Raw genomic sequence first — 72089 nt, 5'->3', positions numbered from 1 at the left:
TTTGTAAAGTCGACTGGCCCCTATTCCTCCTACTCAGAGGAATCTTTGATAATTCATATGTGAAATTAAAGGCATCTTATTTATTCAGTTATTTATTATTCTCTGTAAAATGAGTTAGGAATTTGTCCCTGTGAATAATGTTAGCCATAATAGTTAATTTACTCCTATTCATTGGCAGTAATAAAAATGTACAAGGGGATGCAGAAACATTATTATTTCTTGCTTGAAGTGCAATTTCATGTGGTGAGAAAAACATGCTAATATGCTGCAAAGTGCTACAGGAATTTAGTTCTCAAAGGAATGGCAGTATTAAATGTATTCTGACAAGAAGGGGCTTTGGAAGGGAAACATTTATCTTCATAAAGTCATTAAATTTACTGAGCAGCACTGCATTCTTACTGCAATCTGCTCACTCCATTAAAGGCAGAGCTGTGGAACGGTCTCTGCTGTATTAGGAGCATCTACATTTTTGAAAATTGTAATAATGGGGGGAAAGAAGACTCAAGGAGCGGGAAATAATATATCCTTCTTTAAAAAACCCTCTGCATTAAAAAAAAACCCAAACCACAATAACTCAGAAATGGCCACTCAAAAAGAACAAGTTTCACTGCCTGCCTCTGGAAAGGAATGTATTATAGGGGAACTTTGAAAGATAAGATTTTAAAACACTGAAATGAGGACTAATGGCTTTGAAGGCATTGGCAGCAGGTAACTGGCGGGTGAGGGATGCTCAAGGTAAAGAGGTGGGAAGAGCAGCTTTGCACATTCATATTTGGCCTGTAACTGCCTGCTGCTGTTCAGGCTTGTGGCAATAAAATGGAATTAGAGCAAGTAGATAACTCTTGAAATTGGAGACGCAGTTCTCAGGGTCATTTCCCATGCAGTTGGTGTCTGTATTTCTCTTTGTCCTTGATAGCTAGATATGTTTTAAGCAAAAAGATGAGAGCTCTGTGCATGTTGCAGTGCTTCAGCAACATTTTGGGTGAAGTCTACCCTGTCAGTTCAGACAACCCCATCTGGGGGCCTGGGTCAAAGTCACAACACAGTGACCTGCATCATCGAAGAAGAAAGTCCTTCCTCCAGAGGAAACAGGAGAATTTCTCCAGCCGGGAGAAAAACAGCAAGTGTTATTTTTACAGAGAACTTAGCACACTAACTCCAAAAAGAAAACAGTCCCAAAATAAGCCATGCCTTAGATGTGGAAGTTGTTGCATGGAAGGCACCAGAACACACACATTGTTCTTTTCTAGTCCCATCATAACCCTGTAATGGGATAACCCCCAGTGTACCCGCCGGAGGAGACTACCTGCGCTCACTCTGATTACAGCAAACATCAAGAACAGAAAGCTAATTAAGTACCACTCAAATATGATAGTAACACTGTAAAACTATATTTGTGAACAACAGCCAGAGCCATCAACGACATCTTTATTGCAGGTTTTTTATATCGGTATCACAGGGCGCTGATGCTCTCCAGGAATTCATTCCAGAAACAAGGCAAACCATAACATTAACACCACAAACCCACCTGCCCCCCTAACCACAAAACAGTATGGCACACAGAAACACTTCGAGAAGAACAGCTACGTGAGCACCAGAACCTGAATCTCATGCTCAGCGTGACCGAACCTATCTAAAACAAAGGAAGAGCAATGCTCCTAATGCCCCTACTCACTACAACAGGGAATATCCTCCTTCCTTTAATTGATTTTGTTATCATCACATCCACAGACTCTCAAAAGCTCACAAATGTTTTTGCCTGGCTCATGAAAGGAAAACAAGGCATTGATAGAACTAATCGATCCCATTTTCACAGAGGTTGAATGCAAAATGTAAGTTCCGTTCAAGCTTTTCCTCTGTGAACAGACAATCACTATCAAGGCCCAGAAGACTAGGTAGTCACCGATGTCTGGATCTGGTAGGTCTGAAGAATGACTTTGTAATGGCTTTACACCACAAGTGCACCAGTTCTGCAGATTAGTGTTCTCCCACACTTAACAACATCTGGGTTAAAGGTCTGAACCTCTTGGCTTTGTTCTGTCTCTAAATGTGCCAGATAAATATAGTGGGTAGAAGTTAGACAGCCTGCAGAATAATTGTATAATCCTACCAATTTCTAATATACTTGTAGGCAGTTGCAACCTTGCTGTAACACGAAAGGAAAAAAAAAAAAAAAAAAAAACGTACATCAGGAAACCACAGACTTCCCTAATGGGTTACAGTGCATAATTGAGTATAAAGAATAGTTATTGCTTGAACTACAGTTGAACTGAGATTTCCAGCTTCCCTAGCAAATGTTCTGCTACTGCTGCTAAGCTACAGTAATAATTTCTAATTGTGTGGGTTTTAAGTGAAAAGAGTAAGAAATGCTGTTCGATTGGTTACCGTAAATTCCTTCCAACGCTAGCAGGTCACTGGAACAAGCCCTGGAAATCAGAGGTCTTTTACCTAAACAACACCAGCAGAAGCTGGAAACTAATGAAGCAATGCTGCGGTAGCATCACACCCATTACACAATTAGAGGGACAGCATTGGACACCATGAGATTGTCACACACCTTGCTAATGAACCATGTTTTACACACATTTAATTAATTAATTATGGCTGAAGTCATTCACTGCTAGCCAGCAACTGCTTTATTATACACAAACCTGACCACCTTACAAATACCACACTGGAGTGCTAATGAGCCATTAAGTGAGACTGCACGTTACCAGCAATTTTGTGGGAAATCAAGTAATAAGAGATCAAATATCAAATAAGAGAGCTTTTAATCCAAGTGAGATAATTAATTGCACCTCCTGTCTCACAGCTTTCCTAGTACTTCACAAGAAAAAAGGGCTTTCTCATCAAGTTAATTTGATCCTATTGCCAAAAACTTTTTAAAATTATGAGTGCCATTTAGCAAGTACGACAGGGATTATTATTATTTACATAGCAGTTTCTCCTTGGGATTCCAATATACCCCAGAGATGTCGTTCAAACACCCAGGGAAAGACAGTCAGTAAGCCCAAAGAGCTGAGGAGATGGATGAGGGAGGAAAGAGAGGAAGGTTACAGTTTCTGCATCAAAGCTAATAATACTCCACTACTTTCCCAGATCTCATTCATTTCTCAGACATTCATCTGCTTCCCAAAACCATGGAGAATATAAGCAGGGTGCAGAGAACATCCAGTACACTTCCCCAAAGGCTAGGAAGAACTGGCCCTTGAACTTAACGCAGGGAAGCAAGGCAAGAGCCTGCTCCTCCAGCATTAGAGCTTGGTGGACCTTGGCATAGCACGGTCTGCAACCACCTCCGTGTTCTGTAGTCCTCCCACACCTGCACCGCTCTTTGACCCCCAGGACTCATTGCCCCTGCACATTCCAGCCTGGAATAAGAAGGCATTTATGAACACATTTTCTCATGCGCACGTTGCATTTGAAGAAGCCACTAGCAACACCATCCAATCTAATTTTAGGTGCTCCCAGACTAATAAGGAATTAAGTCTGCTCTGCCTTTATTTTTCCCTTTGTCGTAAGGATGATGATAAGACAGCACAGAAGATGACTAGAATATTTGAGGAACATTAAAGCAGGCTGGTTTTTTTGAGGCAGGGAAATCAATAGCTGAGAAGGCCCAAGCTCAATTTTGTAGCCTAAACAGCATTCTTCTTTGGCTTGTGTATGTGCAAACGTGTTATAAACCCCTGGGGCCTTGATAGAGCTTTTCTTCTACAGCTTCAGTTAAACATAGGTTGTCCATGACTTCCATAACCCCCATACAGTGTCTACAGTAACGTGAGGAAAGCATACTTCATTTCTTCCTGAATCCAGAATTAAATGTTTACTATGCTTAAACATCTTATTATTTTTTAGTTCACTGGCTCATACCATCATCTCTGTTATCCAATTATTTCCTTCCTACGTGGTTTCTTTTCCCCTTAAATCTAGTCTTTCAGCATTCTACAGCCCATCATTAGTTAATTCCTGTTGACTTTTATCGTTTGTACTCTCTCTAATTGGTTTGTCACATTCCTATTTCCTCTTCATTCCCTTTCCATTTTTATTTTCCTACATCCTGACTTCCTCCAATTTATTTTTCTCCTACATAAACTATGATTTTTATTGATGCTGAATGCAGCCCGCAGGCCAAAAATAACAGTCAATCCAAAACCAAGTGACCACAGTTCTTTGGGTTTTCACAGATTAATTTCAGAAAAGAGGTTCTATTTGGCTAAATTTCCTTTTCTATATTTCTAGCTACTGAAGAAGGAGTACATACAATAAATATTTAATAGGAAATCCCCTCCAGCTGAATTCAGGCCCCACAGCATCTCATTACCATGTCTTGGAATAGCATCCTCATTGTCACTTGCTCAATTATGCTAAGAAAGAGTTGAATTGTGGGGCTGTTGGGATCAGAAAGTGATTAAATTCACTTGGCAAGACTTTGGATATCTCATTATGATCCTCATTTAGCACTTCTAATTGAGTCCATTTTTAAAATTTTTTTTTTTAGTTTTCTAGAATCATGATTTTGGAAAATCTTTCCAACATCAGCAAATATTTCCTTAACTTTTTCCCTCTTTAATACAAATTTCTGCCATGAAGAAGAATCATGTAAAGATTAAAAGCAATTTGATGTCCTAGTGCACCACTAATCTTTCTGAATGACCATCACCCTTCCAGAAAAGGGAACTGAAACTCCCTGGAGCAGACACCCAATTTCTGCTGGAGTTCCCTTTCCTCTGCCCTAACACTTGCTGAGTACGGTGCCCTCTGTAAATGATCATAAATGACTCCCAAGCAATCATCCCCATGACCACTGCTCTCCAGCAGTTTTTTTTTTGAGAGCTTGTCTCCCCATTTCAGATGGAAGCATCAGCACTCTGAAGGTGAAGATGAGGATGCTGCTGGGAAGGAGAGGGTTTCTGCTTTAAGAGTTGCAACCTTGCTTACAGGAAATTCACTTCTGTGAAGTAAACCAGCAGAAGAGCTAGGTACCATTTCAATCACAATTAACAAGTCAAAAGATGACTCAAGTGATGCACAAGTGCCAGATATCTGCACAGGGGGTTAATTTCATCCTAAGAAGTCAGATGATGAGAGTGCTTTATTAAAATCAACACACATACAGTTTACCAGCATAGATATAGTTTTCATATCAGTATTGGGAAAGCATCTTAATAGCATCTTAAGACAAACTCTCACAGCAATGGCTGTATACAGTCAGAAACAGACAGGTTGTTCACACACTCTGATTTGCATGAAAATTTCCAAAAACAGCACCATGAAAATACACCTTCAACAAATCATGGGTAACGTCTGTGCTAAACGAGTCCTATCTCAGTGCAGAAACACTGATGAAAGTCCCTTCCTCATGCTGAGATACAAATAACACACCTGTAGCCACTGAAGTCAACTATCATTAAAGAAGAAAAAACTTTGAAGGGCAAGAATAAGGACTAGGCATGCTAGGACTTCTCTCACAAAAAGAAAAGAAAATAAATACTTCCTACAAAGATCCTCAGCAGTGTTTGAACCAACAGCCATACTTGAACAGTGGCTGCTACATCTCCATTTTGTAAAGATGTAGGCAAATGAAGGAAGGTACTTTAAGAAACCCTGGAGCAATTCTGCTGCAAGAATAACAGAAAGAAGTAATAAGAAACAGAAAATCATGAATCATCTCAGCATCTAATAAAGCATGCACATAAAAGATCATTTCTATTTTATATATGCAAAACCAAGATGGGAAAAGGTTACGTGACTTTGCTGAAGCTTACATAAAAAGGCTAATATGACCTGAGAAAGAGATCTTTAATGAAACCCTTGTTCATGTAGAGCCCTACTGAGAGACACATGCTCTGATTCAGCATAACACCGGTGCTTTTACCTGGCATGCTAAAACGGTCAACTACCCGCTCCCAAGTCTCATCCAGAGAAGAACATAAAGCAAGGGTACTTAGTTTTCCAAAACCTAGTCATTTCTTTCTTTCTTATCCCTGTAGAAAGATTTAATTTTTTTTTGCAGAATCTCCCAAGCATGTGTTAACCTTTTCAAGAAAGAAAGAAATTTTAGGGCTTGCTCCTCTGCAGGCATGAATTTACCCCAAGAGGGTCAATGTCTGTCCACCATAGCTGAGGACTGGACCCTTTACTTTTAGCGCAATGATTGGCACAGAAAAGTTGCTCCCTAAGAGTTGCATAGCAATGTCCTAAAGATATCCTAAGCTACTCCCAGGCCCAGATTTTGGTGACTGGTAGTCTTTATTTTGTGGACTACTAAACATTTGCTGGCATAAACATCTCTTCCGCCAGTTCTTTGAAGTTTATTCAGAGAAACAAAGGAAAAAAAAAGAAACGGCAGAGGAAAAACTTAAAGCCTCAAGGCCACCATCAGCCCAAGGATTTGTGGTTCTCCTGAGTACATTTTTTTAGTGTCTCTGTTCAAGCTGGTACAGGAGATTGACTTTTAAGGTTGATGGTATTGATCTAATTCACAGCCCTATACTCATTTATCATGATTCTTTAATCAATAGTCTAGCTACTTAAGATACTAGGAGTTTGGGTCCTTATTTATCTAGATGACATTTTGATAGCGCCTATCGCCTCAGGGGCTCTTGTCTTTTAGGTCAGCGCTTCATTTCACCTCAGCTTTCCCCAAGGTGTGTAAGCAGTGGGAAGACATTAATGTCACTTGCCTCAATGTATCTTTGGGTGTGGCACACCATGTTTCAGACTCTTCAGCAGGTTTTATCATTGTAAAGGCACACAGGCCAGCTGCTGAGCTGGTGAAAGTTGACATCCTTTCAGCAGACCCACACTGATTTTCACCCACCTGAGCTCTCTCCTTCACAATCCGTGTAGGCCTCGACTTCTAACACAAAAGGAGCTGTTGAAGCTTAACTAAAATATAATCCTAAGTACAGCAGACCTCACTGTTTTGTCTCCCTGCCTTTTCCACCCTTAGCATCTAAAGTAAGTACCAGGAGAGGGCTTCACAACAGCCTCTTCAATAAAAGCTTCAGTTTTCCAAGAGGAACCATTGCTTGTCTGGAGCACTCAGTTGTCCCTGCTTTACAGTAGATGCTCTTGAACTTCTATCAAAATACATGGTGGCAATGAGATTACCACAAAACTACTCATGTTTCTAGGCACAAGTTTCTAGTTCAATTAGTCATTTTAAGGATTATTCCTACATTGATCTTTTTTTGTTAGGATGGAGAGGTTTTGCTTGCATTCCAGTAGGAGGGAAAGGTTAGTTGATATCTGGCTTTCATGGCAATGCACCTACACTGCAAAGGACTGCTGAACACTTCAATAAAAGCAAGCTAAGACTAAACAGAGAACTGCTGATCCTTCATGCTGAAAAATAAACCATCTCAAGCTTTGAGATGTCAAAGAGTTATATGCTGCAACCCCAGTGCCACTGTACAGCACTGCATCCTCAGCCAGTGTGAAGTCAGGAAAGCTACTTCAGTTTCACAGCTGAACATCTGGTCCCCTGAAAATGGGCTTTGCATTACAGTAGTGACAAAGAAATTCAGCTGTGCAAGATAAACAATGCAAGAGAGAGACACCTGAGCCATGAAAGTGAGTGTGGCTGCATCATGAACCCCCTCAAAATTTGCCTGCTTCAAAATCACATTCAAGCATTCAGTGGTTTGCATGTCTCAGAGTAACCGAGACACAAATATCCTCCAAATTTTTCCACAGCTAGGCCCAGCCTTACCAACCTAAGCCATTCTCTCTAACCAATTTAATGCAGACCAATGTTAACAATTGCAGGTCTCAAATCTTTTCTGAGACCAGTTGGGAACAGAACAGCTTCCCCCAAAAAGATAGGATCCGCAAACTTCCAAGGCATGAAAAAATGCTGTAAGTCACAGGGGAAAGTTTCTGGAGAGAAAGTAAGAGTTCGGAGATGATGTGTTTTCATGACTCTATGAAAATTCAATTTATAACTTTTTGCTATGGTTTAGAATAACCCATTGCTCTACCAAAAAAAAAAAACCCCACCAAACTTCCTAAAGCTTACTTTGACTGGATAAGTGTTAAATAATTATAATTTACAAATGGAAATGTATATGCAAGGATAAGTATGATTTCAGTGGTGCTGCTGTCATACTGAGTACTACTTGGTTTTAGAAGTTGTTCTCCCTGGAGCAGTGAGCCTTCTCAGGAAGCACGGTGTTCTTGCAATCTGGGGCTATGGGATCTTTCTTTCTCCTGTTACAGATGTGTCTCCGTGACTCTGCAGAGTTAATATCTGCGTGGCTGCTACTGAGTTTTCAGAATGTCACCATATTGCCTGCATGCCACCACAAGGCTCACTTGGTAAAAAGTTTCCACATTCTTCCCCTGTCACTGCCTTCTCATCCCATAAACTTGTTTGTTCAACCTCACTGCTAATTACAGTCTCTTCTCACAGTACTAGAAGACTGGGGATTACCTCCACCAAGATCTGTGATCTGTAAAGTTACAGTGGCACAGTACGGTCATGCGGCTTCCAGTCCTCGTGTAACTATGAACTTTAAGTCATCTGTATCTCAGAAATAAACCTCTTCTAATGCTTAAGAAAGAAGAGCAAATATAGTCAATTCCCATCAACAGCTTTTCTGTAAACCCACCATAACACCGTGGATGAAATCTGCTCCTGTACACAAGGTCTTCACATTCACTGCCACCTTTACAGTAGGTTTATCTAGGAGAGAAGCAGTGCTTGAACCTTCTCCTGAGCCTCTGTACAGAGGGGTGAATTTCACCAGACTATTTACCCAAAGTCATTGTTTCCCAAATCAGTATAACAACTACAGCTGCTCCCTGACACACAGAAGTGTTGTCTTTAAGAAGGTCTGCCACAGCTTGTAACTCAAAGGCAGAATAAGTAATGCTGGCTGACAGATGCTTTCATAGCCATTTTTGCATTGTAGAATTTACACAGCACATACATAAATATATCTACCACACATGGATGAAAGACTTTATTTACACATTTCCTTTGTGTCGTATTTAATTCACACACGCACACTCAGTCTGCTGTGTTCCAACTTGACTAAATCCTTGTTCACCAAACTATCTTCCCTCAGCACTGCAACAACCTAAGGGCACACAACTGAGAGAAGAGGGAAAGCTTATTAAGTGATGAGGATGCAGTGTTTACAAAAATTAAAATGTGTGCCGGGTGTTTGGGAAAGAATGAAAAAAATTCCGAGAGCTGCATTGAAGTACACTGAATAATTTTAAAATATTAAATCAAGGCCTTAATTACTATGTCTCTAATCTCATACAGTCACACTTCACTTTGAGGCAATTTGTGATTAAATAATAATACTTTAAGGCAAATAACAACACTTGGCACTTTTATAGTGCCTTTTGCCTAATTAGTTTGGGATTAGTTCCTTCGCATTGGGTATGGGGCTTTGAAGATATAAAGTGCTAAGTATCATTATGACCTGAGGATCTCAAAGCATTTTACCCATATGCATTAATTAAGCCTCAGAGCGCTCGTATGAGGTAGGTAAGTATTTTTGTATCTCTTTATGTTTGGCAGGCCCAACTGGAGAGAGGATTGCCCAGTGTTTTCAAACTTGCAGACACATTCTGCAAGCACTTACGTGCAAAAGCTGCTTTCCTGGACTGGGCAGTCCCATCGCCCCCCAACCAGAAAAGTATCCGTATGAGAATCTTCACATTTAACTGTATGGCTCTCGTATCAGAAAGCTCTGCAGTGGTGGGTGGGTGTGCCCAGAACTGCTGGAAAATCAGATCATTACACAGGAAAAAGCCGTAAGAGGAACCCCAGTGAGAAAGCTACCCTCATTTTCTTGGTCAAAGTCTAACAGACGTGAGGCATGACACTGAAATATTCCAACAACTCAAATCCAAAGCTTTACATCATGGAGTTAGATACAAAGTCATGGCCCCCATTTCAGGTTATACATCCCTCAGGCATTCTCCAGAAACACGAGTTTCTTTTCTTTTGTTTCCTCCAAACACCAGAAGTCAGAGGCAGCATCAGGATCATGGGCTGTCACCAAAGCAAATACGGGAAACATTCCTTTTTAGTTCATCCATTATGAAAACATAAATCAGCAACAAGAAGCTACAGAATCTTCATTCTATTTATAATTAATATTGTACCTGAAGCAGTCACCTGCAGAAGAAAGAAGTATGAAAGGATTTCAACTTACTTTGATAATTAAGGGTATTTAGTGTCCTTTAAACATAAAGTTTAAAAAAGAGGAAATCCACAATTTGCCTGAATGTTCTTAGTTCAACAAAGTCTTTGAGTTGACAGCTAATAATTAATTAACAATGAATGGTGTCTTTCAGCCTGTCACCGTGATTGACACTATCATCTTCTGAAAAGTGAAAGATTTGTTAATGTGGCAGACTACAGTCTGGGAAACATTAAAGCTTCACAATTCCCACTGCTTTCAGCTAAACGCTTGACATGACAGGTTAGCGAGCTTGGAAAGAGGAGGAGGTGAAGAGACAGCAGCAACCTCTGCCGGTGGAGGCACGGCTGGCTTCCCCTCCCAGCAGCAATTTCACTACAGACAGGAGAAATTTGGGCTAAAAAGTCCTGACTGGCTCTGAAAATCCAAATTGCTGGAGGCTGGGAAGCATTAAATTGCACACTTGCCCTGTGCCGATAGCCGTTCCTGGTCCCGCGCAGCAGCGGGACAGGGGCTGGGATGGGCGCTGGGCAGACCCCGCTGGAAGGGCTGCCGCCATCGCCCTTCCCTCCGCCAGGATTACCCTGCTCAGCAGTGCTACTCCTGGCTTATCCCAGCGTATTCACCAAATAAATACAAAACAGCTGTCTAAGACAGACAGTAATTGTAAGCTCGTTTTCAATTATACTTATTTGTTGATTTTTTTTAAATCCTGTTTTTACAGACACTGCCAAAAACTACAAAATATATGTTCTAACTTAAAATAACTCACTTCATTAAACTAATTAAGCAGCAAAGAGATACTTCATTCTAGTAAACAAGGAGACCTGCCATCTCGCCTGCTCAGTATTGCTGCTGTCTACCATGGATCCGACTTCTCATTATCCTTCCTCTCCGACTAGATCTTGGCTCTCCTTCAGCTTCACCTCAATGACAGCAACTTCTATGCTGATGAGCCACCTGCGCTCATGGCCTCCCATCTCCTTGGTCTCACATCCGCTGGTCTGGCTTGACTCTTCTGCTGCAGAGCCCTTGTTCCACAACTGTCTTTATTAGGACTATCCGCTTGCTCCACCTCATTCCCACTTCATGTCTGTCAGCCTTTTTGCAACTCAGTTGCATCAGGTGTCTAATACAGAGGAAGAACTTTTGTTTGCTTTCAGCCCCCTCATCACTGCCTTCCTTTCTCCCTTCTATTAATAAGGTCTCTCTTGCCTTTTCACACTTAATGAGGTCTTATCTTTCAACTTCCATCCCAGATCACCTCCATTCACACCACTTCAGCTCAGCTTGTAGAGGAAAGCAGCTCTGGTAGAATCATGGAGACCAGAATTACTTCTGCCATCAGTTTCTCTGGCATCCTCTTAGCAAAGTTTGCTTTTCTGATAAAAGTAAATCCACCTCCACAATTCATTCTGCCTTCTGTTCTTTATCCACACAAGCTTTTGCCAACCTCCTACCAAGAAAAAAAGGACACAAGACTTTAGACATTTGCACATCTTACTCTTCTTTCTGCCTTTTTCTCCCTCCTTTCCCATCAGACATAGAAATTACTTTGCTTCTGCCAAGTCCTTTATTTCTCCAGGAATTCTTCTCATCCTCATCCCATTTCCTATTTCGCTCTGAGTCTTCGTACACGCAGCATTTCCATATTCAGTGTCTCCCTGCTCAGAAAGTCCCCATGCTGACTCTACTTGCTTTTCCTCCTGTTGATCCATCCCTGCTTCAGTCTTCACATCCCCATTTTGCTGATTCTGTCTGCATAATGTGGTTTCCCCCTGCTTTTTCGCACAGGAACTGGTCAATCCTACTGTCACATCAACATTCTTCTCTCTGGCCTTCCTAATGCAATCTTTCCCCAGTACCATTCCCTCCCAAATCATGTTGCAAATACCTTTTTCTCAGCTCATGTGTTGCTGTTTTTCCCCTTCCTCCTTGGGCTCTCCCTTCTCTATTATTTATGGATTCCTTGCCTTGAGTTTTGAGGCTGTTCATGATTTACTGACACATCCCATTTCCTCTCATCTGCTCCCAAGATGTCAGTTCTTGCCTCCAATCAGCCCTTGGCACCAAACTTCTCCATTTGTTACTTTTTAAAATTAGGACTTTCTTGCTTTCTTGTCTTCCTCCCATGTTGTCTCCTCACACAGGAAACAACCGAAAAATGAATTCATTCCATTTTTCAAAAATTATCCTTTCCATTAATATCTACAAAGAAACTGACAACAATAGATCATTTTTTTTTTATCTCAGATCTCTTCACCTAAAATACTGTTTCCTTATACTATTTGTCCTGCTGCCTACAAGGAATGGTCAAAATCCCTAAGTGGATCTTCTAGTTGCTACAGAAGTACAAATACTAAGTAACAAAAAGAACTTGGAATCAGAGTAGGCAAAGTACACACAATTTATACCATTTGAGCCTTGCAGAGAAAGCTCCAGAGAGCATCTGCAAATAAACTAACAGCCCCGCATCCCTAGCAGGCTTACATGCCAGTATTGATGATGGAGGATACTCAAGCTCTATACACTGGCTTACCAGCCTCCTCAGGTGTTGTTTTCTGTCTTATTTCAAAGAAAAGTGCAGGAGACAGAATGGGGGTGGGGGGAGCATCACAAGGCATCACCTGTAATATACATTCTCTCTGAAGATGAAACTTGGGGAGCAATGTATGCGCTACAAACACCACAAGCCAACAGATGCACAGGAGTACAACAACTTGACTTCTGTGGGACTCCTGCAAGCACAGTCTGCTTAGTAAAGGCCTTAATTAACAACTTTGCAAAGGACAATGAGATTATAACAATTATTCACTGCAGGCAGCCTGTTTTTCCCTCCTCCAGTCTCCAGCATTTGCTTTAGCCTGCATTCCAGATAAATATTTTATTCTGTGCAGGCAGAAGGTTCATTATGTAAGTGACAAAGAGAAAGCATCCACTGCCATACACACAGATCCTAATGCACCTGGTTAATGTAGTTATAATATGTCACTGCAAAACATCTTGTCAGCATTTTGTAATTAAAAAAGAAAAGCTACTGCAATAATAAAGGCAATGCATTTAACAGAGACAAACATCACATGTAAGATGATCTTTCAAAGCAAAAAAGACATTACCCAAGTGAAGCCTTGATAACCTTGCCCTACATACTTCAGTACCCTTGAACGCTCGTTGGCCCAATAAAGTACCCTTTTCCTCTCCACAATAGCACTGTTCAGATAAGTAACACTGACCAATCTACAGGGCTGCAACATTTCTCAAAGGACAAAAAGCGTTTCTTTCCCATTGAGTCAGCAGGATATTTATTTCCTTGTAACAAAGAGTTTTCTGAACTGCTGAGAGATTTGTCAAAACGGAATCACGAGTGATACATTAAACAACCAGAGGGGAGAACTTATTATTAGGCATTAAAAGAGAAAGCTGCAAGTTTACAAATAAGAATAGGGCTGTGTACTTGACTTTGTAAATTCTCAGTTAATGAGAAATCAAAGATGAAAGGCAAACATTTAATCTAGAGTAAATTTAGTCATTTAAATCACAGCCATTCACAATCCTTACACTTCATAATATGCAGTAAAGGGCAACGAGCAGGGCATAACCACGTGCCTGCTCAGTGCTCTGGAATACGCTGCAGTTATTTAAATACGAGTTATCAAATCACCAGGAGGAACCTCATATTAGGAAAATGCCAGTGCCCCCCATTGCAACCTAGCCCATAATAAAAGGCAGGGCACTGAACTGGCCTCAGTGGTTCCTGGGGCAAGACAGTGCCTTTCCTTTTCCAAGGACATGGCCTGCTCACAAGGCTGGGAAGTCTCACTGCCTTCCTCTGGAGCGGTGAGTCCTGCGTGGTTAATTGCAAAGGCCCAGAACAACATGGCACATGGAAGGGACTCATGTTTAAAACTGACTCAAGAAAGAAGGAAAGGCAGTTTTACATTCCCACAGGCCAGTGGGAAATCCAGTTGTCAAATCCAGTTGTCCTACACCCCAGATTTCCGCTATGAAAAGGGAAGAGAGAGAGTAACTTCTGCTTCCTCCATCAGTCTGAGTATCAACTACCATATTTTAGCAAGGGACAACGGGGCACAGCAAAGACTTCTTAGCTGTACACACTGGTCTGACACCAATGCCTTCCTCCTGCCACAGCTCCAGAAATAGGATTAAGATTTGCTCATTCTCAAGCTTTTCCCATTAGCTAAACCAAGTACCTCCCTGCTCAGCCAGCCCTCTATCCAGAGCCCACGGGGAGACATTTAACTTTCCCTGCACATCCTAAAGCCCCCAGTGCCTGCTCACGGCAGTGGATTGCACTCCAGGAGCCTGTCATCTCGGCATTCAGTGCTTGCTCTCCATCGATGATCCTGACGTTTCTTACGTACAGCACAGGACTGGAAAAGACCTCCTGGATCACCAGGCTTACAAAATCATAATACTGGAAGACACCCCAGAAGGCCATTTAGTTCATCCTTTGATCCATGGTGAGATCAACTGTAAATATGGTATTTGCTCTCAAAGATCTCCAGTGATGCAGACATCACAACTTCCCTGACAGTCTCTCTCTGGCTTTCACTGTCCTTTCCATCAGTAAGGAGTTTTTTTCTTAATATTTAGCTTGTTTTTTTTAACTTCAATTTAAGGCCATTACTTGCCCTGTCTCCACAGACAAAAAAAAATATTTAAAAAAATACCCAAGTTTAAGAACAATAGCACACTTATATAGAGACAATAGTCTGCATAAGCCAAAATCATACACCTACCTTCTTCCAAATTTGACCTATTAATCTGCGACACTAACAAAAGAGATTTTGAGAATTAAAACTCTTCCTTGTTTTCAAAACAAGCATTATGTGGCATAAGAACACAATACAGATCTAAGTGTTTTGTGAAAGATTTTTGCAGAGATTTTGACAGAGAGGAGAAACACAAAGGTGATTCAAACATCATCCTCATATTTGCTGTTCACCTAACTAATGACGTTAAAGAAACCGAATGCCTAAAGATGGCAAAGGGGTATGCATAGCTTAGAGAGGGAGAGGAAAATTAGCAACAACAGACCTGTTATTGTTCTTGATTTGAACAGTTTCTTTCATTCACCATTTCAGAATTTCAGTCTCTATGGCTGAACCATGTCCTGGATTATCAAGTGCTAACACCATTATCTTTCAGGCAGGCAAATATACGCTTCCCTCTCCTTTCCTGTTCATCTCTCATACACATCCATGAGCACACAGGGTGTTCCTCTCTGATTTGGTGTCCTCCAGCACAAACAGTTCTCCGTCCATTACTGCAATGAAGGCTGATGCTGGAGGACAAAACAGAGAAAAGCAGTGCTGGAGCTCGAGGAGAACTGGTCTATCCCGTGAACACATATTGAATTACAGGAGGAATATATCGTTATTTATTGCAATCTACCCATGGCTAGAACAGCTGGATGGTCCCTGTTATATGTGTATTTTCAGTGGTTTATGATTTTAGGAAGAGCATTGATAAGAATACATAGACTATTTCAACTCATCAAAGATTCATCAGATAAAATATTAGGATGCAGCAGCTGGAAACATTTCCCTGCTAGGGACTCCCTCTGTCCTAGGTGCTTTACTTGCTCCAATAACATTTCCTATAAGTAAATGCTTGTTTTCTTCAGTCTTTTTCTTCTTTTCTTTTTTTTTTTTAATCTAACATGTCTCCATAGTAGCAGAAAGTTAATCTTTAATTGATGAATGCAAAAGCTTAGACAAACCACAAACGCACTATTCAGCATGTCAGGCTTACAAAGGAAGTTCTGGTTCTATCAGGTTTCCACACCACATACAGCTGCAACATGGGCTTATATTACTAATCGCTTGCAGTATTTGTGTCTTGGGTTGTAACAGATGGTGTTTGTGAGGCATGCAAAAGCTTCAGATAGCCAAATGGTACAGCAGTTGAGATAAGGAAAAAAAATCCTCAAAACAAAATACCCATCCCTACTGCGGAGGCTGGAATGTGAGCAGTGTTTAAATTATTCCTGGTCTCCGCAAGCACAGTGGATTTACAGACTCTTAACCCTAAATAGGACTAGATTCAATCTTTCATATTCCATTACTCCAGTAAATCCACACAATGCCAGCTAATAGCCGTGAAGCACAGCAACACAAGACAAAACCACAACACGGGAAAGTTGTGTTCCTGATACTTTCAGAGGCCTGGGCTCCAGATTACAGTACAACTCAGGTGTACCTCCCAGATGTTTTGGTAACATCTTCAGTTCTGATGGCGACAAGTAGTACCCCATACACTAGGGCACTTGAAAATTCAACATGCACTGCAAATTCAACCCGGTCATCTGTAGAGAGCATAGTAACCTGCTCTATAGTGGCCCAATGAGCGGTAATTCTCAGTGCTGAGCTGTTGGCACATAATTTTTAGGGGACTTCTATGAGCCTCCACCTCTGGGGAATCATTTCGGCCATGAGCTTTTTTGCCTACATGCTGACCTGGCTTAATAGACATGGAGAGGATGAAGGACACAAAGAACATCCTCATACCAGCACTTCACTTACTGACATTTCAGGAGACCTCTCAGCAGTTTCACGTGTTTAACAAAGAAAGAAAGATGCCAGAGCCCAGGGCAGCCGCCAGTCAAGACTACCTAGGCTTGTTTTGAGATGAAAGAATAGAGACAACAGAACTAAGGTCTGTCAACTCTCTGCTGGATTCAAGTCAATAGTAGGTCTTTCCAATAGCATTCTCGAACCATGCAGTAATAAAATTATGACTGTTTGCCTATTTCCTTTGGTTAAGTAACAATAATTCAGCAACATAGCATGGGTATTAGATGGGGAAAAAGCATACTTCACAAATAAAAACTGTAACTGATATTGTACTTTTCTGGACAACAAAATAGCCCCTCCCCAATTTCTATTGTTTATTCTTTATCTTTCTTTTACATTAAAAACATAGGAACAACTTCATTCAATAAAAGATAATGCCTTTAAAAATAATTTGGAAGAAAGTCCTTTTTTATAAATAAAACTTAGAAGACACTCTGGCCACTGCTAAATACCATTATGCAGAGATGACTCGCATTATATTGAACACAGCTGGGCTCACTTATTTCTCTTTTTCTAGAGGTTGTTAGCACTGAAAACCCAACCTGCGTTGCTTTTAAAACTCTTCCAACATACAGGCTTCAGATTCTATCACCATTGGCTAGTGGGCTGAATTTTATGGTGATAGTCATACTGCCTTTGCTTTTAAAGCTGCCTAGTTTTGTTTAAATGATGATAATATTTAAGCACAATGCCAGTCTGAACAGCCCTTACTACAGGTTTTCATGACCTTGACATGCAGCAGCACTGACATTTATTACCAGTGATACCTCGATGATATTTTTGATGTCTCACTATGAAATTTGGAACCACTGAAGAGAAAAAGATTTTACTATTACTCTTCATTGAAGCAGGACTGGTTCTGTAGAGAGATGCCCAGGAACATCACCATGAAATCTTGTTACTGCAGGACACAAAGCACAGAGAATTAATACAGCATTAAAATACAGAAAAATGTGCTTGACTGGGCCATTTCAGATAATGCACAGGTGGAAGCAGAACACACAATTCACCAAAGATTTATATGAGCACCCAACAAAACACATCTGATCACTTCTTTCTGTGGTAGCAAAACTACAGTCACCTGCCCAGATAATTGCACTTGCCTTTCTTCCTCAGTATGTCAGGCTTACAAAGAAATCTATAATCTGACGCTTCTCTGAGTGCTTTCAAAGGGCCTGATCCTGAAAGAATCAAGTGTTTTCTCAGGTCTTCTCTCCGAGAGGCCAGAAGAGAGCTGAGATAAACCTCAGCATACAACAGGCACATGACGTAGCTCTATTTGCTTCCGCTGTACCATAAAATTATGAGGAAGTCAATGCAAGTGGAAAAAAAAAATGGCTCAGCATACAGAGTCCACAGAGAGGCTCTCAAGAAACCCAGTACCTACCTTGGTACCAGAGACCTCATGGATAACAAAGGTCACATCTTCTCTTCCTCAGGTCTTCAATTACTATAACATGATAGCACCAATCATCAGCATGATTTTTTTTTTTAATTCAGCACCAGTATCATGGCACCTTACAAGGATCTAGTTGCTTCCTCTGAATACACAATACAGCCATGGGCAGGAAAAAAAAACAGAGGGATGCTCTGTCAGACATGCAGAGAGGACAGTGTTAATGCTAACTACTCCTGCAGTCAGCTTCATTGCATGCATTTAATTGGCAATTCTCCTATCTAGCTCCTTTCCAATATTTTTTGTTCCACATCAATCAGAATACTTCAGTGGTTGATCAGGCAATGCTTCTGTCAGTCATGTCCTCTACTGCTACCATTCATCACCCAGTGAGCATATCAAACTTGGGTTGAAGATCTCCCTACTTGTGGAGCTGAATGTGGAACTGACCTTCTGCCACAGGAATACACCAGGTACTGAACTTGAGGTTGTCGGCACTAAAAGCAGAAGGTCTGAACTGGAGGCCTTCCTACATGGTAGCCATCTTGCAGTAGACCTATCAGCATCTTAGGTATACAGGACACCAGAGATGTAAAATCACACGCTACCATAACGCAAGCTACATTTTTAGTATTATTAGGCTAAATCCTGAGTCACTGGATTTCTGTTAGTTGTTAAAGAGGGAAACAGTTTCTCAAAGAGGCAATCAGTCTTGCTAAGTGCATGAGCATAAACTGAATCAGAGCTTCAGAAACTTACTTTACATTTTATGTAAAAATAGAAAAACTAATGTATGCAATAGAGCCATTAAAATGCATGTGCATTTGTGTGCAAGTTCTCTTTCTTCTCTTCCTTTCCTTCCCAGCTTGATAACTATATTGTTGATAGGAATAAAATATCAGCCTTTCCTTGTACACATACCCGAGATCTTGTAAGTCATTACAACGTGTTTTTGAGATTTGCCACTTCACTGCTCTATAAAAAGCTTCCTGAAAAAGTATTAACAGATGGCCTCTTACTCTCTGAGACTGTTCGCAATACACCAGATGGCAACCTGAAAGAGAAAATCCAACTTACATTTTCAAAACTGAAAGAAATGTGACAATATCCTCACAATAAATATACAGCATGAAGGTAGCAATAAATGATCTGTTTGAAGCAAACTGGCTTTCTTTATTTAAGCAGTGAATCCAGCCCTCCTTTTATAACATATTGCAGAATGCTTCACATCCAGTGCTGGAAGTAATTTCTGATGCAAGCAGAAAGTTTGCTTTAAATGAGCAACAGATTTGTGAGAAGCAAGGTTATTTGAAAGAGTGGAAAAATGGGCCAATAGCCTTGGGGGTTAAGACTTTGTATACTGGATCCCTGTATCTGCTTTGTGTCTGAGAGCTAGTCAGTGAGTTGCAGTGGTTTTGCTATTAACGTTAGAAGTATTAAACCCAACTTGCCAGTCAGGCTCTCATTAGGGGAAGGTAATAACTGTTCCAGATACTTACTGCTTTCAAGCTTTCTGATTCACCTGCTAGACAGCAGCTCAGCTCACAAGAACTGGAGAGCTCTGCTAAATCCAATGAGCCATTCTCAGTGTTACTAGCTGTTCCCTGGGGCTAGGACTATCACTCAGATGAACCAGGATACCCTTCAGATAGCGGGAGTGATCCCTACCCCACAAGTCCCACTAAAACACAAGGACCACTGATCAGGTTAGGATGTCTTCCAGAACACATCAGGAAACTAAGAAGAGATACAGTATCAGCATGATGGGCCATCTTTTATTCAGATAAAGCTTTGAGGTGTCACTGCAATTTCATTAACATTCATCTAAGTTGTGATCCTGTTCCTAATGGCCCAAGGGATTCTGAAGAATTAAACAGTTCTTAAGGTGAGGACAGCTAACTTTCCAACAACCTCACACCATGGATCAGTGTAACTGTTCTAGCAAGTTCACTTTTCTCATGCAGGACACACCTGGAAAGACAACTGATTTCTTCCTCCAAAGCCACTCCAAAGAGGTACCTAGAGACTGGCAGCAGAAACACAAATGCATACACCTGCCTTCATGGAAATACAGTTATCTGTTGTGCCACCAGGTTTTTAGCAGAATTCCCTATTGAAGTCAATATGCCATAAGCACAAAATTGCCTGTAAGACAAATTATAAAATTACAAACCAGACAGCTGTCCTACCATAAAAAACCCCTATTTCTATTAAAAAAGCTATTTATTATTAATAATATGAAATATTTATAATGATACCAGATGTACGAAAATTGTCACAGAGAGAGTTTCCCTGTTCCCCTTCTCATTGGCAATAAGCCCATTTTCGCAAGCTATAAACAGTAACAAAAACAACTCTGTGGAGATAAGACAATAACAGGACTAGAGCTGGGCTTTCTGTGCAAGTGTGCCACCACATTGCTAAAAGATCTTTTTTGTTAGTCCAAGACAGTAGACTACATCGGCAGATTGGAGAGTTTCAGGGAAGAGGAGAAGAAATCTGCTAAGTTCCAACCCTTTAAAGTCAACTGCAATATGCCTACAGATTTCAACTGGAGCTGGCACAACCCATTCACCCTAAAGCAAACATTGTTTTAGTCGCTTGTTAATATTGTACAACTTTATCATTTTCTGATTAGACTGTAGATCCATAATAGTAAAAACTACACTGTACAAAAATTAATCTTCAGAATAATACAGGATAAAGCAACATCCCAATGTGAATATTATTAATGTTTTTTTTCAGTTGTTATCCAAGTCACCAGTATGATGCTTAAGTAGCAGTGTTTAAATGTCTTTTGTATTTGACAAAAAAAGTCAATGTTTTAGGATCTTGAACTTGCCCAGTTTGGAAAGTGATAGCATCAGATCCCCCTAGTTTTATTACTCATAAAACTGCTGTTCATGATATGAGCTCACCTCATCCAGCTCCCACCTGGCACTCATCACCTTCTGGAATCAGGCTAGACTCCCACCTTCACCCCTTGCAACAACCTACTAATGCACATCTGCTAATTGCACAACCACCAAACACCAAACCAAACAACCACCGCACGCCTTGCAAAGCCACTGGAAGAGTTCAGATGCATTGCTAGGAACGGGAATGTTAACTGTTTTGCTTTCATCTGTCTTCACCTAGGTGCTAAGTTCTGCAAGGCAGGAGCTGTGTCTCAGGTGACACGCTCCTTCCTGCTCTGGCCCTCCTCTAACTTCTTGATGAGCTGAATCAACAGAAGGGAAAGGAAAATAAAGTAGTTTTGTTGGGTTATCAAGCTGAGCCAGCTCCCAAGGCATCAGACATGCACCAGCAAAAGGGTGAGGGCAGAGCCAGCCAGCTGTGAACAGCGGCAGGGAGGTGGGACCATCCCTGCCATTGGCAGTCAGCACATGGTTTGCATGGCGTCTAGCAGGACTGGGCCCATATCCAGGTAGAGTCTCTAGACCCAACTGAGAATGGGATATTTGAAACACTGAACATTTTCTAGTAAAAAAAAAAAACACATGGCACCACTTAAACTAGAAATCCACCTTTGCCATTTGAGTGAAACAATGCAAATCCACGAATCCCTGTGGCTTTCATGCAGTCACACAAGCAGAGAACTTGATTTACTTTATGAAAGAGGTTAAAAAAACCCTGAGTTCCCATTACATTTTGTTTCCCCTATTCATTCAATGATCAAATGCATGAAAGCCCTCATTTCTACCCCACAAGCCTGGGTTTCCATTTTAAAACTGACGGAATGACAGGGGATAACAGATTATGACGGCCTGTCACCATTCACTTCTGGAGCTGGCAGGCTGGATTGGATGCTTTGCCAATGTACAAGCTCAAGAAACAGAGATGCCAGACCCTAAGAGATGACTGCACAGGGCTCTTAAAAGCAGTTCTACTGTTCAGGCTCCAACCAGGGGCTGCTGTCTCTGAAGATCTTTTTGCCTTGTTACTGCTGAAGAGGGAGGTGCTGGTATCACAGCAAATGGGCCAGGGCTACCAAATCATGAAAGTGCAAGTTGGCCACAGCCTTGGCTGCGCAGCCTGAAAACTGCCTGGAGAAGAGAACTGAGGAGAAGGATGCTATTTTTCAACCTGATCCCAGTTCCAAATGTAACTATTGTTAACAATATCCTTACAAAAATTAACACCAACCCTCAAACTCATCTCTGTTGTCCTGCCCATAACATTTCCAAGGTATATTCATTTCTAGAAACCAGTCACTTTTAGACTAATGTGTTTTCCTGCTCCGACATAAGTAGTCTCCTATGTTTGCAGCTCACAACAGGAGCCCCACTGATCTGATTTTATTTTTTTTATTTTTATTTTACAACAGGTTCCCTGTGAACTGGTCTGTACAGACAGTAACCAACCTGCACAGAGAAAACTCATTATAGACTTTGTTTTATTCTTTCTTATGCTTTTCCTGAATTTAAAAGGGGGGGGGGGGTGGGGGCAGGGAGGGGAGAAAAGAAAAAGAGCAGAGCCGAAGTGCAGAATTCAACTGAAATTAAGTCTTTGGTTCAGTTTTGAGACAAGCGCACGAGAAACCTGTGTTAGCACAGAACTGCCTTTACTCTCTCATTTCAGTAAGAGATTTTTGGAGTGCAATGAGCTTGGTGAAGTCTTGGAGGTCTGGACAGATGGCAGGCCTGTCACTTGTGGTTGCCATTACATGTTGAAAGGCTTGTGTCTTTCATCGTGACATTATTAATGATAATTACACAATTCATCATATTTGTTAATATTTTACATTTTAGAAATATTAGGTCTGGTTCCACTCTTGCTAACTCTGGCATAAATCACAAAGTGTAAAAATGGTGTGAGGGAAGGAAACAGGACTTGTGTATGAGCATACTGAAATTACTTGGCCTAGGTTTCTTTATGCAGGGGGAGAAAAAAAAAAAAATCAACTTAGCTGAGACAAGAATGCTGAGGAACAGCGATTTCTCCTTCATAAAGAGTTAGAGCACAGCTCTTAGGAGTGCAGCATCCAAATAAGAATCAGCATTTTAGCTGGAGACAAATGCACTAATCACGGTCATGAACACAGCTGAACTAAATGTCTCAGCAAAACCAGTCAGTAATGGCATTAGTCATGATAAAGGAAATGAGTATTTTCAGGATAGGAGACACTCAAAGCATACAAACAGAATCCTTTGTGCCTGCTTCTATGGAGGAATGACTCAGAACATGTATTGAACAACTTGCTACTAAAATAGCAGCATAGTTCAAGGCATCCTTTAAAGAAATGCGTCTGGCAAAGAAAGAGCTGCTCCATAAATTGTTTTTTAATTGTCCAGATGACCAGTTCCTCTATATCCAAGCAGGAACAGTTTATCAGGAAAAACAAAAAAAAAAAAAAAAAAAAAAGAAAGAAAAAGAATGGAATTATTACAGGAACAATAAGGGTTATCTTTTTAAAGTAAAGTGAAACAAAAAAAACCTCTCTATTTTACTGTTAAGCATTCCTAAACTTCCTCTTTAACAAAAAGTTACTAATCTATTCTATACTCTATGAAGTTGTAAGGACATGACAAAGGGGACTTTGAGCCTGTTTGTAAAGTCATCACTTTTAACCACCTCTGCTTCACACACCGATCTTTTCTGCCAAGCACCTTCAGACTTCATTGTGTGAAGAAAATGCCAATGCAACTGAAGAGATTATATAAAGATTTAGCAGTAAAAATTCCTAGAAATCAGATTTTTTCTAAACTATATATCATATGGAAATGTGCAAGTTACTCTGTAAGAACAAGTTATATTAAAAGGGTGGTAATATTTCTTACTGTTTAAAATTTGGAAGCACTACTTCCAGTATGCTTCTAATATGAAAAAATAGACAATAGAAGCATTCCACTACTCTGGTCACATATCTCAGTGACTTCCAGCTGATGGTGATTAACCGTATCACAAGCCTTCATTTCAAATGCAGAATAAAATGTCTAGTGGCAGCCAGCATCCCACAGCTTATGATTTTGCCTCCTGTTCTTTGATGTGTTACTGACCTCTAGTCGAGGAGCTCGGGAATTACAGGGCAGAGCCGCTCCCACAAGCACAGATGACATCTGAAGAATTATTCCAAAATACTAACAAAGGAGTGAAAAGCTGGAGGACTTTTGCCTCCTTTTGGCTGTGGTCCCGAAGAAGAGGCAATGCCAAGCGTAGACAAGCAGTACCTGTAAAGCAGATGGAAGGCTCACATCAGGGTTGCGTGAGAGATTTGGTGTAGGAACATCATGTGCTTGCACTGCCTAGTTTTCAGTTTTAATGTCTTGTGACTCATTTAAACCTCCCAAGGGAAGTGAAAAGTTATTGATCTGCAATCAAGGATACGAGAAACTTTGAGAATCCCAGACCTGGCTGCAGTTTCAAACGAATAAGTGTGAGAGAGAGACAAGGGAGAGATGAAAGAGAGATGTGGGAGCCTTATGGGGCCTAACAGGCATAGGAATTCCATCCTGTGCTACCGAAACCTCGCCACGGAAACCAATACATTCCTGAAAAGTGAACAACTGCCCTTAAAACACAGAGCACCAAGATATTTTTTTCTAGCAGAGAAGAAATCTTAATAATACTCAGCTCCCCACTGGGACAGGTCTCTTCAGCCCACAGGCTCCCTTTGGTAGCACTCGCACTGGGATGCACGTGCCACCATCTTCGGGCACTGGTCCAGCAAAGCATTTTAAGCACATACTTAGCTAACACACTTAAGTGTTTTACTGAACAGGAATGTACTTAAGTGCATGGCTTCATGCTTTACTAGGTCAGGGCCTATCTCTATTTATTAAAGGTAACTGAAGGTTAGCACTTCTTCCACAAAGTGAATATTAAAAGAATCCTTAGATAAACCATCACTTACAAAGGCAGTGAAAAATTCTGATCTTGTTTGCCTGGGTTTACATCAGAAAGAACATCACTGCTTTAGCAGAGCAACATGGAACAAATAGAGAAGACACTCGAGGTGTTTCCACCAAATACTATCTTGGAAAGAACAATTACAGGCAAGAGTAACAGTTACAGAAACATATAACCCTCAAAAGAAACAGGGGGCTGCAAATTCTTAAAATATGAAGACTCATTTAAAGTGGACCCATCACAGCTTCCCTGTCCAGAATGCTACACCTCCAAAATAAATAGCTTTAATCTGTGCTAATCTTATTTCAGCAAAAGAAAGCTAAAGCTGGCGACAAGAAAATTATTATGCTATCAGGTTCAATAACCCAATCTATTTGTTTTTAACATCCCTGACCTTGATTTTGTTTAGTAAAACAGGGTATCCAAGTTTTCCAGTAGAGCAGATAAAGGAAAGAGATGAGTATCCCACAGCTGCATGTAATGAGGGCTCCTTAAGTAATGGCTCACATCTTTCTTGCTGTGAAATACTTGAGAGGGCTCAAGTAAAGAGAATCATTTCCTCCAGCACAAGATCAAACTCACTTTGAAAACAGGAAAACGTGGGAAGTATTAGGCTAGGCTGTAGGTTCAATCAAGGATAGATATTATACACTTCATACCTGCCAAGATTTGTCTTCTAGGAATTATATCCTAATTCTATTACCAGGAAAATAATTCAGAAAAGGCTCTGTTCTTTAAAGCTGGAATAGCAGACAGATCAAAACAAACTTTTTCCAGACATGTGATTAATACTTGCCCTTTTATTAGGCAATCTGTTGGGAGAAAAAGCCCTGCTTAAAATTCACTGCAGCTCTCTGGCCAGGGAAAGCATTTCTTTGGCTCTGCAGTGGCTGTGTAGCCCGACTTTCCAGGAAGGAGGAGAGAGAGAGGAGCGACCTTCCCACAGCAGGGGCATGGTGAGCCTGCGAGGCACTACAAGGCTTGACGGTGCCGGGGTAAGAGGGAAAATAGAAGAAAAAGCTGCTACTCCGTTTTTCAGAGAAGAATTACCACTAGCCTTTGCCACTTAGGCACCTGTTCTTTATGGCAGCATCTCCTACTCAGACTACTTTCTGTCATCTGTAGACCACATCTGGAAAGCTTCGGAAAGGCAGAAACAAGGCTCGAGTTAAAAGCACCACATAAGGAATCCATGTCCTTTTAGATCCAGGTCTGCTCACAACGCTTATCTGACCTCAAGTAAAAATTTCAGCTCTGAGCTGGAGTCCCCTACCTGGAAAAGAGCAGTAATCTTCCCTGACTGCCCGTCTCTCATTTAGTCTGAGTGCTGGGGCACAGATACCGCTCTCTTTCTAGAGCACGGCAAACAGAAACAGCCTAAACCCAACTCCAGCCTTCAACACTGTGCTAATGTGAATAATTATTCATGGAGCTAGATTAGAATTGGCATTTTTAATATCATGAGAAGATGCACAAATTGGGATTCTTCCACCACTTTCTTGTTGCCAGTATTTTGAAGTTTTCCCGCAAGACAAAAATTACAAAAAAAATTATGGTTTAAGAACTGGAATTGACACTTGTGAAGTGAGCCATTTCATTCTGACAAAGGTGAATACTTTCCTTCTGAGGTAAAAATTTTTTGGTTTGACTTTATTCTTTTCACAAAGTAACTGCATTCTCATTTGTTATGATACCCTTTTATATTATGTCAAAATTATGCAATATAATAAAAATGAAAATAAAATTGAAGTGAAGGTCCTTGATCTTATCAAAACTTTTCAATAAAACTGTCACCAAAGCAATATCTCTACGTAAGACAGTTCGATTTAATCAAATAAACATTTTCCTGACAAAAGAAATCTGCAGTCAGATGATACTCAGCCAGTTTTTATAATCTCTACAAAAGATGCATACACAAGAAGTTGTTCGTAAGACTTGCAGCCCAACACTGCCCTGAAGCATGACCAGACTCTGACTTCATTTGTGTCCACGTTACCAAGCAGCTTGAGCAGGCTGCCTACGAGGAAGCCAGCCCAGAGATCTGCTAAACATTTAGTGCAGGCTGGCCACGGAGCATGTTCAAACAATTGGGAATCTGTAACCTACAGGTAACTGCTTTTCAGTTACACAGTGAGGAGTAAACTGGGAATCTTCATCACAAGTGTATAACACACTAGAAAGTAAAGATTTTGATGCTATTATGGCATCAGGACGAAAGGAGAAGAGCAAGGGTTTTGAACACATGGATAATGCCAAAACGAGTATACCTGGGACAAAATCACAACACATTGTCCAGAGGTAGGTTTTCAAAAGTGTTTCAGAGATAAATTCAAAGAACTTATGCAGTCAATCACAACATATACAAAGCTTGTACAGATTTTATACCTAAAGCACAGAAATAAATTAGAGCAGAAACAGTCAAGATGTGAGTATCCCTAGATGTCTGCAGTGCCAAAAAGCAGAGATACAAAAATATTTCCCTTTCCAGTCTTGCTCTCTTTAGATTTCTATTCCTTCTGTCTTCTTGTTGGATCGTAATCTTTCAGATCGACTTTATATTGGATTTCACTGTTCATTACATCTTACTGTTCCTTTCCTCTCTGCTGCTTCAGTCTATTATCCCCACTCCATGTCCAACTGCACCTACAGAAATACCACAAACTTTGCCATTTCCTCTTGCTTACTCAAAGCTCCATTATAGTTGAGGTCTTCACACGCTGCTGGATAAAAATGTTCTACTACCACTCAGCATTGAGCCAAGTGTTAAAGATAGAGGGCAAAAGGCTCTTTTTCTGCTTCATATGGTGGATCTTGACATTGGTAGCTTATCTTCTTTCATAAGCAGAACTCCTACAGACTTTAAAAGGAGATCTGTGCATGTAGCAGAGAAGAACACTGGAGTCGAGATCCACCCATGCAGATCTGAAGATAATTTTCATTAGCTAGGAAGTCAAACACAGAGGCATAAAAAGTTTTGACAGAGTAATCTTAACGTGGCTGGGAGCTTCTGATTGTGAAAAGCAAGAAGGTCTATAGCCTAGAAAACTGTAAAGTGCTGGAAAACCTAGCTACCAGGAGGGTAATTTCATTCTTTATGTAGCGTTTCACATTTGAATGCTAAGGAACCACTAGAGGGAAAAAAAAAAAAAAAAAGAAATAAATTAAAAGTTCCATATTCAACAAAGGATCTCAGCTACACCCACCAGGCACTTCCCAAATATAGTCTGATACTCTCTCTATCCTAAAGGTCTGTGCCTTGCAAAAGCTATGTGTTGACCGTGACATTATCACCATTTTGCCAATAATGCCATTGCTGTCTATCAAGGAAAATACACATTAACACTGGGAATTAAGAAACATCCCTGACAGAGGTTTCATGTCTATAGCCCGTCCTTCGTGCTGTGGAACACTCGTTCCAGCAGGGGACTCCACTCGACCAGTGCAAGACAGAAGCACATCACTAATATATAATTAGCATGCAACAGTGATTAATGAGGTAACATCTGGCCAATAACTGGGGCACTCAGCTGCCTTTGCCTGTCTCAACACACAAGAACATTTGCAACTTGCACAGCCAGCTATTAATTCAAAACGTACCCCATTTCCCCCAGCAAGCGCAGAGCACTGGCCAAAGGGGGGATTCCGATCTGTTGCACAGCGCAGTGTGTAGCTACAGCATTTCCATACACTCCAGTGTGCACAGCATGCCTGGAATTAAACCCAAATCCTCCTTTGCAAACAGCATGCTGCAAACATTCAAGCAGAGTGTTACAAAGCACACCCAAATATACAGCCGTCTCCCATTTTTGAAAGATTCCTATGACTTCTTTGTACATAGCTAATTTTCCTTTGATTTTAAAACTTTGACTTTAGGATGTACATTTATTCGCTAGAAACAATGTCATGAGTTATGATTGACTGATGTACAGCTGTTTAGGGACCAACATTTTAATTCCATTGCTAATCATTCCTCTACATTAGCTTATTAACAGAGGCCTGTTTATTGACTCTGGTTTCTGCCAAGTGCTTACAACGGCTACTCCGGGGTCCCCAGCGGAATCTCTCCGTACACGTACCACAGGTAGCAATTCCTGCTGATGCAGCATCGTGCTGTTCTTCCAGCTGTTCCAGTACCATCCCAAGAAATCGGGTCAACACTGGCATCTCTTATTTCCTAATGCTTGGCTTGCAGCCCTTTCTCTCTAGAGAGAGCACTGTTCACAAGAGCACTTTACTTTTATTAAACTCTTGTTCTTCAGTGAAGACTGCTCAGCCTAGCAAAGCCAAAGCTCAGGCTCTCCAGGAGAAGCAGCATTTTACTTTGTTTGAAGAAGTGTGCCTTCTCCCTTTGTCTCCGCTGGTTTTGCATTTCACTCACCCAATTCCATAACCAAACTAACTCACGTAGCACTTGCAAGAGCAAAGCTTTTTTTTACTGCTATGCCTCATTCGTCCTCAAAAACGTTACGCTTCAACTCAGCAGGCAACAGAAGGAAAGTGCTCGCTGGGTGGACAGCAGTGCTGCTCAGCAACTTGTGCAATTATTCAAGAACGTCCTTGCCCTCAGCACGTGGGTACCAGTCTTGATTCACTGGCTGTCAAAGACAGTTCTGTTTCACGTCTCCCCAAAAGATTACTGGATTTTGATTAAGGAAGGTCAAGGGCAGCTTTTCCCTTCCAATACAAAGAAAATGATTTGAGGAAAAAAATACTCATCACCTAGCACCAGGACTTTTGTCTCCACTTGAAAAATTAAATTGTCGAAGTGATGGGAGGCTTAGGGCAGGGTATGTACAAGAATGTTTTCACATAAATAAATCCCTAAATAATTTATCTACATGCTATAGCTTTAAGTCCCCCCCAAAAAGTTGAGTTTTGGGTTTTTGGGGTTTTGGTTTTTTTCAGGTGTTTCAGCAGGAGAATAAAATGCAAAGCTCAGGTAGCCAAGTCTAAGATAACACCTATTTGCCAGAGCAATTTTAAATGTACACTGTATTGCTGACCTAACATTCCAGAGATTTAGATTAATCCTTAACACTTCAATACATCCTCACAAAATAACTGTCCCAATATTTGATTTTTCCTTTGAAGGAAAATGTGTCAGAAATATAATTAGCTCCAGCTGCAGACTCCAGATCTCTGCCGGGCACCATCCTCAATAAAACACACCTTCAACCAGTGTGAAATTGGTATAGCTACACTGAATCTGCTATGTGCAACTGCAGTATTTCACACCAGCTGAGGATCTAAGCTTACATGCATAAGTGAGGGAAAAATATGCTTTCATCAGGAATAATAATGCTGCAGAACACACAGCATCTTGGACCCAGTAAAACAAATGACAAGTTCACAAGAAATATGTTATTCTAATTGAGTTTAAGGCACTAAGTAACCGCTGTCTCCTAGTACAGAATCAGATTCATGGTGGGTATCTCTACATTAATTAGGAATAAGACTGACACATGGATTTTAATGAAATAAAGTTATGTCTCTGGCTTCTTTAGAATATTAAAGTCAATTTATCTGAGGAAGACAAGCAACGGCCGGCTTTTTCTTTTTGTAGGAATTGGAGCAGTTCATTGAGGAAGGTAGCAGGAATTAGCACGGTCTGAACAAGCTCTTACCTCTTAAGGTACAAATTCTGAAAGCCTCGATTACCAAGATGGAGTTGCAGAAATCCAGCAGGCTGACAGAACACAACACAAATTACTGTCATCACACTGGAGCACAGTGTACCTCGTGGCTGTGAGCATAAGGTACAGACAGCGCTTAAATAAAATACTCGGCAAAAACATTTTTCTCAGATACAAGCACCCCAAAACATATTTACCTTAATGCATTTGGCCATATAGACATTTACTTACCAGCGTAACTTGGGACAACTAATGCTGTACATCCCGTGCTGCTAAACGCATACTAAACTTAAAACCAAATGGGAGGCTTTTAGCTATCCTAGTCCAAAACCAAGCCCCACTTAGCACCGAAGAACGCAAACACCCAAGTTTGTCACTGGACGTGACAACCCTCAAGTGCACTGAGCAGTTCAGCAACTACAGCAACCAGCAAGCTACAACAGCTAAAGGCTTCCATCTCTTTTCACCTGTGGGGCTTCACTGGACCAATCCTCATGAAAAACCACAGAAGAGCATACCGATGTTACCTTAAACCCTCAGTCTTATTTAGTGTTTCAGTGATGAAAGCACCCATTTCATTCGCATTAATTAAAAATTCAGATCCTCTCCTGTATGATAAAAAGCACAAAACTACAAATTAAAGCTTTTATTTAAAGTAATTACATCTTGAATGAAACACATGAAGTTTCTCTTTTAGCTCTAGTCAGAGGTAAGGCTGATGACAACAGACACCTCAGTCCTTCTCCTCGACCACTCCAGCAAGTCTTCTAGGTAAAGTGGACAGGATCTGTTTACTGACACACACCTTTCAAACACAGAAGTTTCTCTTTTTCCACCTTTCACACCATTAGTTTCAGCACAGATAATAAATTATAATTCTTCAGTCACTGTGGAACAGAAGACCACAGAGATGTTTCACAGTGTGGGCCTGTGTGGCCTTTTCAGAAGTGTTGTAAGCTTGTGTTTGAAAACACAACTGCAGAAGTTCACTCTGACTACTTCAGCGTAATAAGGGCTGTAACAAGACAAAGGCAATAACTAGTGCTTTGATACAAACAGGATTTTAATTCAATCCAAGTGTTTTCTGTACAACAGAAAGGTTTTATACCAAAAAGGAACGGTTACTTCAGTTGCAAGAACATGCACAAAGAAGTTTCTGAACCCTAGTGCTTCAGGAAGCCAATAATTTTTTTGAAAAACCAACCATGTGAGGTATTGCTATAGATGTTATCATCCTGGTTTGGATCAGTCTCCACCATGTACAACTCTCCTGCATGGATATCCTCAAAGTCAGCACTGAAGTTGTTAGGATTAAACCCAACCCACACAGTATACCTGTAGTCAACTGTACGCATGGAATAGCCCATGATTCTGATGTCTTTCAGCTTCGGTTTGTCAGAGTTCCACTGAGGAGTGTCTGCAGGCCGTGGATATTGGCTGAAAGCAACAGGCTCTTCATCAAAGCAGTTACTGTCATCACACCCATCCTCCCCTTCCGCCACCTTCTCTTCAGAGGCATTAAAATATCGGACAATGCTTGTCCCCTCAGTGCACAGTGCAACGTGAAATGAAGTCTCTGGGCACACAGGAGGAACTTGCAGGCCAGCAAGTTCAGCAAGTGTTGAAAACAGAGACAAAAGCTCAACCACTTTCTTGCTTTGCTCTAGAAGAAACATCAAAATACAAGTTACGGAACGTGATGGTTTGACAAACACTGGTAGAACATTTTATAAACTTATTCTGATAATTACGTTGGTGTTTTATTGAAAATGCTTTGTACTGAATTTGTGAGGTAACAAAATCAAGGCAATTAAGGTGTTGCAGTTAGCTCTGAAGATGCTAGCCTATGCATTCATGATGTATTTCTAAGAAGAAATCTTTTTGCACTTATGTTTCTCAAATATGCAGCCTTCAATACAATAATATTCATTACTTTGAAAAAGAACACTTCAGAAAGACAAAGCAAATTCCAGTCTCAATAGCTTAACTGCAGTGCCTCCATCAGAACAGTTCCAACATCACCATTTTAAGTACAGATGCTACCCAGAGAATGTTTACTAATCACGGCTAGAAAGACAGTAGCGGCCATGACAAAATGTAGGCCAAGTACCCTTCTAGGCATCTACACCACACAAAAATAAATTGTCTGCTGTGTTAACGCAGACATCTAGCTGTTTCCACTAAAGCAGATCTAACCAAAGCAAAAATTTGTGTCCAAAGATTCCCTTCACCATCCTGTTCCTCCTCAGTACAAGAAACACAATGACACTGACTCAAGCTGCCTGGAGGCGAAGTATCATTACATCATCACTTCTCCTTTACATATATCCACTGCAAACAAAAAGTAAGTGCTGGGAATTTACCTTGAGGTACCAAGCCTGAAGAATGGCTAAAAGGGTCAAGGTAGGGGAAGACCCTCTCTCCTTCACTAACAGAGGAGGTTGTCAATCCTGGCACGTAAAACATCAGCGGCACACGGGTAGCAACATCAAAATTGCTGTACTTCGCCCATTCGCCATGTTCTCCCAGGGACCATCCTAGATGACAAAGAATACACTTCAGAGCAGATACTGGGTTGTAATTTAGTAGTCATTTCTTTTCCACTGTAAATTGACTCTGGCTGTTGAGGCTACCAGTCTGTTACCAAGGTTATATTAAAAGGTAAATAGCAATCTGTATTTAAATGTAACAAATTTTTTTTTCTAATGTGACAGTTATTTCAATAGCTGCCTGAATCTTGCAACTTGACACTCTTTTATTAAGGAAATAATTACACCTTTCCTTATTTCCCCTACTCTAGATTAGAATTAGGAAAGCAACAGAAAATAGCAAGTGGGGTGTGTGACAGTGCCTGCAAGAGTCTCAGATCAATTCCACAAAACACTCATTCAAGTTTTGGACAGCTGCCAGCTCTCCAGTACTCCTGTTAACACTGCAACTGAACATCCCTTGGAGCCAAGGCTGCTACCTACGCCAGACTGCCATATCAGGATGTTACCCCCCAAGGAAGCAATATAGATCACAACTCTTTAGGTCTCCTCTTCCTCTTGGAAGAGATGCCAACATGACTTCCTTCCAGGCAGATTTACTGCCAACTTCACTTTAGGGGAAGACAAAAGAGCTCTATGACAGCTATGTTAACACACTAATTTTTTTTTTTTTTTTTAATCACTTTCCTAGTCACGGTACTGGAAACACCAACTGTTTACAATTAACCACAGCAAGGAAAAGAGGAATTCGGTTTACAATGGAAAGTCCAAGTCAAAGTGGCAAGTCAGAAGGAATATCTAGAGTCACTCTAGTACCAGCAGGATTAATCCCATTGCTCTATAGCTCATAAGGGCTTTCTTATACACACACTTATAGATGCCAACAGAAATTAACTAAATATGTGAGTTTAAATTGATTTAGTTAAGCCATATCCTAACTGTTTTAAATCAGCTAAGCCATCCTCCAATTAGAGGGATCATGGAGGCAGTATTTTAATGAATATTATTGAAACAAACATCAAATGCTTGAGGTATCTGTCCCATGATTCCCATTCAGCTTTTCGCCACCAGGATCCAGGGTGCACAATACCTCAGTTACGAGGGGGAGCCATATTGCTATCAGCTTAGATGCTCTGCAAGCAGCAGTGACAAGTACAAGAAAACAGACTTCAGCAGCTAATGAGAAAGCCTGTCACCCACTGTACCAGATGGCTCTCTACAAATTGTAAGAGGGGGAGGGCGGTCGCTATCCTTTTGCAGCACTGTTCCCAGCAGGAGTCACTCCTTGGGTAGGAGGTGGGAATACAGCAAGCTCAGCCCAGCATCCCGGCAGACAGTGTAATCACTCCCTAGCAAACCCTCAATCTGATCAAAGAGGTCCCTGCAGGGGGACAGAACTGTGCAGCCACAGAAGCCTGTGTCAGTCCATTAATTAGAGACAGACTAGCCAGATATACAAGGTATGGTAGCTCTACTGCACATTATATAAACACACACTTGATTAATATGCCAGCACTGAGCTGTACAATTAAGTTATTCACAGTGAGCTGGAGAAAGGTTTAAATGCTTACCATGATCAGCAGTAAAAACTACTATTGTGCTATTTGAGAGTCCTACATCATCCAAAGCATTCAAGAGCAGGCCAACTTGCATATCCAGGTAAGAAACAGCTGCATAATAGCTCTGACGAATCTGCAGCTGGAAGTTAAGATGACAAGGGTGAGGGGAAAAAAAAAAAAAAGTTACCTTTTCCCCAGACACACACACAAGAGAACAACAGATGCCTGTGTAACTAAAGGATGCCTGTGTAACTAAAGGAATCAAAGGATTTTACTTGTAAAGCTTTATTAAGTATCTGTAGCCTGATTAATGTCCCAGAAAAGGTAGACAGGGAGGGGGCAGTTCAAACATTCTATCTATCTCCCAGAAATTCTTTCAAGCAAGATGCTGCAAACCAATCAGTTCTGCCTCTCTCAGAGTCCAGCCAGTCCACTTTATCTTGGCATAAGCACTGGAAAATCAAGGAAAATCTTGCAAAAGAAGATACACTGTGTGGTAGCTTGAAACAGATGAAGAGATTCAGATAATGAAAACAAACACAATATTGATAGCAGCTACATACATTCCCTTATGTACAAACCAGGAGCACATACTACTATGTGCTGATGGAAGATCTCTTTGTTCCCACCCCCACGAGCCTGACTGCAGTTACCATGAAGGTTTGCCTACAAAGCTAGAGGTAGATGACAGTATGAAAGGCAGGGAATTCATAGTATTTGCAAGCTATCAGTTGCTGAATACCTGGGAACATCTAAGAGCAGCCGACTGCTCCCCTGCATTTGAACAAGTTAAGGTAGTTTGTCTTCAGTGTGCAATACTGACAGCTTACCTGGAAGTCATCTGGAAGTGGTCCGTAAGGGAAACTAACATTTAATGCTTTCACATCATCCCTCTGTCTGATATCCATCCAGGGGTTGTACGCCACAGCAGGTAGCTTCTGAGGCACCCAGGGATCTGGGGCTAATGTGATGTTTTCCAAGGGGTACAACTTGAGAAATTCCTTTACAATACAAACACATAGAAAGACTGTCCTCACCTCTAAGGTCTATTGTAAACTTTGTTTTGTACAGCAACAACTGTTTCCCCTTGCATGACCCTTCAATATTCTTACAAGGCTCCACAAGGCTTCATTTCCCCTCTCCCAGAGTGTAAAAGGTAGCAGCAGTATGCTAGTCAGTTCAAACCAATTCCTGAAAAATACTAAGTTAGTAAGTATCTAACAACAGCCTCCTGTATCTCAAAGCAACACTGAAATAAGTCCAACATCACTTCCTCTGAAATGAGTAGGAGTTTTGCCACCAACTCAAAGAGCAAATAGAGTACAAGACCTTGTAAGGCCTCACAGTGTCACCCTCCATCAAGCAGAACACTCTCTCCATGCAATAGCAGTCACTATTATGGTGGCAGAAGCGTGGCTTTCGGCTGAGTGGTCACAACTCATTCTCGTTAAACATTCTGAAATGCAACACAGGCAACTGCTAAAGTTACACTGAACCAAGGCTGGTTTTCAGTTTGCTTTCTAGAAACAACAACAACAAAGCCTTTATGGAAACAGCTTTGAAAAGCAAAAGCAACGCTTGTCTAAATTCCTTTCCCCGCAGGCTCCAGTTTGCTCACCTGTGGGTACCTCAGTGGAATATGTGGTTTGTGGTAACCGACAGCCAGGAAGAATTTCTGCTTGTTGGTTTTCACAACATTCAGTAACCGTATGGCCTCTTCAGTGCTCTGAATATCAGGCAGAGTACCACTGGGCATTTCTGTCACATCCACTGGGCACACCAAGTTAGCATAAAGTTTTCCATCTTTTCCCCTACATGTCTTTAAAAAAAAAAAAATAAAAAAAATTTAAGTAACGGAACTTAAATTCAGTTTAAAGCAAAGAAGGAATCCTCTGTTCCGTAACTTTGAAACCAATTTGTTTCTCCATCTTTCTACAAACGAAGACTGCAAATTGGATATGAAAAGGAATGTCACAATTTCTGTGAATACTAAAGGTGCCAAGTACATTGATGACTGAGCAGACAGCAGGAGTTGAATGCAGCTTCCGTGCCTATGGAAAAGCAGAATCCTCTCTAAAGCTAGGCAGAGGATTAAACATAGTCATATGGGAAAATACACAGCTTCTATGATGAATAGAATCTCTGACTTATTGGCAAGAAGGCAGAATTTGGTTACGCTACGTACACACATATTTACTCTTTCTGATCCCAAGAACTCATAGAAAGCTGCCTGGAAGCTACTGACTTAGTTTCTGAGCAAATACCAGCAGTGGCTGATGTATAATCAGTGAAGAAAGATAAATTAGATTAAATGGTTGTCAGGAAAAGGTGGCCTCAGCAGGGTGTTTGGGAGAGTTGCTAAATGAACACAAAGAAGAGTACACTTAAGAGTAACAAACATTCTAGATAACTGAATCAGATTATAAATTTTCAGATTATTTAAAGATTAATTTAGTTATGACCTACACTTGCTCAGCCCTGAGCTCTTTATTGAATTAATTTAAAGTTCACCGAGCCTATTGACAATATTTTGTCACTTACTAAGCAGAGCAAGATTAGCGTGGAAGTTGACAACTGCACTTTTCAGATAAAGGAATTCATGACCTAGACACAAATGAAGATCACTCTTTCTTGCAAGCATTTTTATATCTCAGTAACTTAAGTTTCCAAATACTAATTTAGAAATCCTTAAAACTTCTGCAGAATGGGCACATCAATTAACATGACACACAAAACTGAAGAGATAGGCCTTCTTTTGGAAGACTAAGAAACAGAATATCAAACTGGACTGGTTGTCTCCCTCCACAAGGCTGCAGTCTCAAAAACTGGAGAGTACAGCCTGTGTTTGACAGAGCTAAACAAACTTGGTTATGTACTGAAAACTCTTCTTTGTCAGGATCCCACAAATCACCCTTACCTTATCATTTTCATACTTTTCAGTTGAAGGATGAAACGGTGGAAGGGACCAGCTGTACGGATAGTCATCACTGTAATTGGATGAAACCCCTGAGAAGGGTAAAGACATTAGAAATGTGATAATAATTCACTGAACCAGGAAGAGCTCAAACACAAGTTTAACTGTTTTCAGTTGTGTATGTTTTTAAATATGCTAAATGAAGAAAAATTTCAAATGGTCTTTGGCAACTGAGAAAAAAGAAAACCAAGAAATACAAGTTAAAAAGTTTAAGACAGACATGTTTCCCTGAAGTACACCTTTTACTAGTGAAGGAGACTCAAGCCTCTCAAAGAGCCTTACTTCAGGGAACAATAACAAAAAAAAACCTCCAAAAAAACCCCAGGATTAATACAGTCTTCATGTACATCCCTAATTTACTATCAACTGAAAGTTCATATATTCATGCAAGTTTAGTTCTGGGGTAAAGAACCACCAGCAAGTGGGTATTTTTCAACTTGGGACTGTTATTGTTTTTTAACTAGTGAACTAATTTCCTATTTAATTGCTAGTAGTAGTCATGCATTCTGTATCTCCTGATCCAGACAGATAGCCTATTGTGAAACATGAAACGTGTATATGCAGAATTAAGACAATGAAGCGCTTCAGTAATTTCATCTTCAGCAGATATCTAACTTCCAGACATATTTTTAAGAGTGTCAGACATTTACTTCCACAAGCCCTAGACAAGATGTGAAAATATTCATTAGAGTCATCTAATATATTCACTTCTAATGCCTTAAGACTTCAAATTAAGATCTAAAAACAATTTAAAATCATTGTACAATCTGGCTCATTATTATGGTTTAGGTTGTCAATAGAGACAAGAACCACACAGCTGGTACTTAGATCAATAGAGTGGGCCTGTGCAAACTTCATGAAGTTCAGCCAGGCCAAGTGCAAGGTGCTGCACCTGGGTTCAGGCAATCCCAGGCACAAATACAGGCTGGGTGGAGAATGGATTGAGAGCAGCCCTCAGGAGAAGGACTTGGGAGTGATGGTAGATGATAAGCTCAATATGAGCTGTCAATGTGCACCTGCAGCCCAGAAAGCCAACTGCATCCTGGGCTGCATCAAAATAAGTGTGGCCAGCAGGTTGAGAGAGGTGATTCTGCCCCTCTACTCTGCTCTCGTGAGATCCCACCTGCAGTACTGTGTCCAGTTCTGGAGCCCCCAACATCAGAAGGACACAGACTTGTTGGAGTGAGTCCAGAGGAGGCCACGAAGATAATCAGAGGACTGGAGCACCTCTCCTATGAGGACAGGCTGAGAGAGTTGGGGCTGTTCAGCCTGGAGAAGAGGAGGCTCTGGGGAGACCTTACAGGTGTCTTCCAGTACCTAAAGAGGGCCTACAGGAAAGATGGGGACAGACTCTTCACAAGGGCCTGTTGTGATAGGACAAGGGGTAGTCGTTTTAAAATAGAAGGAAGTAGATTCAGACTGGACATTAGGAAAAAATTTTTTACACTGAGGATGGTGAAACACTGGAACACATTGCCCAGAGAGGTGGTGGATGCCCCATCCCTGGAAACATTCAAGGCCAGGTTGGACGGGGCTCTGAGCAACCTGATCTGGTTGGAGATGTCCCTGCTCCTTGCAGGGGGGTTGCACTGGATGGGCTTTACAAGTCCCTTCCAACCCAAACCATTCTGTGATTCTATATGTAAAGTCTGTTTGTGAGAATATACAAAGTTTATGTTAAGCAGATGACAATTCAAACCATACCAGGATGAAAAACTTTCCCCACAGACAGCGTCACGTAGCCATTCTCCTTGAAATACTGGGGCATCGTGGAATAGTTTCCTGCATGTACTCTCCAGTAGGAGTAGAAATCATACAGTCGGGTAGTATCAGGTCTGCGTCCAGTAAGAAACGACACTCTACTGGGAGCACACACGGCTTGCTGAGGAGAGAGCCAGCCAAAAAGAGAATCAATCCAGAACAAAAAGCAAAACACATGCAAACTGACTTAGGTGTAGCTAGGGAAAACACCTGAAGGCTCAGGAACTGCAGTGAAAGTGTTTCATATCACTTGAAGCTGCAATGAACAGCGTCCTTATTAAGAATATAAATTCCCAGTTGCAAGCTTTTAGCAAGATATACATTTACCTATGCATAATTTTTCCTCAGATAACCAACTTCTATACACTAAAATCTTTGGTTATGCACCTACTAGCGCAAAACCAAAAGTCAGGTTGTGTTAAAGATGGTGCTTTTGAAATCTAGTAGCTCACACTGCCACAGAATCAAGAAGCGGCAAATGCACTGTGCTGACAAAAGCCCAAAGTCTAGCTGATCTGGGCTGCTTTAAGAATAATGAAAAGGATAAACATACAGAAGGTTCCGGTTGCGGTCCAAGGGCCTCACCAATTCTGTTGCAGATCCGCAAGAGCCAAGAGTTATTGCTTTCCAGTCCTAACCCCTAGCCAGGATTAGACTCAAACTTCTAATTTATCAGTAGAGAAAAACTTGGGAATGTAGATATCCTGTGCAAAGTATTCAAGTAAAGAGCAATTAGTAAGATTTTGAGTCCTGTATTTAAGAGTGATGCTTACCACACAGGCTGCCCCTTCATAAAAGTCTATAGAATAGATTTCCTCAAAATAAAAAATTGAAAAGTAAAAAGTAATCTTTTACAAATAGTAGGGAAAAAAAAATAATTTAGTAAAACAGCATTTTTAGGCAGCACTTTTCTGCTAACAGTGAAAGTGTCTGAGTGACATTACACTCCTTCAAGGGCTACAGAAATACCATCATCAAAATAACCTGGTTTTATTTTTCTCACCTTAGTAAAGATAGGTTCACACAGTACAGTTCAGCCCAACCATTTATTTTCTACTGGAAATACTTAAGGTTAATAAAGACTTCCTTTTTCCAATGGTCTGCCTAGCACCTACTGTGATAAAACCAGTAATTATTTCGTGCAGAGAAAACATTATTTTTATTGTTTATCTCACCTGTGCATATGCATTGCTGAACACAATACTTTGAGAAGCAAGTTGATCAATGTTTGGAGATTTCACAAGCTTATCTCCGTAACAGCCCAAAACAGGACGCAGATCATCCACAACTATGAACAGGACATTCATGCCATCTGTGAGCAAACAGAATTAGGAATATATGAACTTGAGTTCCAGTAAGTAGAAGTTACTTTACGTACATTTCTTCATTCACTTTTAACCCTGAAGTATACTTAAGAAAAAATAAAAAAAAATTAAATAAAATCAGCAAGAACATCTAATATCTTTGTGAGAAAATGTAATTACTGGGAGTAATCCCTTCGACCTGTAGGAATTCTTATTTGGCCTCGATGGAACTATACTGGGTTTCACTCCCCTTCCTATTTCCCACAGTATTTTTAGCTGCCTTCAGCTGGCTACAGAAAGGCGGTGTGATATAAAGAGGTATTTTACAGTTCTACCTACTACTGAATTCCAGCCTACAAGCTTTGAGAGGGGCGTCAAGCCACAAGTAAAACTCAGCGCCTGTTAGGCTATATAATCCTGCTCCGAAGAGATAAAAAGAAGACATTTTTAAAAAACTAGTTACATATCTGTTTTTGAAAACGCTCTTTGAAGGTGGCAAGCTGTATGCTGGCTCAAACACCGCGCAAACAGCTGAAGGCGGTGGAAGCCAGCAGCCTTTCAAGCCGCTGGCGCAGCTCCGCCAAAACCCCGCGCGGGTCAAACCAGGAAGGGCCCTGGCTCCGCCGTCAGTGCCCGCCCGGCCGCCTCCCTAACCAGGCGGGGCGGCCCCGCCCGGACCCCCCGCCGGTGGCAGCCTCCACTCCCGCAAGGCCCCACCGCCACCCCAGTCCTCCCGTCCCGGGAGAACGAGGCCCTTTCAGGGCCCCGCCGCACCTCCAGGCCCCACCGCCTCCCCGCGGGTGCGGAGCAGAGGGGCCGGGGCGAAGGCGCCGCGGGTAAGCCCCAGCAGGCAGAGGCAGAGCCAAGCCGCCGCGCAGCACAACAAGACCGCAGCCATCTCCCAGCGAGGCGGCGGGGGCAGGCGGGCCGGCTTCAGCCCCGTCCCGGCGCCCGGGCCCAGCCCAGCCCCGCCGCCAGGCTTTAACCCTCCCCGGTCCGACCGGCCTCACCGGGAGGACGCTGTTCCCCTACATCGCCACCGGGTGGCGCCGTGGCCCCGCGCAGCAGCCCCGGCGGGGAGCGCGCTGGACAGGCCGCGGGACGGGCGCAGGCGGGCCTTGGGGCTCAGGCAGGCGCATCCCGCCCGGGGCAGCTACCGCCACAGCTCCCGGGAAACGGGAACGCTCGGTGCCATCGACGGCTGCCTTCTCGTGCAGATAACGCTGGGGAAGGAGGAAATCGCGGTTCAGTGTTTAGAGAAGCTGTCTCAGAGTCGTATGTTACTTTAATCCTATTTGTTAATCGGTTCTACAACCAGTCAACCCCTACTTTTGTTCTTTAAGCAAACACTGTATTTCCAGAGTTACCTCAAGACCTAGCAGGGTCGGGTTCCTGCAGGGTGCTGGTGTGAATGCACGTTCTGTGTAGGGTGCAAGTCTGCAATACCAGTGTTCTGCCTGCGACTGCCCGTTCCCGAGATCCGCGAGCCAGCTGCGTGGGCTCAGCTATTTACCTGCGTGGAGGCTCTCGCTCTGGGGCTTCATGGCAGGCAGGGCCTTGCTTTCAGGACAATTCACCTCTTTTTTTTTTTTTTCAGCTCAACTGTTGTAGTGTTCTAGAGGGCCAGAAGAGAACAGAGAAGTTCTGATCACTTTTTTTTTTGACCAGTCCTTCAAAGAGCAGTTTAGGCTTTAGCAGAGAGAAAAGCTGCATATTGTCCCTCCATCATAATATCAAAAGTTTCAGGAATAATTAGTTTTATAAAAAGCTCTGACATTTTTCATGGTTTCTATCTTTAATTGGGGAAGACAGACTAGATTTATCGCCAGTATTCCTCTACAAAATAAACTCACTGATAACTATAGAGCTGCTTCCCAATCTGCAACTGTAAGATTACCAAAGACCAAGATGTATAATAAAGCTGCTCACAAGAAGATTGTGAAAGAATTAAAAGACCATAACTATGTAGTCTTAGACATTGAACAAGCAGGTAAAGTGACGAGAAATAGACCAATATTGAAAATAGCCAACTTTTCACTCACTTGGATATGAAAACCACTATGACAATGGCACCTGTGATGGCATGTGGATTTTTCTTTTTAGCAGGTGTTAGGTGCTCTTTTGACTACAAATGGCATATTAACAGTGAAATGTACTGGCAAATATCAATATCTTTAGGACCAGACTATTAAAAAAACAACTAAGGGAAAAAAGCCTCCATTTACAGAAAAGCAATGCATCTCTAATGAACTCTATAATTTTATTCTTTCTGTGCTTCGGGACTGTATCGGTTGCTCTTTCTTATCAAAATTAAAATGTTGGCAGCATGAGTTCTGAGACAGAAATGCCCTAATTCATTACTCTTTTTATACTGAGGACTAGCGTATGGAAAGAAAATCGATAGCTGAGTGAAAAGTTCGGATAGCAGAGCCTGCCTCATCAGAGGCAAGCAAGTAGGTGGATTAGTCCCTCTGTGGTGCTGGGATTGTGCAAATTGTGGTATTTCTGCAACTTTGAAGTTATCTGCACTGAGAGAAATTGCCGTGAAAACAGTCTTACTGGCCAGACTTTCCTAGATGCTGCTCTTCCCCCCACCCCCACCCCCTCCTCTAGAAATGTTACTCAAAGGGAATATAAAGATTTTGAAGGCCTGTCTGGGGTTTCTGCATACCCTGTACTTGCTCAGAAGCAGGGCAGTAGATTTACCAGGTGCAATTAATTCACAGCATGTCCAATGCATAAATAGCACAAAGCCAGCACAAAACTTGATCCCTTCTCAAGATGTTGGACATATTGTGCATAGGCACATCAAACGGAGAACACATTTGATAAGCCAAGCTCTTCTTGGATAGGCTGGGTCTCCTGCACACTTGCTGTGTTGGGGGCTCATACAGTGGCTCAAATACACGCAAGGCACAGCACAATTAGTACATTTGTGCAAGTTCTCTGTACGTGTACGTGTGATACAACCCAGATATGCTAACCATACTGCACGTGTATTAAACTACATGTGCAATGGAGAATCTGAAGCAGAAATATAGGAACATATTTATCCTAAAACCACCAAGGAATTCCTATAAATATTTCCCAAATTGGTGGCTTCTTGCACTGTAGCAGGTATCAATGCTTAAACCAGAAACACCTCATAGCCAGAAGCAGCCTTTTTGTCACCTCTGAAGAAGCTGACAGAACTATGAAACTGAATTCAATCTAAAAATTTTTGTAATGCAAACTAGCTATTTTGTTAAAATACCTATAGGAATACTCCAGAAGAGAGCAGATTTACTAGAAAAATTATAAAAACCAGGAAGCGTAAGCCAATTAAGAAAAACATACAAGTTATCAGAGTTAAGCATTTTCAAATGTTTGCAAACAATACTGAATGCCTTAAGTTTCCTGTAAATGGTTAGCTTTGCTAACTCTTAAAGAGAATGGAATAGAAAATAGCCTGCTCCTCTGCTCTATAAAGAAGCATACCTGAGGCTTGAAACATGCTGTGTGTGCACTCACCATAAGCTTACCAGAAACAATGGCTAAAATGGTCTGTCACAGTCCTGTTCAGTGGGACATGTGGTTCAAAAGTCCAATCCATTATGTATTACAGTGTGTGCACACACATTCAAGCACATATACTTTCCCTAAACTATAACAGTGAAGTTTATTTTTATGTGGATCTTACATTTCCTTTCTACACACAGTGGAAATTCTTGAATCAAATAAAGAACCCTATTACTACAGATTCAGTTACTACAGATACACCACATGGAACCAGCTCATGAATATTATTCAGTGTATTTGATGATTGCTTATTTTGGAATTAATTTTGCGTATAAGCTGGGTATCTCACAGGTAACAGCAACTCTCCTTGCACAGATTAACAGATGGAAATGTATTGAACAGTGCATCCCCAAGTGACACTTCTCTCCTCTTCATTTGGAGACTTTTTACGGAAAAAGCCAAGGAATTATTTTGCTATTGCACATGCATTTAATCACCATAATGCTTGCCTCTCTCAAATGCAAATATGTTAACTGGCACTTGATACGGATTTCCTGGTTTGCCTAACATAAGTATTTAGCAATCATCTTAAGTTAGGTCCACTAGAAGAACAAATTATACTGAAAAATTCTTTTTGAAACAGCACACAAGTTCTGATGCTAAAAAGCAAATTAGGGTGATGCCAGGTGAATGACTGCAATCACTGAAATCACAGCCCTAATAGAATGTCTTTGACAAACTGGTCCCACAGCTCAGATGTCCACTTCACCCCGGATGTATGGGCATCTGAGTTGCCTGTCATTCAGCTCCCAAACTAAACCACCACTGCATTGGGCGTGATGAGTCAGGAGTGTAACAGGAAAGGTTAAGCCTAAACCTTGCGTGCACTGGAGATACCTTGTACAACACTCCTCCTTAGTCATTCTGCTAGAAGTTCCAGAAGCCTTTATGAATGTCAGCCTCCTCCACCTGCCAGCACCACTGAGTACCAAAACTGATAATTTGATAGCTTAGCAATAAGCTGAGGCATACACTGAAGATTTAGGGGTCTGCAGTAGTGCTTGTAGAAGTGTTAGTAATGTAGATGAGGCCACCAACATAACAGCTAAGTATCTTAAAATAAACTATTTTCTATGACAGACCCACATTAAGACATGGTAAAAATTCAGCACAGCAATATTTTTAGTGGGAAGAATCCTATTAATGCAACTCTGTAAGAAATGGCTGTACTACCAGACCCATAGTAGATCTTATTGTGATGGTTTAGCCCAAATCACCACACAGTTTCTCGCTCACTCTCCCCCTCCCCAGGGGGATGGGGGAGAGAATTGGGAAGGAAGGAGAACTCGTGGGTTGAGATGAAGACAATTTACTAAAATAAAGGGGAAAACTACAATAATAACAGAATATAAGGATATTAAAAATATACAAAGTGAACAATATGTGTTTTCTCACCACCCGATGTCCCAATGACTGATACAGCCCGTCCCGAGCAGTGATCACGGAAACAAAACCGAGCAGCAAGCAAAGGAGCAAAAGGGAGCCAGCAAGGTAGGGGGAACGATGCCAGCAAAAACAAGCAGGAAGGATGGATGCCAGGAAGGCAGATACCCACCCTCGCCTGCCCCCATTTATATACTGAGCATGATGTTTATGGCATGGAATACTCTCTTTGGCCAGTTTGGATCAATTATGCTGTCTGTCTTTCTCCCAGCTTCCTGCATCTGCAAATTAGCGAGACTCGGAAAGCAGGACGGTGTCCTTGGTCTCATTCACAACAACTGGTATCATCAGGGTGTTTATGAACATTCTTCACACACAAAATCCAAAACATACCAGCTACTGAGAGGAAAAATTAACTCCATCCCTGCCAAAACCAGGACACTTATAAAGTAGCATTTTCATAACTGGGGATGCTTTCCATGAAAGTTTCCACATGTACACTTTCTGTTTAAAGGAGGATTTCATCAGTTTCATTTGGAAATTGTACTTCTTTAGTGTTCAGACTTCTTGAGCCAAAACCCAAGAAACTAATAGGTAACAATCTCTCAAGTCAGCATCTAAGGAATAGGTTATAAAGAAATTAATGCAAGTATCAGAGAGATAATTTTATTTTTCTTTACAAAGTATGTGATCAACTGGGCTTTCTCTGCTGTTCCACTATGCTGCAAAATGGCTTTGATCCTCCTCTGTTGGATGGACAACAACATGCCGTGAAATAGCTTCCAAGATGGGAATCAAAACTAACAATAAGATTTGCAGGTTGTCATGTTCTTTGTTTCCACTGACAAGGAAGATAAAGTGTATTTGTAAGACTGAGTGAATATGGTCAGGCAATAAAACATGATCCAGGTGTTGAGCTCTGCCTAGGAAGGATGTCTTGGCTCTTCATCTATGTAATCTGTCCCCCATTGATTTCACCAGAAGTTGCATTTGGCTCAAAACACTAACTGCAAATATCACGTTAGATTCATTAGCAAGTCTAAGGATTTTTCTTGCATCACTCAGTAATTCTAAGCAAGCAGGTTTTCACAAACAAATGGCTGGGCACTGTGATCAGTTCACTCAAACTCTTGAAGAGCAATGCTGTTTTCAATGAATCAATAAAACTAATCACAAAAATTATTTATCATGCATTGTAGAAAGTATTTGACTAATCACCAGAGGAAGCTTCTGACTGGCAAATGTATTTATCCCTAAACTGATTTTTTTCAAAAAAAAAAAAAAAGCATTTTTCCTTTTTGTTTTATGGACTGATTAAATTTATTTCTGTACAAGTTGCTATGAAAAAAAAAATGAGAGAAAGGCCTGTTAAAAATATTAGCACCTGCATTAATATCTGTAGCCTTCTCTGGCACATATGGTGAGAATGTGAAATACCTACAGCAAATATGGAGCTGCCTGAACCACTGAGGTACAATGCTGATAAATCTCTAAACAGCACTTTTATTTTTAAAGACTCCATAGCTCTACTTTCAGAACCAAAGCAAACATACTTTTAAGTTGTCTGCGAACATTAGCACTCAAGGATAAGCTAAGAGGCATCTGCATAGACTTTCAGTTTGTTAACATGATAAATGATAAGATACCATTGTAGTCTGTCCTTGCAGTCTAATCTGCAGGAATTGGACTAATATGCACTAGAAAATATATTTTAAACCTTAGATAATACATTCCTCATCCAAAAACACTCATTATAAGTCTTCATTTCATGTACAGTCATTTCTCCATAGCTGAAATGAGTCATGCAGATCTCACCTGCAGCACGCGCGCTCTCTCTCCCCCAAGTCCTCCATTGGTGATCTCTCACAATTTTTCCCAAGCACATGTAGTATCAGAGCTGTTTCCAAGATACTATTTGACTGACTTCAGAGTACTGGGCAATAGGTAAGGCAGGTGCTGTTACCACCACCAAAGGCAATGAATCAAAGGCACACCTCAGTCACAGCTTCTCCCATTTCCTGTTTGGCCTATAAACATGGCAAATTAGATGCTACCAGCTCCATCTCTGATGTGCTGGCCACAGAAGAGATGAGTGGATTGAGGAACTGGACTTTTTCCTGACCCTCCCTGCACCTGCTTCAGGAAATGTGCCTACAATTCAGGTAATGCTCAGAGAAATCACACTGTCCCAAGTGCTTAGTGAGGGCAGCGAAGCACACTGCAGCGTAGCCCCTAAGAAATAACTTTCACATACATAAGCATTGACACAGGCAATTGTTCAAGTTACATGGTGAGTACAATAAAGAGATAAGGCCTGCAGACAGAAAAGCCTGTATAAACAAGATGTCAGGTAATACTACTGAATTCTTTAATGTGGATATCTGGCAAGGACTGGTCTATTATTTAAACATTTACAAACTCTGTTTTGTTTGATATTCTGGACTAATAGTTGCTGCAGATTTTGGAGGGTATTTTGGATGGCATCCTCAGTGTAGTTACAAAATACAGTTGTTGAAAAAAAACCAAAAATAATCTGGTCCTCATTTACAGTTAATAGTGAAATCTAACTGACCCTGTATTCCCCTTGTTACAACTGCCTCAGAGAGGAAGTGAATAAGTTCATCAGTATTCAGATATTGCTAACAGGGAGGTCACCTTCTCCTGTTAAGCAGCTCTCCATTTCAAACATTAAAACCTTGCAATTAGTAATTTGACAAGGACACCAAAGTACATGACTACTTTGCTCTGACTAAGGGGATGTTTTCTGTAGTGTAATTCTACTTACAAAGCATGAGAGTGATTCCTGCGAAGACGCAAATCCTGCCTCCTACATACGTGCAAACTGTGGGATGCAAAACAAGTGTCACGAAGGCGGAAGCGCAGGGGAGGACAAGCAGGGATCTGTAATTAGGCGGAGCAAGGTAGAATTAAAAATTGCTCAAGGTTAGGAAAAAAGCCTTTCAGAAATTAGCAAGGACTTGCTACTCTTTAGGATTCTTTTAATGACACTTTTTATCACGCTTGACAAAACAGAACAGTAGTAAGACTGAGAGACATAGAACTAGCAATTGTAATAGCGAGTGACTATGTCTTTTGACGAGATCTAATTCTTTCTTTCTCTACTGCCTCCTTTCTTCACAGTTTACCTTAGGGAACAGATCGGTGAGGTAGAAGATTCAGAACTACAATTTTTGCTCACAGCCACAGTCGACATTTCTTGCACTGTCTCTGAGTGTACACAGTAGGAGACTGGTTCTGTTACTATGCCAGTAGTTTCCAAATTCTGATTTGCAAGACCATACAGCTGATCTACAGCTACCCAGCAGTAACACTGTTTCACGTACTGAAAATGGCCTGCACCTCCAGAAGCATCCTATCAATGTGCCCCAGTACACAACAAGCTCTGCAGCAAGCTTTCTGGTCCACCAGAAAAAAAATTCTTGAGAACCACATTTCCACAACAGTCAGTTTCCCAATTCAAAACATAACAGATCAAGATACAACCTACAGCGTGTTCAGAAATTGGTACCACCCTGAATACGACTGCAGGATGGAATAGCTTTTTTCTGGTTACTAAAATAACGATTCATATTTCATTCTTTTGTTAGTATAAAAGAAGACAAAACTCAAAGATTATTTCTGTCTAATGTGCATCCTTGATCTCCTACTATAACAGCTGTCAGTGTACTGTATCCTAAAGGCCCTATGCCGAGTTTACTCAGCGCTTTTAAGCATGACACTTCAACAAGGTAACTAGGTCTTTCTGGATACCATCATTTTCCCTTGAGTCAATGAGACTCAACGGTGTTTTGCAGGAACTGTTTGATGAACAGCTCAAACTAGCATGCCCTTTCCAAACACTCTTTTTCCCATAATTTGTCAGTGGCATTCTATGTTCCAAAAGGTTCCAGTAAAAACCAAAAAGGGATAGATGTGTTCTAGTATGTGTTTGTTCAAGTAAAATAATATCTTGGATCACTCCGTACATAAAGGTCTTTCACATGTACCATGTTCATTCATAAAATGACACTCATGAGCCACCTTTGCTTTGAAATGCGCTAGCAGCAATCAGCCTTAGAAAACAGATTTGCTGGGAGGAGGTAGCCATAGTGATAGCGGGGAGCAGCAGGATAAGAAAACTACAGAATCCATCAGAAATTAACTGGAAAACCAGGGGAGTAAAATAAAGACAAAGCCCCTGCAAGTCTTAAACGGTGAAACTGAACATAAATTGTAACTTTATAAGCATCAGCAACCAAAAATAAGTATTGATCTAGCTGTCAGCTTTCATGAACATGATACTTTTCTAAGCCTTCTTTTAAAAATAAATAAATAGAAAACACTTTGCACATGCTCAGCAGAACTCCAGCCTCAGCTGAGCAAAATTTTCTACTGCTCCAGGCAATCACAAGGGAGGCACAGAACCAAGTTGCTAGGGAGGGAGCAGTTGTGATCTGGTTACCCCTTCTGCAATGCAGCCTCACGGGCAACGCTCCTTTCTGCCTCTGGAAGCTAGTAGGCCAGGGAGCGTGGAGGCAACTGGAGGCTCAGCTTCCATGCTATTTCAATATTTTGAGCACAGAAGTGTGTGCTTCTTCACTAAGAATATTTTGTCCCTTTGATAAAAGAATGGAATTAAAGAATGGGGAGAATAGGAGACAGATTATGGCCCAAATTGTGGTCACTTATTTTGCCCATCTAGAACCTAATTTTCCAAACTTTTTGTTGTTACATAAGCCTAGAATAGAGGTTGGAATGAGCATAGCGCCTCATCACTACTGTTGCAGGTGTGACTGGACTAGGTGCCAGGATCTCAAACACAGACACTCAGTGGGTAAGGAATACAAAGTGGGGAAAAAAGGACCAGCGAAGCCTGGCTTGTACTCACACAGACACAGGGAAAGGTTCAGTTGCCTTAAAGGAGAACATTATTTCTCTTCCTGAAATTCCTCGACTCCTTCACAGGAGGACCTTTCACCTTCAGCAACAAAGGCGATGCTTCACTAGAAAACCCCAACTAACTGCAGGCATCCTGTGGGGAAAAATAGTGTACGAACATGCTATTGAAGATTGCTTTGCCACAGCTTGGCTGTGTGAGAATACCGATGCTTTAAAATACTTACCTTTTTTTTCTTGTAAGATATACACATTCACTACAAGTTAAAAACCAAATGCCTTATGGAAAGATGAAAGGCTGGGGAAGATAAATCCCTTCATGCTGTCCTCTTACTTAGTCATCCTTTGTGAGCTTGGACTTAGTAATTCAACACTCCTCTTTGGACCATTGAGCTGAAGCTTTCTTATTTTTCTTTTATATTTAATTTGGACAGCCCCTAGATGATCCTGAAATGTCATCTTGCTAGATCTCAGACCTGAAACCAAGGTAAAAAAAAACCAAACTAAAACCAAAAAACTCATCTCTTTGATCTTGTTCACTTTCATTCCCTGTCTCCCATCCAATTTGGTTAACAATTGGTTTCTTGCTTCATGGCTGAAACACCATAGACTTAAGTGAGTTGTATTATTTTTAGATATCTTTGTGTGCCTTTTCAATGTGGTGAGATATAAGTAGGTCCTTGTCAAGAATAAAATGCAGCAAGTAGCTGGTTAGTGGTTTATCTCTGTAAAAGCCATGTAAATTTGCCACAATCATATTGACATTTAACCTGATCCTTTTCCTTGAATACATTGCAGAAGGAGCTATCTTATATCCAATTACTGATAAGATGAAGCCTGATTCACCTTTGTCCTGCATCACTGGCTGAAGTATATGTTGCACAGTGTTACCACATCAGGGTGCCAGTATTTTAACCCACGTGCTATACTGCTGCAAGGCATGCTGAACTGAACTCACCTCTTGTATACAAAATCCAAAACCTGTTATTTGATTTGGTGACATTTAAGCATTTATCTTGTGCTAGCTGGCTTGGCTTGTGAAAGAAGCTCAGATGAGTCATGGACAGAAATCTAATTTGAAGTCAGTGTTATCCGGACACACAGATCCTTGAGATTCTTGGAACGCTTGACCTGTGTCAGTACTGAAGTTCTTAATCTGAATAATGCTTTAGGTAAAATTACTGGGTGCCTTTACTTACAAAAGGAGGAATGTAAATAGTTATAAGCTTAGTGTTGCATGCAGAACTCCCATCAATTTCCCTAGAGATAATATGATAGACTCAATCAGTTTCCTTAACTCACAGACTCTGTCCTTGGTGAAAGGCTCCACTCCTAGTGCAATCTCCTAAGTTAAAATACAAATGTTTAGTGAAGACAAGAGCTAATTTTCATAACAAGTGACAAGTCAGTCTTTTCACATTAATTATCAGGTCAAGGTAAAACTCAGATTGCCTTCCCTTCATAATATGCAGGACTGACCAAGTAGAGGTGGAGTGGAAGTTAATAAAAATCATAGCAAATTTAGAGAAAATACAAGCAGAATTGCACTGCAATTTTAAAAATACTTAGAAACCTCATGTTAAGCACCTTTATATTTTTCAGTGATAAGAACACAAATTATAGAATTAAATTACTTTGTGATGGACTAATGTGATGGTATCAGTCAACCACATAATGAATTTTATAGCAAAATCATGGGAGTTTTATATCAAATATTCTACCTGTACAATCAGTCTTAGTTTACTGTATTAAAATTAAATGCAACATTTAAAGGCAAACAAAAGAGATGCTGTATTTCTATTACAAAAAACTACCTAATACATTTTTTCCCAATTGTAAATTTATACAATTTCTTATTAAAAAATACTGCAAATTAAATGGTCTCTTTTCTATTTATATAAGGACATTTCTGCTGCAGATACATTTTTTGGTAATGATAAACATGAAAAATTTTATAAATAGCAAAGAAATGTGATGCTTTGCTATTTAAAAAACTATGTAGTAAATTCTAGTCATAGAATAAACTACCACAGGGCAGAAAATCTGCACTTTGGTTAGTTGTGTTTAGAATTTGGATTACTATTTCTTTTGGCAACTAAAGAAAAACAAAGTGTGAACTAAAAGAAAATATGAAAATCAGCACTATGCTAACTTGAACACACAAAGTTCAATAGCAATTAAAAAAACAAAACTCCAAGAGATGTGACAGGAATATCAATGAAGAAGTCATATAGTGACAGTGTTTGAAAAAGTCATTAAAGGAAGCAAAAATCAAATCTCACTAGTTCCTGAATCTGTTTGCTTTTAATTAATGAAGAAAAAGTTTCCTAAAATACTTGATGAATATAGGACACTGGTCAAACTAAAGAAATCTAAACTTGGGTCAGGTTGACCTGTGTCCTCCTGTTAATACAAACCAGACCTCATTTTGCCTTCATTTGAGTCACTAAGGATAGCACCACCACTGATTTTTATAAGAGCCATACTGGGCTCCCACTTCAATCACCATAAAGCACAAAGCTACTGTGGGGGTAGCTTGTTGGTCAGTATGTACTGAAATCTCCAATGCTGTAGAGACCTGGCAAATTATCCAGCACAGGAGTTATGCCAAAAGTTAGATGAAGAGAAAACCATGCTGCTTCAATGACAACTGAGATGTCACTGTACCCATCTGCCATAATGACACTGGCAGATATATTAGCTATGGCACCCACTGCACCGATTCGGTATGCGAGGAGAGCCTGGGAGACTTGCAGGTTGTTCTCACTCTTTTAAAGTTAATAGCATCTCTAACATTTCCTTGTGCATATGATAGCAAAACTCTAGTTTATTCAGTTTTCTCTTTGGGTGGAGCTCTCTTAAACAGCCTTTGTCTCTTGGAGCTACAGATCTCTGTTGGTGTCTTCCCAAAGAGGTCACTTCCTTCTTTTCTCAGAATTGTATCTTCACCAAGAAATTTATGGAACTTCCTTAAATGGTCACATAGCCTGACAGCACAATATGGTTGAAAGTTAAGCAATTGCAAATAAGAGTCATGTTTGGTGCTGGATACTGTGCATGGGTTTTAAGAAGAGAACATTATATTAATTTTGCCATGACAATATGTGTGATCTGATCACCATTAAAGCCGAATGGAATTAAGAAGGCCTTGAAGAAAAGCATCAACTCTGATAAATCATCATTATTAGGAAACTGATAGGATTTATTTATACAGCAATGATCCAATGCCTTCTTTTCCAGCTTTATTTCAACAGCTCTTAAACACAGAAGAAGGGAAAGGAGTGGCAGAAAGCTCAGGCATAGAGCATCATAAAAAATGATTAACTTCAAAGCTGCAGAAAACTTTGTGGAAACTTTGAAGCAGGAAAAAGATTGCAAAAGAAAAGGGGCATGACACATGACTTGTGTAATGAGCTTCCTCTCAACAGAAAGACAAGGAATGAGTGAAACTAGCTGAAAAATTTAATATGGAAAAGTACAGTATATATAATTAAACCAGATACATCTTTTGCAGGTGATGTCAAAACATTGTGTCAAATCCTGCTTTGGCCACATAGCTGCACAATGCACTTTCTATCATCCCACTGGCAGAACAGCTTATGAAAGCCATAGTGTTTTAGTAGTATAATTTGCTTCATATCGCAATCCTAGCTGGCATTAACATAAACAGCAACTTTCTGAAATACTACAACTCTACAAAGACATTTCAGGCTGGAGGATATTAATTTAGGGGCACAACATCCAATAGGCAGATGCAAATAGAATGGTTTAAAGCCTTTGCCTTTAAACTAACTTCCCAAATAGGACACAAAACAATATCCTTACAGAAATTATTGAAATGTAGATTGAAACTGAAGGCCCTAATTTCAAAACTAAGCAGCTGCATGTAATACCAATGGCAAAAACATCTGTGTAGATCATTACTGTTTTTAACTGTGCAAAATTATAGGCTGGTCTAAAGATTTTATAATAAATTGAGTGATCTCTTCTTCGTCAATTACTGGTCAATCTCTGTTTATTCTGTGAATAAGTGTCAATAGCAAGGCCTACAGTAAAATCAACAGAAATTCGAATGGGGATTTTAAAACCTGAAGATTTGTTTTTGTAAACAATTTGATGTTCTGTCATAAACCAAGAAGGATGATCCTAGAAACAGTTCATGGCTATGCTGTCAGTCACACAAGTCAATTATTACTGAACTGCTGTCCTCCCTTTAAATGTTACAGTATTCCAGTCATCTACCAGTGACACTTTGAGAAGTCTGTAAAACCACCAGACACATGAATTATAAGGTATGTTGGAAAGAAGTCAAGGCTGACTGTCAACAGAAAAACAAGCCTGACAAATTAGAAAGCTGATTCAGTTTTTTTCCTTCACTTAACTTTGGCCAGTCAAGGATAGGGAACCTCTTGGTTTATGTTTTTTAAGTAGTGTAAGAATAAAAGTAGATGGCTTATGAAAGCAGTAATGGCAGTGACTATAAAATAGACACTATATGTGACTTTTTGAACTAATTTGAGGAACAAGATAAATGGAATGAAAACAAAATGTCTGTTTCGTCTCCAATATAAACTATCGCAGAGGATTAATTTCAAATCCTGGTGTCCAAGTCCCAACCAGCAGTAGACACGAAGTCTTAACAGAAAGTAGATGACTTGCTGCTTATCCTCTCCCCATATTTTTCCTCCCACCCTTAAATCACCATAAAATATAAACTCAAAAGAAATCTTATAATTCTTAAAGTTCTGATAACGCTTTGGTTTTTCTTTGCTGCCCAGCTCTCCTCAACATCACCCTCACCAATGTAGTAGCTAGCCATAGCAATCAAGAAACCTGAGACCACCAAAAGATCCAAGAAAGCCCCTAAAATCCCCATTGACAGTTACTTGACTTCAACCCAAAAATTTAGCTCTAGCTTTCCTGAGGTAACAGTACAAAGGTATGTCACCTGAGCTTAACTGCAAATTTAACAGGAATTTAATCATGGCTAATGACATACATGATTTCACGTTATTTGAAAGTTACAGATTCAACATCCAATTTAAGGGGTAAAACTTAGGATATAATAATTAATACGAAAATGTCTCTCTTTTAATATTGTATCTCCTATGAGCCAGAGGAAAAAAAAAAGGCAAACAGATCATCCTAAATTTCAAAGGAATCGAGTTAGAATTGAAAGGGGTCAAAGGTATTGCTGTTGTTTTCTCATTACCTACTCTAATATAGAGCTTTTACTATAAAATATCAGTTGTTTCCTTGCAGCACTATAAACTTTCGGATTGCATTGTAAAAGAACGTGTGAATTAATTGCTAAGATCAGGGAAAAAAATAATTTTCATTTCTATGCTATTAGATTTACCTGAAGGTGAACTGCTGGGTGGAAGTGACATCAAAGTCTTCTGTCTGCATATCATGTCATTTTGGTTTTCATTTTACAATGCACGACCAAAATGAACACATATCCTGCATTAGCCACATCTCAAACTACTTTGCACTCTCTCTCTTGGGTCTGAAATCCCACAGCAGGCCTGCAAAAAAAAGACCATCTCAGCAAGTTAAAAGCCACTTAAAGAAACTCACCAGTCAGGCGGAAGGAAACAAAACCATTTCATTTGGCTCTGAGTAGAAACACCGCTAAGAGTTTGCCAGCTGTAAGAGCACGCAGCGTGAGACCGCGATTTCCCTGGGTATGTACACACACACGCACACAAACACACCCCCTGGCACCCTGTACCTCTCAGCCTTGGGCTTGGTGCTGGCTCCAGCCTCCCGGTACAGCTCGCTTGCACTCAGACATAGTCCGTGTCCCTATCCCTATAAACATAACAGAGGATCACTTAGGGAGGATGAACACGATGGTGAAAAGGAGGAGTGCAAGGAAGACAGCTTTTGCCACCAGGGACACCATGGGCTGTATGTCCCCAGACGAGGGTGCAAAGCTGGGATGAGGGGGGAAGCACTGCACTACCTGTGGATGTGTGTGTCTTGTGCACCCCAGGGAGACCTCTGAGGCCCTGCCTGCAAAGTCCTTCCTTCCACCACTGTGGCCCACTGTGTCCGCCCTGCACGACACGGCTTTGTTGCTTGCAGGGAGAAGGTATTTTACAGGCAGAAAAATGTCACCCAGCGTGTTTGTCAGATCCGACAGCAGCTGCTAAGCAGCCAGATCTAAACTTTTCCTCTGGAGCAGAAAAGGGGGAAAAGTCTACAATCTTACAAGGGGCTAAATTTGCTATCTATTTCTTTGGGGAAAAAAGCAGATAAAGTGAGAGGTTTTCTCTGCTGTGGCACCTGCGGGTTGGGTCTGACAGTGAAGAGCTGTTTTCTTTCTGTCTAGGTACCTCCTCTTTTTTTTAGCTTTGTCTCTATCATGTTTTCTGTAACTTGGGATTTCTTTCCTAGTTCTTTGTCCCTTGTAGGAAATATTTTGCTGCCTGGGCAGTGAGCCAAACACTGTAACTGCAGAAAAAAAAAATCTTTTTTGATTTACTCCTACAGACCTTCATGAATATTCTTAGAAATGGCATGCTGCTTTATTAGCCTTCTGAATTATTAACATTTCTCAAGTGAAGATAATTCCTTGTTAGTATTATTTTGACTTTGTTTTATGATAGCATCTGGCTGAGGAGAATGCTTACTGATACTGTCTTGTCTAGTAGCTTCTTTATGCATTGCAGTAGATGTATTTTATCTTAGATAAATACATTATGCATAATTGTTCTCTTCTCCAAACTAGTAAGGCTCAACTTTTGAATAAAACAAGGTTCTGGTTTCCAGTTTTTCAAGCCTGGTAATTCTTTGGTTCCTTAGAAGCTTCTGTAGTGCCCTGCCACAGGTCCTATCATATGGGCACTTTGCATCTTACTATTCTCTGGAAACTGCCTAGCCCTCATCCTTTCCTTCTCTTTTCTTCCATTATGTTTTCATGCTTCTCTCATCCTGATTTTTTACTATCTCCTCACACACTCTCCCCACTGCCATTACTTGTGCTGGTATGTCCTTGCTTTCTTGTAGCCTTTGACATACTCTTGCCTTATCAGTTGAACATATTGTGCAGAACACTCCTGCTGTGGAAGTCCATCAGCTATTTGTGCTGTTGCTAATGGAGCTAAAATTGCATCTACAATTTGCCAGTGAATATCTCCACATCTTTGAGCTAATGAATACTGTCCACATGTTAGCTAATGAATACTGTCAAGGGCTAGAAGTAGCTATGGCATTTAATAAATCACATTGCACATAAGCCTAGCTTCTTAGCTGGTATAAATTACGAAGCCTGTTAGCACTGGATGAAGACTTAGACCATTTACATTTCAGTCCTTTTTTTCATCTTTCTGCAGAAGCTAGAGCTTAATGTATGATTGATTTTTTTATTTTATTAGCATTTCACTTGCAATGTAATCTTGATTACTGAGGAGCTATGAGGATTTTCAGTTCAGAAAGAGTCATCAGATAACCTGTCTCGATATAGAGTCATCATATAATCTGTGCTGATCTGCTATATAATTTCATAACCCTTGTTACAGTCAAGCTCATTAACTTGAGTTTGATTAGCATCTTCCAGAGAGGCACCCGGACTTAATTTGGAAATGAAAAATCTCCTGGTTCTCAGGATCATTTGCTCCAACAGCTAATTACTTTCACTTAAAAAACAAACAAAAAAAACCCACAAAAGAAACCCCAGCTCTCTCCTCTCTAACCAATAGTTGTTTAGCTGAAGTCTTCAGCCTTGATTATTGTTATACCTCTCCTAGCTTGACGAAGGAGTCTTTTAGTACCTAATATTTTGACTCCAAGAGGTTAGGCATCACTATCTGCACAATTTTCAACATTCATCCTGATGCAGGGACATTTAAAAGGCTGATGTGATCAATTCCAGAATACACTATGAAAGTAGTTCCTCAGCCTTTTTAGAATGGACTTTTTTCTGCTTTATTTTCTTCTTTTTTTCTTATTGTACACATTGATTCATATCCAAAGTAATAACGAAATGTATTGTATAGGCAGCTTCCACAATAACAAACCAGAACTAAACTCTTGAAACCATGTCCGCAGAAGAGGGGTTACCAATAATAATGTAGTTTAAAAGAATGCTGGCAGAAAAATCACCTCCTTCTCCATGTTACTTTTGTATTCCATTTGGCATGTGTGCAGTCCAAGGATAAAGCTAAACAACACATGAAGACTGCTTTTAGTTCTTCAGGCAACTTGCTGGGTAATACCGGATAAATAAGTTAACCTCATGTTTTTCCACCTTTAAAATAACACTTTGAGATTTCCTAAGTAATTTTCTGAGTAATTTTGCTAGAGATAAATTTAAACAAGCATTACATATCAGTGCCGTAAAAATCAGCTAGACATTTAAACAAATATAGTGAAGTGAATGTTTCCAGTATGAGTATACAAAGGAAAACCAGCCATTAAAAGGGTGGTTTGAGAGGGGCACATCCCTAGGTGTTATTCCGATGTGACTGCAAAGAACAAAATTTGTCCAAGACTGGTTCATTGCTACCTTTGCTTCTACCACCTAGGAGGAGCTAAGCCCACAGTGGGTAGCACACCGAAGTACCAAGCCACTTCTTCTATCTCCATGTGTTAATTCTTACTTTCTCTGGTATATTTCCTTCCAGCAGCATTTGTTAATATTTTGTTTTAATGTAAGACTAGCCTGTTCAATCCAATGATGGCCAGATATCACTATCAGTTAATGGGAAGGGCCCTGAAGACAACCAGACACTCATATGTGTCCAAATAATGTGTGATTTAACACTACAAATATAGCATGACAACAGCCGTGTCATGAATTGCAGCAGAAACTAAGTGGCAGAATCACAAACAAAATCTGCCTCCAGATCCTCTGGGCTTGGCCTCACTCATAGTTTGAAGAATGTCTGATGAGGATTTCTATTAACACATACAAGACAGTATGAGCTTACTCAAGTGTGAGATAAAATACGAACGAACAGGTAACAAATACGACATTTTGAACAGATTCACAACAGCCTGTATCTAAGGCCGTATTTTTAAAATAACCAAGCTCAGTGCTTGACTTCTGACACGCAGTCATAAATTTAAAAGGAGATAGCATAACCTGAGATAAACATTGCTGACATGACTCTGGGGTTGCAGAAGAGGACCGTCCTTTATGTCTCTCTGCAGCAAGCCTCCTGAGAGGTCTGACCGCGGGCAGCCAGTTAGCGCACCCAGGCTTTCTGAAGCACCAAGTAAACACAAGTGTAGGTCTACCAAGGAACTGGATACAAGCACCACTCTTTACCACACAGTTTTACATATTGTATGGGGTGTTTTTGCAGTAAAGGCTGCAGAATTTTGCTAGTCCATCAAAAACTTTTTTAAACATAATCCAAAAAGGGACATACTGATTCCTCAAGACAAAGTTAACTGTTTTTTATTTGAAACGTTTCTCGGGCAGCTCTGGACTGCGACAACCTTTAGTAGAGCTGTTCCCTAAGTACCAAACGTACACGGCCACATGCCCCAAAGGCCACCGCACTCCCCACCGCTGCGGGGAGCTCACTGCCCTCGGCCCGGCTCCCCTCGGGCGCCGCTCCCAGGAGGCGGCTTCAGCGGGGAGAGGCGTGGGCCGCCCCCTCCCTTCTCTCGGTGGGGAACGGCCTGCCAGTCACCGCCCCGCCGGGCCAGGCCTCGGGTAGGGGCCCCAAACAAGACCCGCTCCTGCGGGTGTGTGGCCAGAGCGGTGCCCCACGCCCGCGGGCTGGGGAGGGACCAGCAGCGGGGGAACGCGGGCCAGGCCGCCACCGCCCCGCCCGAGTCAGAGCCCAACCCATCTGCTGGCAGGCCTTCCGTCTAGCTTAGGGCGCATGCGCATTGCTCGCCCGTGAAGCCCGGTAGGGAAGGCTGCCCGTTTCCCGGCAGAGGAATGCCGCCGTAGGGGGACCTGGCGGGCGGCGCGCATGCGCGAGGCGGCGCGGGCTGCCCGGTTCCGGCGGGGGCTGAGCGGCGGCGAGGCCAGGCCAGGCCAAGCTCCGGTGGCGGCGGCAGCGGCATGCGTGCCTGCTAGAGCGCGGCGGGGGCGGAGGGTCGAGCCGCAATGAACCTGCGCGGCTTGTTCCAGGATTTCAACCCCAGGTGAGGGAGGCCTCGGGCCGCGCCGCCTCGTCAGGGCCCGTTCGCGCGGCGGCGGGGCAGCACCTGGCCGTGTCCCGGCGGCTTCCTGCCCCGGCCTGCCGCAGCTGATGAGCGGGGGGGCCTGAGCTGCCGCCGGGGCGAGGGGCGCGGGGGGAGGCAGCGGCGCCGGCCCGGTCTGGGGCAGCGTTCGGCTGTGAGCCTTGAGCTTCCCAACGGAGCTCGGTTTCAGGCGGCCCTGCGGGTGGCAGCGTTCCGGTACAGGCGGCTCGGGGACCGTTTCGAGCGCGCTGTTGCCGACCGGTTTCCGTCCCGAGGCCCGTGGGTGTCGGTACGTGCTCCCTTTCCCTCAGTCTCGGTCAGGGGGGCTCTAGGCGTGGGCATCTGTCTGGTTTCCAGGCCAAACTCAAATCATCTTTTTTGTTTTGTTTTATTATGTAACTTTCTGAAATTATTTCAAGTCTCATTCTGTTTTTTTTTAATTTTTTAACTCGATGATTTAGGGTATAAAGCTTTACCCTGGAGAGCGAAGTTGCCTTAGACTCTAACACAGGCACTTAGCGTATGGTGAGGGCTCACTTTTTGCAGGTGTGAAGGCACTGCACTGAACGATCCTCGTCTGGACACGGAGAATTGCCGAGGGTGATTCTTTGTTCTGGGCTCTCCTACAACTGACAAGATGATAGTCACTGCAGCTTGGGCTTCTGCTGTCTTGCCAGCAAAGTATGGAGACATTTAACTTGTAAAGAAGCTGAGAGAATGAGTTGAATTTTACCGGGTTTGCTGTTACCAGGTGTTTTAAGACCACAGAATAAAGGCCTGTGAGTAACTTGTACAGGGCGGCATGAAACGCTGAGAGTCCTGGAAGAATCTTGTTTGTGAAAGAGGCCTTATATGACTGCAGTTATGAAAATCTGTTCAATCGGCTGTTTAGACAAACAGAAGGGTAACCAGTGCTTCAGGAAATGCATTGTTGCAGAGAAGTTGGAATAAACAATTTAAATATGCGTGGTTGGAAGTAATGTAAAAGTAGGAACGGAAGTTCCAGAAGCTTATAAAGTTTTCTTATTGCTAAGCAATGCTTGAAGCTATTTGGATGCTGTCTAAACGATGAATGAGCAAGCTGAATGTTGCACTTGGGCAGGTAACTTAGTCTTGAATGTTTTTATGTTTATTGAAACAGTCAGGGAGCACTGGTATTTTACCACACAGCGTTTTACTTCTGTATTTATTGAGGAGCTGGGGAAAGTACAAATTACGCAAATAATGAATGTTGGAAAAGTATGAATAGTCTAGGAAGCTGAGAGGTCTCTTATTGCTCTGAAGAGTGACTGCTGTTTTATATCATCCTATCCTGAGGTAGTTTTATCAAGCATGCAAGGAGACGCTGAAACAGTAAAACTGCTTTTTCTTATTAAGGGGCAGCTAAGACACTTGTTCTGAGTAGAGACAAAGCAGCTTGATATCTAAACGAGGCAGTGCTGATCTGACGAATGTTTTATTATTTGATCAGAGTGAAAGTGAGTAGTTTGAGTTGCTGACTGTTTCCTGACTGCTGCTGCTTTACTCTGTAGCAAGTATTTACTCTGTTCCTTAGGTTATCTATGTCTTAAAATACATATAATTATTATACTGAAGTGATGTTGAAGCCTAATTATGTGTTTTATAAAGCAGCCTGTGATCCTCTGGTGAATGGGTGGGTGACTTTTTCCCTTCCTGTAGTGTGAGGAAATCATGTACTATGTCATCATTTTCTCTGATTTTTCGTGGTACAAGCAATTGTTGTGCTACTGCTCTCAAGTATTCTGGATATGTTTATTCAGTCTTAGGTTGACTAGTTTACAAAGTATATCAATATAAGTATTTTAAACTTGTAAGCACCATTCTCAGTGTTCCAGATGGAAACTTCACTCTACATAATCGGTAACTTTGTTAAAAGTTTAACCTGTTTTTTTCCTTTCTATAATGCTACTTTTTTTTAACTGAATGTAAAAATTAAAAACAAACAAACAAACTCCAGAGTCTGCCTTATTAGAATATGGAATAGTTTTTAATCTTGAGTTTTTGATGTTCAAAATTAAGTTACATAATTTTATGTAATTTTATCCATGCTATTTTTAACTGTCTTGCTTGATTTGTATGAAAGAACACATTTTCTAAAAACATGTACAACTGGTCTATTTCTGAGCCTCTAATAATACAGCTCCTGACTGGATCCTTGTGGGTGGGAACTATTTATAGATGTCCATTCATTAAGTTTGTCATGGAAGAATGCTTTTGATGTGTTCCCTTGAAGCAATGGTTTTATAAGTGAAAGAGATTACATATGTTGTATTTATGATGAAATAGTTGACTCTTCAGAACTGATTTGATTCGTTACAAAGAAGTTTGGTACGCTTATTCTGTTAGGAAGAATCCTGGTTAGATTTCAGCTATGACTGATCTTCTTGTTCTCTACAAAGTTCACGTTAAGTTGCCTGCCTTAATTTCTGGCTCTGTTTTCTTTGTTTAATAGCAAATTTCTTATTTACGCCTGCCTGCTGCTTTTTTCTGTGTTGCTCTCTCTGCGTCTGGATGACAAAATTCAATGGAGTTACTGGGCAGTGTTTGCTCCAATATGGCTGTGGAAGTTAATGGTGATTGTTGGTGCCTCAGTGGGAACAGGAGTGTGGGCTCGAAACCCACAGTATCGGTAAGTTGAAGATGTTTATTTTGCAAAACAGAGGGAAGATAATGTGAAGGAAGATAATGTGTTTTCTGTACAAAAATCAAATTGATTGATTTTTGTCAAAGTTGTTTAATATTGATATTTTAATTGTCAGTCTAGGGTAAAATAACTTTCAGACCTTTAAATACATCAGTGTTAACTTTTTTAGAAATTTGAGTAGGATGTGGATTTGAACATGCTAGGGGAAAAGAAAAACTACCTGAAATGAAGTGCAATACATTCAGTCCTCTTTTTCTATCTATCATGAATATTAAATAAAAAATTTTGTGCACAGGTCTCATTCTGATCCATTATATGGTGTGATTCAGTTCTTGTTTGCCCCTTCTAGTAATGGTTGTACTTGTGTAGGAAAAAGTGTGATTTCTCTGTGTGTGCTGTTATTTTACAGGCGTTTGACTTTTTAGCAACAGATTCTATTCTGTTGCAATATGCTGATTTTGGTAAATAAAGAAATTCTGGGGAAAGATGTTGATTCAGTGAAAGCTGGTGTGGGAACCAAACAGATGATTTTAGACTTAGCTTATTTCCTAACAGCCTGCATTATATCTGAGTGTTTACGTAGTAGTGAAGAAATCCTGTTTTATCTGCTCAGCTATAGAATTCTTAGAAAATATTCAAGTTGTAAAAATCCCACTGCCCTCTTAAAGTCCTTTAAATGTGCAGCTTTATGGGCAATAAATCCTGTTATGTCCTCAGGAGTGTAGTTTAACAGTGGCTGTTTGGGCATAAAATGTGTACCTTTGTGAAAAACAAGTGTTAATATCTGAAACTTAACAATTGTAAACAAGGTGATGTTTGCAGGACACTGTGTTTTCTTACTGACAAGTGAACTGAATGCTTCCTTATTGCCTCTTTAGAGCAGAAGGAGAAACCTGTGTGGAGTTCAAAGCGATGCTAATTGCAGTAGGGATCCACCTGCTGCTGCTCATGTTTGAAGTTCTGGTGTGTGACAGGATCGAAAGAGGAAGCCATTTCTGGCTCCTGGTCTTCATGCCGTTATTCTTTGTGTCTCCAGTGTCGGTTGCAGCTTGTGTGTGGGGATTCCGGCATGACAGGTCTCTGGAGGTACTGCTTCATTTGTTATCTGTAAAATTTGTGGCAATGCAGGACTCTCTAGCAATTGGGTTCCGTTCATCTCTCAGTAAAGCATGAGATGGATGACTGCATCAGTTGAATTGTTTGTGCTGACCTGCTAGAGTGAAGAATCAGGATTGGAATAATATATTTTTTTCTAATATCTTCTAGTTTTTCCAACTGCCAAATTGCCTTTTTTATTATTATGTGTTAAAAGAACTCACCATAAACTTTGCAGTATGGACTAATACTAGATACTCAAACAGAAATTGCTGAAGAAAATTCCACTGATAGTAAGCGCTGTCCCTTGGGAGAATGGAACTTCCAGAGCCCTAGATAATCAGGGTTGAAAATTTCTTACTATCTCAGTCTGTGTGCTTAATCTTTAATTTGGGACTGCGGCTGGTAGGCAGAAAACTGTAGGTTTTTATTTTCTGCCTCTATCTTCTTTCCTCCCTAACTCATCTTTTATGGTTTTGGAAGAACTTCACAAGGACTCTCAAGATCTCCCCATGGTTGTGGCATTTTGCAATTAATATAGAATTCTTATCAAATTGATTTTTTTTTTTTTTTAAAGGAGTTTTTTTGTTTGTTTTGCTATGTCCTTAAACTACCCCATGACAATTAAAAATCTGATTTTTTAGGTGAGGTTCAGCTTTCTCAGGTTTTTTAATTTCAAGGGAGTATTTCTTTAACATTAGCGTAAGCCAAGTTTCTCTCTAGAGAGAGAAACATTTTTGGTAAGTGATTGTTAGGATGGCTGGTAAACCAAGACCTTAAAGTGTTGATTTAAAAATATTGCAAATGGAATTTCATTAATTTCATTTTGCAGTGTTCTATTCACAGCTAACCATTCCTAAAAGTTAAATCTATGTAGAAGTACCTGCCTTCTACTGGAAGATGCTTGATTAACCACTGATTTCCAGATGACTGCACAGCTGCTAAGTACTGGCAGAAAAAAATTGAATCCACTCACCCCTACAAGGCAACAGCTGCCTCCAAGAAAATGTTATGCAGTTGAACTGTCAACTCATTTTTTTACTATTTTGTCACCTTCACTTAGTGCTGTTCTACTTACTTTTATTTTTACTCTGAGAAGATTTCATTATTTCACTTTCGGTTGCTAGAAACATAAGAGGGGTCTGCCTTTAATCCAGTATATTAATTTTTGGCATGAGTAATGAAAGTAGTTGTTAATTATTTTCATAATTATTTAATCTGAAATACATTGTCTGCGTGTTCCTATTCTGAAACTGATTAGGTGATCAGTAAGTACATAGTGGGGCCTTATCTATACATCACGATGGGCTCAGAAAAAGCTTTCTTTTATGTGTTACTATTTTTACAGTCAATAAAGCACCATTTATTTACGGCATATTGAATTCATTAAATTGTAAGCCTAGTCACTCCAAATATACGTGCACTTGCCACATATAGCTCAAATGGTAGCTTGATTCTAAAAAATATTTCTAGCCATTGATCCTCTGATTTTTTAATTTTCCTCTTTATTTGCTCTTGCAGTTTTTAGGTTGCTTTGTCTCATGCTTGAGTGTCGGGCTTTTGGTAGTTTATTCTTTTGACAAAGCCAGGGGTAAATTATTTTAAATCTGTTTTCCAGTCTTTTTAAAGTAACCTGTACTTCAACAGTGAAGACTTTAGTGCAGTCTCTGAAGTAGGCAAGTGCCTGTTGGATTTTTGACTACCTGTACTGTGAATTTCAAAGGTGTTTACCCAAGAGATCATAGTACACAATCATATGTTAGTGAAAGGTAGCACCTAGTGTCTGCCTTCTGGGAAACAGGATATTTCAAAGATGCCTTATATCCCTACATGGAAAATGTTTCTAACTTACACTCAAGGGCTTCAGTTCGTCTTTTCAGATAACTCCTCACTGATATTTGAAATTCCTGCCCATGTAGGATTGCTCATAAACTTGAGAAACAGAATCTTGCCAAGTCTGATGGTGTTTCATTGTTTCACTTTAAGCTAGACACAAACTTGGCTTTTTTAAAATATAATTTAGGGTTAGTTCTCATAGTGGCAAGCCAGACACACAAAAAGCTTTCATTAATATTTTTAATGAGAGGTCTTGCTTTTCTGTTTTGCCTCAAACCCCAGGTGTCTTCAGTGTCATTTAAAATATCTCTCAATGATACAGTAAATTGTTTGGATGTCATCTTCCACCATTCCATGTATTTCTTTCCCCCCCACCCCAGACAGAGCTGGGACTTTTAAACTGGACTGTTGGTAGTTAAACCCATGTAACATTCATCTTTACATTACTTCCACTACTAAATCCTATCTTTAAAGATAAATTTTGCTAGTTTTAAATTGAAGGACTGTTTACTACTTGTTAATTTCATTCTAGCAGTATCAGTTGATGTTGTTTTCTGATGTTTTGCTTTTTTCAGTCTAATTAGTTTTGTTTTTCTTCTTTCTCTAATCACTCTAATAAGGGTTGCAGGTAGTGCTTTTGCTTTAAATACCAGGAAGGTCTTTCCTCAGGAGACAGCTGCCTCTACAGTTACTCTACTGGGACCGCAGTCCCCCGAATTTAGGGATGCTTAGTACTATCTAATGTAAATGCAAATGATGTTCCATATTGCAGTGATAAGCATGAAGTCAGAAAAGTCCTTTGACAGATTCTTTGATGATCTTGGAAAGAGCTTTATCATGCTAAGTGTTAACTAATTTTTTTTTTTTTTTCTAGCTGGAAATCTTGTGTTCAGTCAATATTCTACAGTTCATATTTATTGCACTCAGACTAGATGAGATCATCAGATGGCCGTGGCTTGTATGTAACAAGTGTTTTCTTCTTATCCTTGTTTAACTGCTGAATTTCATAAAGATATTTACCATAGGGGACAGCTCGTGTATGATCAGAGTCCATGATCACATTTTTGCTCGCTTCACAATCCATCAGTGGAGGTCTGGCATTGCGTTCTCTGGTCATGGGAAATAGAGGCTGTTCTTTGGGCATCTCATCCGTCGAGGGAAAGGGACGTGCCGTTACCTGCAATTAATCTCTAATCAGTTGTTGAAAAATAAATCCTAACCAAAATTTTCCAATGGGAACACTAAACGAGCCATGAAAATGGTGAGTTAGGGAATATGTTGGTAAACATGGTGTGGTAAAGAACGAGTTTTATTTGTTGTGTTACCATGCATGTAAAGCCACTTATTGTGCAAGTGGTCACTGTCAAAACTGCTGAGATTTCCTGTTCCAAGTGCCTTTAGAATACAGAAGTGCTGTTTCTGTGTCTGGGTTTTTGTAAACTACCATAAAACTGATAATCTGCATGGAAAGTCACATGTCTAAAACACTAGGAAAAGGATCTGATTTAGAGACTGTTCCAAGTAAGGTGTCCAGTGCAGAAAATAACTGCTAAAATCAATTGCAAGTTCTGTTTGAACTCATGTAAAATCACAGAAGTCTTATTAAAGTTGAACTAAATTGAATTAATTTTAAATTGTTTCAGCTTGATGGGGTTATAGAGCTAACAGGAACCCCAAAGAGCTGAGATGGCTCATAACATACATGCAATTTGTGAAGCTTTTCAGTTAAGGATTATACCAGTTAAAGACCATTAGACTTAAATTAGATTTTCTTGTGTTGATTTAATATGTAGACTGGCTTTATTTAAAAAACCACACCTGAAACAAATCAAACTAATAAAAGATGTATCCCTGTGGGGATGGAAAAGCAGTTAATGTCCTTTTCTTTCAGGTTGTTTGTGTCCCGTTGTGGATCTTGATGTCCTTTCTGTGTCTCGTTGTGCTCTATTACATTGTATGGTCTGTTCTGTTCTTGCGCTCTATGGATGTGATTGCTGAGCAAAGGAGGACACACATAACAATGGCTGTCAGCTGGATGACAATTGTAGTTCCACTGCTCACATTTGAGGTAGGAAAAAGCATAACGAGTTTTATGTATCTTGCTCTTTTTTTCAGTGAGTGGTGAATGTTGCTGTGTCTCTTTTAGACCTTCCTAAAATGAGAATACTGCTTTTTGTTTTGGAATAAATTAACAGCAAATGTGAAAGAAAACCAAGAATTCTATGTTTCTTTAAAGTTTTTTGAGTAAAATATGCATCACATTGGAACAGTAACTGCATGTTTCTGTGGAGGCAATTTTTTTTCACAGATGTGTGAAGTTAAAGATCTGAGATCAGCATATGTTTTAGGAAGCTTGAAACTGGGTATTGCAATTAAACTGACATTTGTATAATTTTTTTGCCATTTAGATCTTACTAGTACACAGACTGGATGGGCATAATTCATTTTCTTTTATACCCATATTTGTTCCTCTCTGGCTTTCACTGATAACTTTAATGGCAACAACATTTGGACAAAAAGGAGGAAATCACTGTAAGTATTTAAAAATCATGGAAATAGCTCAAAACTCAAGGCTTAAATGTATTTTATTAAGATTTGTAGGGTCAAAAGGGGCTTTTTTTGTGGATATTTTCTCTCAAAAGAATTCAAATGTGTCTGTTACTATTGTTTTCAGTGTTTACAGTGGCTCTTGCTTTTTTTCTTATTCCTGTAAGAGCATAACTTCTGCTTGGACTCAACTTGAAATTTCAGTGGGATTTTGATTCTGACTTAGCCTTTTATCCTTTCTTATTTCCATGGGTTTCATTCTCATGGGATGTGACTGGGTCTTTCTACTCTGAGTTCTAAAAATAGTGTAGCACCTACCATTTTTAATTACCATTTGTCCTAATAGCCTGAACTAGTATTCTCTTTTCTCTTTGGCCAAATAGTGCTCTGTGCTGCTTAGTTCTAACTTCAGTTGCCTGAGTGGTCGGTGTAGATTTACTAGGCTTTTATCCCCACCACAACCAGCACTGCAGAAAGAAGCATTTGCACTTTCAGCCATCTCATGTTACTGAACCAGTGCAGATGAGTGGCTCTTCCTGCCCAAGTTGTAGTTCATGTTACTTGTTGACAAGGCAATAAGACTTATTAGGATTTTTCAGAGTTAAAAGGAACCACGTGTGATGTTTGTTATAAAAACTCACTTCAGTTTTGGTCGTATTGTGAAGCATATTGAGATTTTTTTTTCCTTTGGTTATGACTAAGCTTATCTCCATACATTTAGTTTACTCTTATATGTCAGTGCATGGAAAATTGTTACTAGTGTTTGGTTGGTTTTGGTTTTGTTTTGGTTTTTTTTTAATACATGACCTCGATAATTTGTGGCCAGATTAGTCTTTTGGAATGCCACATGTCATTTTACCTTCTGTAGGGTTAGAAAATATTTATGTAAATTTTTAAAAAAGAATATTCATCTGAAGTGAGCCTCAGAAGACTTGCATGAAAGTCCACCTTTAAAGTGCTAAGCGAAATACACCAGTTGGCCATGAAGTCCAATCTCTGCAAAAAGATGGGTTGTAAGGGATCTTCACTGGCAAATGCTTAATACCTTGCTTTTGTTGGTGTGAAAGATTTTACTTGGGCAGGCTGTTCCTTTTAACACAAACCTTTGGTACTGGTTAATAGAGGAGCCCATCTGCAGAACTACAAGTGGCGGTTACTTGAATGCTCTTTCCAAGCCTTTGCAGAGAGCCAAAGGCAAACGCAGAATGTGTACTGTTTTCTAAACTAGCACAGGTAATACAAAGGATGAGATGCTCCTGGCATCACATCATATTTGGCTAACAACAAAAATATTTGGGGAATACTGAATTTACTCATCTGTGCCATCACACTTCCTCTGGCATTGTAACCTATATGTATCAGACAAAAGTTGGTGTGTAAGATTTTTCCATGTGGCACTGATTGCTTTGATTGAGATGCAAAGTCTTTTGAGTTCTTTCTCTGTGTACTGATGTGATCTGACACTGCTTAACGTGTGAAATTAAATGGATTCTTGCTGTGGTAGTATAGCTGTAACTTATACATAGGGATGTACACACAGATATGCATGTGCAAACGTGCAGAGGCATGCAAATGCATGTATATATTCTGTATGTATATCTGTGTGTATGTAATCTGAACTGTAGTGTTACTATAGGTGTAAATAACACACTGAGAAGCAACACTAACAAATTGTATATTGTTCATATGCAAACAATCAAGAGAACTTAAACGAGATTGCATAGTCTGCTTAATTAAATTTTCATTCTGTTCTGCAATAACGTGAAATGATTTTTTTTTTTTAAGGGTGGTTTGGAATTCGCAAAGACTTCTGCCAGTTCCTGCTTGAAATTTTCCCATTCTTACGAGAATATGGAAATATTTCTTATGATCTTCATCATGAAGATAATGAGGAAACAGAAGAAACACCACTGCCTGAACCACCAAAAATTGCACCAATGTTTCGAAAAAAGACTGGAGTGGTCATTACACAGAGTCCTGGAAAATACGTGATTCCACCTCCCAAATTAAACATTGATATGCCAGATTAAGATGACAGTAGCACATTAAACTTGAACTGGGAATCAGCAGACAAATGTATTTCATCTCATGCCTTGTCTCAATTTAGTTAAAAATAGGTATTGCTGCATCAGTGGCTTGGATTACACAAATCAGATCGTGAAGATAATCTGAGAGCTTTTCCAGAGATACATGGTGGTCTAATTCGTCAACCTTCCCAACCGGTTGGTTGCACGCTTGCCTGTATAGTATTTATATGGACGTTTTAGCAGTGTAATATATTGTTTAAAAGTCTTGTTGTGTACAGTATAAGTATTATCTAAAAGTATTTTTTTAAAAACCGCATATGCAATGCCTATGCTATTCCAGGTGTCTTTTAGGTCCTAAATATACACTTGATTTCCATGTTTGTTTTAAATGCTGCTTTGGGGATGCCTTAGTATAGTACCTCTTTACTTCTTTTTCTGTTCAGCCACAATCATTGTTTTAACCACAAAAGCACAGGAGTGTTGCACTTCTCAGGCAAGACTGGAAAGCTTTTTTTGGGGGGAAATAGAATGTATAGCAACTTACATGATGTTTTTTGAGTTAGCGATGTAAATTTTCATGTAAGTATTTCAACTTTTGCACTGGCTTGGGAGTTTAAAGTGTTGCTTTTGTTGCTTTTCCAGCTTCATGTTTTAATTCTTCTTGAGCAGCATGTACACCATTCTCCCATTAGACTGGCTGTTTAATAAGGTGTTCCCTCTTGCATTTTGCATGCAGTCTATGCCAGAAACATTAGTTGTAAGTTTTACAGCTGTTGGTTAGCTGCTATAAATATCATAGCTTGGTCTTCATTACCAACTTTGTAAGTGTTGGTGTAATTGATTAAATTTTCAAGATGGGAACTCATTGGTATTGGTATAGCATTTTCTTGTTGCACAAAAGACCTCCTTTGACAGATTGTCTTGGGTTTACAGGTGATTTAGAGAAACTGAGTCTTTAAAACCTATACTGTAGTAGCTTATAACGCCACATGTTGGATACTCCCACATCCTTGCAGCTGCTTTTTGTGTTTAGGTGAACTCTCAGCTTAGGTAGCATGGATTGTGTTTTCTTAGTGTTATCGTTTAACCCCAGTTGGCAACTAAGTACCACACAGCTGCTAGCTCACCCTCCTCACCCCTCTGAGACAGGAGAGAGACTTGAGAAGAAAGGAGAACTCATAGGTTGCATTCCACAGGGGTCTGTGT

The 72089-nt window shown here is 40.5% G+C and overlaps 2 protein-coding genes across 4 annotated transcripts; one reads left to right on the top strand and one right to left on the bottom strand.

Annotated features, from left to right (window-relative positions):
• Nucleotides 1-31685: 31685 nt before the first annotated feature.
• IDS (iduronate 2-sulfatase) lies at nt 31686-41669 on the bottom strand. 3 transcript variants are annotated; one of them, XM_086756280.1, is made up of 9 exons: nt 41502-41669; nt 40599-40735; nt 39367-39544; nt 37606-37694; nt 36307-36507; nt 35519-35689; nt 34701-34827; nt 33004-33177; nt 31686-32303 (listed from the first exon to the last, which is right to left on the bottom strand). In XM_086756280.1, the coding sequence occupies exons 1-9, from the start codon at nt 41623-41625 to the stop codon at nt 31804-31806; spliced, it is 1701 nt and encodes a 566-aa protein (XP_086612406.1). In that variant the 5' UTR covers nt 41626-41669; the 3' UTR covers nt 31686-31803. The 3 variants fall into 3 exon arrangements, with proteins under 3 accessions (XP_086612406.1, XP_086612408.1, XP_086612407.1); XM_086756282.1 differs by lacking the exon at nt 41502-41669 and adding an exon at nt 41191-41489; XM_086756281.1 differs by lacking the exon at nt 41502-41669 and adding an exon at nt 40908-41166.
• Nucleotides 41670-60486: 18817 nt separating this feature from the next.
• TMEM185A (transmembrane protein 185A) lies at nt 60487-71748 on the top strand. The gene is made up of 7 exons (XM_086756155.1): nt 60487-60674; nt 63187-63363; nt 64257-64464; nt 67184-67267; nt 68201-68377; nt 68718-68841; nt 70642-71748. Exons 1-7 carry the CDS (start codon nt 60637-60639, stop codon nt 70884-70886), a joined length of 1053 nt encoding a protein of 350 aa, XP_086612281.1. The 5' UTR covers nt 60487-60636; the 3' UTR covers nt 70887-71748.
• Nucleotides 71749-72089: the final 341 nt, after the last annotated feature.

This window comes from Chlamydotis macqueenii, chromosome 11, assembly GCF_036417535.1.
Source record: "Chlamydotis macqueenii isolate bChlMac1 chromosome 11, bChlMac1.mat, whole genome shotgun sequence".
In the NCBI taxonomy this organism is placed as follows: Eukaryota; Metazoa; Chordata; class Aves; order Otidiformes; family Otididae; genus Chlamydotis; species Chlamydotis macqueenii.
This window is presented reverse-complemented; position numbering and strand designations above follow the sequence as displayed.

Coding starts and splice junctions, on each gene's coding strand:
- IDS (XM_086756280.1), bottom strand. CDS start 41,625: ATGGCTGCGGTCTTGTTGTGCTGCGCGGCGGCTTGGCTCTGCCTCTGC. Junction 36,508..37,605: donor AAAAGTATGAAAATGATAAG/GTAAGGGTGATT, acceptor TTTTTTTTAAAG/ACATGTAGGGGAAAAGATGG. Junction 33,178..34,700: donor AGTTTTTACTGCTGATCATG/GTAAGCATTTAA, acceptor TTTGTCATCTAG/GATGGTCCCTGGGAGAACAT.
- TMEM185A (XM_086756155.1), top strand. CDS start 60,637: ATGAACCTGCGCGGCTTGTTCCAGGATTTCAACCCCAG. Junction 63,364..64,256: donor GCTCGAAACCCACAGTATCG/GTAAGTTGAAGA, acceptor TTGCCTCTTTAG/AGCAGAAGGAGAAACCTGTG. Junction 67,268..68,200: donor TCATCAGATGGCCGTGGCTT/GTATGTAACAAG, acceptor CTTTTCTTTCAG/GTTGTTTGTGTCCCGTTGTG.